The following is a 72,089-nucleotide window of genomic DNA, read 5'->3' on the forward strand; positions in this document are numbered from 1 at the left end:
CACACCCGACTCAGTCCAGGCCTCAACGCAGTAAATTATGAAAATGACGTCACATACGATGGTGAAAAGGCATTAAAAATTACGTCACATTTGAATATATGAAATTTCTGAAAAAGCAGAAAAATGACGTCACATATGAAAAACTATAGCTCAAAAGTAAGATAGAATTAGGATTGATTAAAGATTAAAATAGAACTAAATACTGATATTGCATTTAAACACAATGCATTATGCATATTGCAATACTTATTAATAGCAATTAACTATAATACAGTCTGCATAATAAACGTCCATGAATTTTCAATGACCATTTGCATATTTAGCCTCGGTCTATAACACATAACATACAATAGTCAGCTAGATCCTTAAAAGAACAGGCTATAAAACATTACAAAACCATAATTAACGGCCTTTCATTTTAATGACTATTGGCATATTTCGCCTCTGTTTGTATATATTTGAAATATTTAATTTTTTTGTTTGAAAATATAATTAATACAGTCTTGCTGGTAAAATAAATATTTACTATTTTGCTGATTAGGGGGAGGGGACTATTATTGTATGTACACATGGTTCTAGAGACGGTACTTATATATCAAATTATTACAAAAAGAAATAAAAAGAATAATCTCTTCAAGCACACTCTAAATTGGTCAATAACAATCGTATTACTGTAAAGATTCGAACATTTATTGTAACATATTGAATATAATAAAATTAAGTACCGATATTTTTTCATAAATTGTGAAATTCAAAGAACGAAATGACAACATGCAGATATTGGGCGAAACAATAATTCTGATAGTTTGGACTCAACTAATTACAAACCAGGCGATTACAATATTTGGTAAGTTCATCATTTCAAAATGCAATTTCTGAATCTCTCATGTTTTCAAATGTTCAGCCACAGCACAATTTACAGACATACTATAACATTTTGTTTATACAAAATTACAAACAATTTTTATCAACATCGGTTCAAATAAATTTTAAATCAAATAATAATTTTACGTTATTTCACCTAAATGAGAATTTATTTTCCACACGTCATGCCTTAATATATATCTTGAAGGTGATACGATATTCCAGGCACTTGTATTTTTTATCAATATCTCCTTGATAGAGTGTTGCAGCTCACAAGGAGACAAGAGTAGTAAGTTGATATCATCCCTTCGTAATTTTCACGAAGGCCATCAGAGCTGATTGACCTCAAATGTGATCTACCGAAGAAGAATTCTCGCCGAATTTATACTTAAATGAGCAACACGACAGTTACCACCAATCGGCAATCCTCGGGTGACTCCGCTTTTCTCCTTCTATTGTTAGATGAGGTACGGAATCGACCGAGTTGTGACGAATGACTTACTCTACAATCGGCAATCCTCGGGTGACTCCGCTTCTCTCCTTCTATCGTTAGATGAGGTACGGAATCGACCGAGTTGTGACGAATGACTTACTCTACAATCGGCAATCCTCGGGTGACTCCGCTTCTCTCCTTCTATCGTTAGATGAGGTACGGAATCGGCCGAGTTGTGACGATTGCAGTTACCACTTGATATGTTCCCTTTTCCGGAGCACCTGAGATTCCCCAGTTTTTGGTGAAGTTTGTGTTGCTAAATCTTTGTTTTCGGTGTTGTGTTTTGTGTACTGTTGTTTGCCTGATTGTCATTTTTTCAAACATGGCGTTTTAAGTTTATTTTTGACTTATGGGTTTGATGATTCATTTGTACCTTTCGCCTCCCTTTTTGTTCACATATAAATAATATGACCTGTAAATATATTGAACTTAATATATTCAGGAAACATTGGAGGACCACACAATGAAACTTACCATGTCTTTCAAAATGCACTGTCTTGGTATGAAGCATATACTGTTTGTGAGACGTTCGGACACACATTTCAAATGATCGAACCATGTCAAGCACAATGTCTGATGAATTCTTTAGATACTGCTTACGGGTAAGTAGAAGTCAATAAAAAAGTAGCAGAGATGGATTGACCTAAGGTTCGAAATCGCTCACCTTGTTGAAATATTCAATGTGTTATTACAGGAAACATAGAAATACCGAGCGTCTATATATATATAGCTATCCGTCCGGGCTTGGTAGCGATTTCAAGTGTACAAATCTTGTTAGATTTTTATAAAAGTGCCATGGTTTATATTAGCAATGTCATATACCACATTTGAAAATCATTGATGATTATTAAAGAAAAATGATAAAATGATACTCCTTGGAAATATTAATTCTATATAAATTTGCAAAAGTACCATGTGATCATATTTTGTAAGATTTAAAGCATAACAGCAATGTCTCGGACAATTTGAAAAATAATCGGCAATACAATATTATTAATAGAATTATGTCCCTTGGATGTATTAATTATGTCGTAAATTGCATTGTATTTACTCTCAAGCTTTCTTTTCCCTCAATATATAAAAAGATAAATAAAATAAATAAAAACCCATTTTTTTAGTTATCGCCCTTGAAGAGACAGAATGAGTTGAACGTGCGGGACATTGAAATTCTGTTTTGTCATTATATTTGTGCACGCCTTTAATAACAAAAGCACATATACAGTCATTTTCTATATTTTTACTGCTTAAAATTATTACAGAAACTTGATTGTTACAGATGTTTCTGCTCACAGATATAGTAATAAGGGTATGAACCACTTTCTACTCCACGTTTGGTTTTTGGTTTCTTTTATTGCTTTAGCATTTGTAGTAATTTATTTGTTTTCTTAACTGTTTTGGTGAGAGCGCAAATTTCGAGATTTGTTTAGACGAACGCGCGTCAAGCGTGCTTCTTATGTGGTTCATAACTCAAGTAATATTATTTCAATATAAAAATTAACGAGCTTTTGATATATAACAATAGTAATAAAAATTTATATCAAGCGATATCACACATTCAACAGTGTTGAAACATATATTTTCTTAAAATTTATATCCGTTTGTATTGAATAGAAAATTCCGCGAGTCGTTGATCTAGTCATACATATATTTAAACATTATAGTAATATGCACTACAAAAGTCTAAAAGTCTGAAAAGACCAGTTTTTGTCTTAATTTGCATGAACTTTTACTTGACATTCTCCAAAAGTATGACTTGAGTCTTAATTTTTCTTGACAAATTCTCATTTATATCAAATTTGTATGAAATTTACTTGACATATTCTCGACATTCTGAATATGGTCTTAAAATTTCTTGACATATTCTTGACATTTGAATACTGTCTTGAAATTTCTAGACATGTTCTCGACATTCTTATTTTTTCTCAGTATGGCTTGACATATTCTGAACATTTTGAATTGTGTCTTAAATTTACTTTACAGTTCTGAGTTTTACAAATCATGACCAATATTCATGATATAACTTTAATCTTTATTTCTCTTTATATAATATACAGTTGTTTCAAGTTACACTTCAAAAATAAAAGTTGGGCATGTGAAATAATTTAAAATTTGGGTATATAAATATCTTTACAAATGCATATATGGCTATGAAATCTAATGTATAAAACAATTTAAAATTGAGTTTTTAAATAATTACAAATTTTGATTTCTAAATGATAAATTAAATGATTAAAACCAATCATACTGTAGACATATTTCAATCTAAATTCATAATATTCAATGTTTATACGGTAAATAATTATTGTACCAAAATGTGGCTTATATAAATAGCAAATTATGATGATGTACAAATCTTTCATTTAACAGAAGAAAAATTTGTGTAATATCATCTGTTGGAATATATATTAAGTATTACACATGGACAGGATGTTCCCCATAAAAAATAAGGTATTCTACACCCCAGAGTACACGCAACTGTCAAATAAAAATTACTGCTTTACCTGTAATTAGCCATACAACTTATCAGTTGACCGACCATGCCACTACAGTTCATATATGAACATGAAAATCATCATTTTGATGAAAAAAATTAATTAAAATTGATTTTCTTCATCAAAATTATGAAGTTAATTATTTTAACATAAAAAAAAACAATGAATATTTCCCAAATATTAAAAGAAAAGTATTATCTTCTCCAGGCATAATAAAAAAAAATGTATTCATAATTGGTCCATTTTCTATAGAATTCGTTGGTCTTATGAAATGAATCTCAAAAAGACATGCATAATATAGATTTAAACATATTTTATTTTACGGAAGGAGTTATCACAAATATTTATGTTTGTTAAAAAGTTATAAAATATTCAACACTCAAATTGGAATAAAGAATGTGTTTTGGTTGTCCTAAAAAATGAATAAGGTATTTGAATCAAGATGGGAACAAGTTCTTTGACCTTCACAAAAGCCCCCCCCCCCCCTCTTTTTTAGCCATACACACACAGAAAGGTCCAAAAGAGACAAATGGTCACATTTTAAAACTACCTACACGACACCTAGGTTACATGTTTTAGTAAAGAAAGCAAATTTGACTGGCAGTTTTGCGAACGGCAAAAATCTTAATGTTGTTTGTCAGTAACTTCAACTTATATTCCAAGTAAAAACAATTAATTCAACGTTTAATAAAAACAAATCAAAATTAAACTACATGGGGGATTATTCAGAGTATTCCAATCTAGTTGCACCAAAAGGGTATCTTAATATACCAAATTAATCCTTGATTCTTCAAAGTTTAGTTTAGCCATAATAAGTATATAACAGCAATAGAATGTCATAATCAGTGCAGAATAAGTCTGTTCACATTCTAAGGCGAAATTTATACTGTTGATATAGCGTCAAGACATATTTAAGACTGTCAAGAATGTGTCGAGACATATTCAGACATCATTTAGAATGTCAAGAATATGTCAAGACATATTCAGACATTATTAAGAATGTCAAGAATATGTCAAGACAGATCGAGACATTATTAAGAATGTCAAGAATATGTCAAGACAGATCGAGACAAATTTAAGACAGTCACGAATTGGTCGCGACTAATCCAGACTCTCATCAGATGATACAGGATGTGTCGAGAAATTTTAAGACAATGTTCATACTGTCAAGACACTTGTCAAGAAAAATCAAGAACCTTATTAGACAAATTAATACTATGTCAAGAATTTTTAAAAATTATTCAGACAAATTAAGAATGTCGAGTAAAAATTCATGCAAATTCAGACAAAAACTGGTCTTTTCAGACCTTTTGACTTTTGTAGTGATGATTGCCTTTAATTTTTTATCTAAGACACCAATTATACCATAAAAGAACAGAACAGGGTGTTGGTATATTTCTTTGCAGAATAACTAATAGTATAATATTTTCATGTCAAAATTTCAGTCACATACATATATGGACTGGAGCCGTACAGCCAAGATATTCCGAAAACATATACGATGTTGATAAATGTGAAGAAGTGGATTATTTTGTGGTTGATACTGATGTCATAGCGAACAACAGCTACAGCGTCTGTGTATCTCTAGACTCAGATAACCCAGGGCAATATTTCTTAGAGAACTGCGAAGAGAATAATCATTTTGTTTGTATTGACCATGGTGATGGTAAGTAGGTCACATTCTCTTTATGGTTGGTTGAAATCTTATTAATTACAGAATGAAAATTGGGGATATGCCACAGAGACAACAACCCAACCAAATAGTGAAAGATCTGAACCCTCCTCTAACCAACGATAGTAAACATACCCACATCAATATACGCAGTAAAACTGAGTTTAAAAGAAAAAATTAAATTTATTATACTGGTAGATAGTTTTTTATTCTCTCTTATCAATTCACAAAGGTTCAAAGAAGTATTAAGGACACGTAATATTTTACATATAATTATTACAGTGAAACATGGAATAGATTTATAACCAAAAAAAAAATAATTCAAAAAATAGAAAAATAGAAAACGTAGGATCGTTGTTTTTCAAAATATTAAAACAATTTCATATTCGAAAAATATGAATACAACAATGTGTCCATAGTACACGGATGCCCCACTCACTCTATCATTATCTATATTCAGTAGAACGTGTGAAATTATGGCCACTTTAATTTGGAATTAAATAAGAAAAATTATAGCATGGGGAACATTTGTACTAAGTTTTAAGTTAATTAAACTTGAACTTTATCAAAAACTACCTTGGCCAAAAACTTTAATCCGAAACTGGACAGACGGGCGAACAGACGAACGGACGATTAGACGGATCAATGAACGGACGGACGAACGGAGGCACAGAACAGAAAACATAATGCTCATGAATGGGGAATAAATTGTGATGATGTAGCAATTTAATTGCTGTGTAAAAACATGTAGATTTTGATAATATTTTTTTATTTGCGCGACATAGAATAACAATGAAATGCAAACAGTGAACATAGAAGCCTGCTAGCGCTAACTTAGATAATCTGTGTCAATTTAGATTCACCAATGTAAATTTGTTACCTATTTGAGTTATGTTTAGTTATCAGTTATTTTAAGTTAGGGTTTTGCGCGGTAAAGTAGGTTATTCTATATTGATACAATTTTAGTATTTTTTTTTTTAATATGAATGGAGTTTTGAATAAACATATTCATATGCGGAAATAGTATATTCACCGCGAAAAATAGCCGAAGTGAAAATCAGTTTTTCAAAAGTCAATAAAACTACATATATACCTCATCAAAGGCAGTAATGGTATATTATTCACTTTTTGTTTACCCAAAATTATAGGTAGATATTATAATGTTATTTAGTAGACATTAATGATTATAAATTCCTGTTTTAGCAATTACAACTGATGGCTTGTTTGAATCGCTCTCAAGTTATACAACATTCGGCGACTATAATACGGAGACACATGATACTCCTAGGTTTGAAGACTGCATTTACTACTGTAAAACGAGAATAGAATGTTTTGCAAGTGTTTTTGACAGTAATATTGGAGACTGCCGTATAATGTTGGACAACACCTATAACTTTCTGACACGGTATGAATTAATCGTGCCATATTCGAATGAACCAGATCCTTTTGGAATATTTTCTCTATATGTTAAAACTACCAGAGGTAAGTTATGCTTATTATTCAGTTATCATTGTTATATTTTCAACCATGAATGCAATCAAGATATCTTTACATCAACGACATGAATTATCATCATGATCATTGATATGGTGATATTTATAAATTAACAGTTTACAAAATTTTGAATTTTTGAAATACTAAGGATTTTCAACCTCATTTGTAGCTGTATTTGGCAAAACTTTTAGGAATTTTGGTCCTCAATACTCTTCAACTTCGTACTTTTTTGGCCCTTTTAAACTTTTTTAGATTCGAGCGTCACTGATTAGTCTTTTGTAGACGAAACGCGCGTTTGGCGTATATACAATATTTAGTCCTGGTTACTATGATGAGTTTATTAATAATGCATTATTTTTTTCTAAAAGATTGACTGTGGTATAGAAATGAGGTCATAAGCTAGCAGTATAGACATTTTCTTAACTATAATAAAATTGAGAATGGAAATGGGGAATGTGCCAAAGAGACAACAACCCGACCATTGAAAAAAAACAACAGCAGAAGGTCACCAACAGGTCTTCAATGTAGCGATAAATTCCTACACCCAGAGGCATCCTTCATCTGGCCCCTAAACAAATTATAACTAGTTCAGTGATAATGAACGCCATACTAATTTCCAAATTGTACACAAGAAACTAAAATTAAAATAATACAAGACTAACAAAAGCCAGAGGCTCCTGACTTGGGACAGGCGCAAAAATGCGGCGGGGTTAAACATGTTTGTGAGATCTCAACCCTCCCCCCATACCTCTAGCCAATGTAGAAAAGTAAACGCATAACAATACGCACATTAAAATTCAGTCCAAGAGAAGTCCGAGTATGATGTCAGAAGATGTAACCAAAGAAAATAAACAAAATGACAATAATACATACATAACAACAGACTACTAGCAGTTAATTGACATGCCAGCTCCAGACTTCAATTAAATTGACTGAAAGATCAGGCACAATCCTTCCCGTTAGGGGTTTAGTATCATACCATCATAACATATATGAGAAGAACATAACCCGTGTCATGCTAACAACTGGTTTTTGAATAAATGTATTTAGTTCCGATGCAAAGACCCTATAAGTGAATCAATATATGTTGATTGTTTAGTTTTCAATTAACTGATCAATCAAAGATTTTAAATGTTGTTATTTTTTATTTAATTTAAAAGAATTAAAGTTCACATCAAGTAAACATCAACCCAACAACACATGTATCTAAAAATACATATACTAGTCAACAAAAGAAACGATACAAGACTTTTTGAAGAAAAAAAAATATTTCAACCCATTAATTACTACATGAACATAACTTGATTAGCATATTGAATATTTTTAAACAAACTTGAAATTTTATTTAGTACTTAGAAAATTTGCACCCTATGCTCGTTTACACGGAATTTAGATACTTTCCGACAAGTTTTGATTTTCATTATCACATGTGCATACATTGCAAATGAAAGCTTTTTAAAATAGTATATCGCATTTTGTTTTATATTTAATACTTTTTGATGAATTTTATTTCAAAGTCGTGTATCGTTTCTTTTGTTGACTAGTATATTATATAAGGAGTAACATACAGTATTTTATATTTTCTAATTGACAAGTTTCTACAAAATGTGGCAAGTTTAACATTTGCAAATAGTTATCAACGATATCAGTATTATAATTGAATACGCCAGACGCGCATTTTGTCTATATAAGATTCATCAGTGACGTTAAGATAAAAATAGTTAAAAAGCCAAACAAGTATAAAGTTGAAGAGCACGGAGGACTCCAAATTCCAAAATGTTGTGCCAGGTACGGCTAAGGTAATCTATGCCTTGGATACGAAAAGTTTTTCGAGAAAAAAAAAGTTTTGTATACAGAAAAGTTATAAAAATTACCATATAGTTGATACTCAAGTGCTGACTACTGGGTTGGTGATACCCTCGGGTACGAACCGTCCATTTAGCAGTAGCATGGACCCAGTGGTGTCAATAATTATCGAAGGTACCAGGATTGTAATCTTATATGCCAGACTAGTGTTTCGTCTAAATAGGAATCATCAGTGACGCTGAGATCAAAATATTTATAAAGCCAAATAAGTACAAAGTTGAAGAGCATTGATGACCCAAATCGACCCTTTCAAAATCATAAAACGACACGAATCCCTCCTTTGTATTCATGCATTCAATGTTTCAGAGGTTTGATTTTCAAAAGAGAAACATATGTTGTCTTGTCAAATTCAAATAACTGATTCTTGTTTTCACAATTAACCGTTTCAGAATCTAAAGAATCATGGGTAATTTCATTATTCCTACCCCAAAATGAAAATAACGTCACGTCATTGGTAGAATTTCCATTGTTTTGGACGTTTTCAACCAATCACGACGTTTCGGTGTACATTTTTGAAAATATTACCCAGAATGCAATAGATACTGAAACGGCGAATTGGTTTGTATTTGAAGTTATAATAAAGTTGGCATTAATCATTGTGATTAGAAACATGTTTTCGAAATTTCTTTTTTCAGTTCATATTGAATTGCAAAATGTCACCGACATCTACCAAGAATCTTTTCCATGTAAGTGTTTGATTACTGTTTTGATTAGCTTCTTCGTCATCTTCTAAGGCTTGAATGTATAATGTTATTGTTAAATTTGATATAAGATTTATTGTGCTTCTTTGTTAAATATTTGTTTTGTTTTTGTTCTAATTGAGATTGTGTCACGGTGATGACTGCTGTACCTGATTTCTACAATTGTATGTCTGTTTTATTCACGCATCGTTGTAAATATAATGGGAGTTGATGCGACTGTCATACAGAGGTTTAGCGCTAGAAAACCAGGTTTTATCCAACATTTTTCTACATTTGAAAATGCCTCTACCAAGTCAGGAATATGACAGTTATACATTCGTTTGATGTGTTTTTTTATTTGATTTTGCCATTGGATTATGGACTTTTCGTGTTGAATTTTCCTCGGAGTTTAGTATTTTTGTGATTTTACTTTTTTCTTGGGAAAACTAATTATAGATTTAATACGTGTATAAACATCTCCTAGTGTTAATCTTTCAAAAAACTGTTTACATGAGATTGTGTTAGTACTGTGCAAAGAAGAATATGTACGATTAACTTTAACATACATACAGTCAAAATAAATAGAGAACCATGACAACATAAATATAATGATATATTCTAAGCAATTGTTCGTGGCAAAATTCATTCACCAACACTCGATTTGTGTGTAAGAGCGGTTAAACCTGTCATTCATTGTATTCAAAATGAAAATGTATCAACCCCTTATTCCAGGGTAAATGAAGCGTGTTACTGGTTCAAACTTCACCATGTATTTTATGGATATCATACATTTATCACTCACTGATTGGTGTACATGGGTATAAACCAAATATATTATTTAGATGCTAATTTCTGGCTATGATATTCTGAACCTATCTGTTGTGTTCTGTACCACAATTATTCCTTAATGGTCAAACAACTAGGCGGCGTATTTATCCGTTTAACATGCAAATGCCTGGAGATCTGTAAAACTCTTTAAATAATTTAAATTTATAATTTCTTATTTGAATTGATATACAATTTCAAGGTAACTTTGAGTATGGATACCTATCAAGTACTGGTACAATAACTGAAACTGGAATAATGGAAACCACCATCGGTGATGAGGAAAACTCAAATATAAATATAAACGATATAACGACACAACAAACCAGCTCAAAAGAAATAATCACGACACAAGAGCTAAACTCAGAAGAAATAATTACTACACAAAACCAAAATTCTGAAGATGCAAGAATGACACAAAGACCCAACCCACAAGAATCAACCACAACAGAAGAAATTTTCTCTGAAGATACAAGCACCACACGAGATCACAACTCAGAAAAAAGAACCACAACAGAAGAACAAACTTATGAAGATAAAAGCACGACCAAACGACCAACTTCAGATGAAATAACTGCATCCCAAATACTAGAATCAGAAGAAAGACAAACGACACAAGAAATAAATTCAGAAGAAAGAATCAGAAGAAAGACAAACGACACAAGAAATAAATTCAGAAGAAAGAATCAGAAGAAAGACAAACGACACAAGAAATAAATTCAGAAGAAAGAATCACGACACAAAAACCGAACTCTCAAAGTGGAAGCACCACGACACAGGAACCAAACTCATTAGATGGAACCATGAATCACGGACTAATTCATTCAACAACAATCGAACCTGAAGGCGGTAAGAATATGGTCGTTCAAAAAGTACAAACGCATATTTGTATCCCCTACATTGATACCACTATTGCGAAAGGATAATATTATAGTTGATACTAATTTGGTTCATTTAAAGCAATTCAGAGCTTGTAAATCAGAGAATATACATCGGATGGTACACATGTTAATGTATACTATTGAACGAATCCAAAATTATTTAATGAAAACTACAAAGCATACAATATTCATCAGAGCAAACAAACAATAAAAATCAATTAAAATCAATCACCTTCTGGTCACAGAAGAAGGGCGAGAGATACAAGAGGGACATTCACACTCATAGATTTAAAATAACCTGACAACGCCATGGCTAAAAATGAAAAAGACAAACAGACACACAATAGTACACAAGACACACCATAGAAAACTAAAGACTAAGAATCACGAACACTACCATACACTGGGGTGATTTTATGTGATCCGGAAGAGTAAGCGGAGCCTGCTCGACATGTGACACCCGACGTGTTGCTCAAGTTATTACAAACCCGGTTAATAATCTAATTCAGTAGGTTATAATTGTGTATCTAGAGATTGTCAACATACCTTTATCGTTGAGGTGCCTAAATACATTTTTTGTTTGTGTTTTCCACATAACCTTCTTGTCCGCGGTGGATTCATTTATCATGTTTATGTTCTTTGGTATCAATGTTCGTGGATTGAGGAAAACTTGCATTTTCATGGATATATGATTCCGTGGTTTAGCAATCTCTGTGTACAAAGCCTATATGATATTTGTAATTCGTTGAACATATGATTTCGTGGTTTACCTGTACCCCCGAAACCCACGAAAGTTGGTATCCACCGAATTAAAATGAATCCACAGAAACATACAATGCAAACTTATGTACATACTGTCTGCTTTCTATAATTGGTTGAATTCATTCAACAATTGTATGTGTCTGTGAATAAGTGCAGTATAGTCAAATAACAGGCAATACATATTTTGAATAGAACATCAGTTTATATATATGTAACATGATCAAAAATACGAAATCTTAACAATTGAGAGGTTTAGCGCTATAAAACCAGGTTCAATCCACCATTCTCTACATTTGAAAATGCCTGTAACAATTCAGGAATATGACAGTTGTTGTCCATTCGTTTGATGTGTTTCATCATTTTATTTTGCCATTTGATAAGGGACTCTCCGTTTTGAAATTTCCTCGTAGTTCAGTTTTTTTGTGATTTTCATTTCGTTAAAATGATTTGTGTGGATCCTGTTAAAAGAAATAAAAATAAAATAGAATGCTCCAAAAGATCTCCGAAAAATTCAATTTAAATTTGAAAAAACGAGACTTTATTAAAAACGTGATTCCCAAAATTAAAATGACTAAATTTGTTATCAACAAGTTAATAAACATAACGAATCAAACGATAAAATATCACTAACTATATATTATATGTAATTCGTGATTACATTTTAAATTTCTAATTTCAGATTGCTTTTTATTTTGATAACACGAATTTACCAATAACGCTTTTAACAACGGAATTTTCGACCACGGTTAAAATAAAAGAGAGACGAAGGATGTCAAAAGGATATTCAAAACTCATTAGTTAAAATCAACTGGCAACACCATGGCATAAAAAAGCACAAAATCATTTTCAACACTTGAAATATTGTTATCATGGATTAAAGTTGAGAAATCTTGAATAAAATCAATATCGCAGATTTTCGCTAAACATTGTAACTGCGTTGTTACTCTTCTCGAATTAAGGATAACCGTGAATTACGTATTCATAAAAGCTGGTTAACGAATCTATGGAAACGAATTTGTTCCGATATTGTAAATAACTAGTTCTACAGACTCTTACATACGATTTGAATTCGTTGCAAGAAATTAAATTATTCATAATATATATTTATATCTGTCAATCGAGAAAGTTGCTTCCAATCCGGAAGTGTTAGGGTTTTTTATGATGATACTTACACTAATGTCGCTTGAAAGTTTTAAACAGGAAAACAAATATGTGTTTCTTGTATACTTTTGTATCAATATCGCAACACTAAAAATACTTGAACATTTTGTATTAAAGACTACGGATTTTTTTTTAATGATTACAGATGCGAGTGTGACTTCTGTGCCTTGTCATTGTCCTCAAGTGTGTACATCGAGAACAACAACCAAGAACACAACAATTGAAGATCTACAGAAAGAACTCATAATCGATAAGAAAACATTTTCATCATACAAAAGATCTTTAATATGTGTCAAAGATTTCCGATCATCGACAAACACCATCGGGGGATTTGCCATTGTGATTTTGTCTGTCGTGTTTGGCATACTAGTCCTTTCTGACATACTTCTTCTCTTTAGACGCAAGGCAAATCTCAGTCATATAACCTAAATCTGATAACAATGTCTGAACTCTTAAATATAACTTGAGTGCTATGTTCATGTATAGATTAAAGAAACATTATAAAAAATAGAAGATACCATACATGTAGTTTAGCCGACGAGACTGATTTTCTGCACACACATATTTGATATTAGTTGAACATGTGTATACTTTTTTCAAAGTTTCAATATTTAGAAAGAGTAGAGGCAATCTATATCAATGTACATATGTAAATATCGAGGTATTTATACAACGTCAATATTACCTTTCTACTGTAATCAGCATTATCATCAATAGATATATTAAAAGCCCCAGCTGAATTCAAAATCAAGTGTTCTATTTGAATTCATTAAGTTGGTGATATTTCATAATTTCATATTATTTGTCATAGTTGTAGATGAAACATTTAATACGGGGAAACTCCCTTTTCTGCAGCTTTTTTATTGCCAGAATGCCATTAGAAAGTAAAAACAAAAATAAAACAATATCAAATTCAACCAAAAAGGGGGAAGTCAGGTTCTCCGGAAGGGTAATTAGTCAATGATCAAAATAACACAAATTTTCTTTGATAGTTGGAATTATCCGTTTATATTGTTGGTAAAGCTGGTCAGTTGTTATAAGAACTAAAAAATTTCATAATGAAAACATGAAATTAAGCGACACTTTGTCGTAAATTTAACAATCAACAATCAATTTTTAATTTGTTATAAATTAAGGGAGTTCGCTTCTTAGTTTCAAAGTAACTAACTTTTCAAAACACTAGGTTATATTGATAGGGGATTTATAAGGAATCCAAAAAGCAAAAAAAAATATGAAGGTCACCGTGCTTGTTTTCGAGATATTAGCCATTGAAATTTTGGCGGTAAAATATCCTCTCTTGACTTTTCATAGCTTTATCATTGCCATGTTGAAGTTCACAAAAACTGTTAAAAGGTAATTAAAATTTTATAAGACTTTTAAAAATGGCTAATTATTATACATGTAAAAGATTTACAAAAAGAAAATTGTGGTCACCGAGCAAATTTTTTCAAGGCATTCAAATTGATAAAACCAGAGGATTCAGAAAATCTGACAAAAAATCCAAAGCATGACAAGCAAGCTTTTTAAAGATTTGATTGAGATAGACCTGTATTTGATGTATTCTGTATTTAAGGTTTAGAAAATAGAAATAATTAACATTGTGTCAGCACATTAGTTTCAGCATTTCATCTATATAGCGGAACGTGAACCTAAAACATAAGCCAGCTTCTATATGTATGTGTTTCAGAAGCACTAATTTGGTGTTTTTCTAAATAAAAAAATAAGAAACAAGACGGAAAAGACATTAGATTCTTCCAGAAGATAAGTGGACGTTAAATAACATTCGTTGTCAATAATAAAAGCTAGAGCATCGGTATGATGTCAGTTTGAACGTCATTTCGGGATTTATTTGATAGTGGGTTTCTCCTAACAAAGACGATACATGTATCAAACCATGAGTTTCAAATGATGAAATTATCCCATCAAAAATTTCACGGTTGCCATCACGATATGTTTGACCATTATGGAATAATGGTTTCATAGATGATAGCGGATATGTTCCTGATATGGTAACTACAATCCAATTTCCTTTTGACAAATGCGACCTACCAGTTAAAACTATTATCATGCCTTCACTAACATGAGCAACACGACGGATGGCATATGTAGATCCATATATGCTTACATTTCCGGAGCACTTAAAATCAACCCCAATTTTTAGTGGGGTTCGTTTTACTTAGTCCTTAGTTTTTTATGTTGTGTTTTGAGTAATTTTGTTTGTCTGTTTATTTATTTTCTTTTTAGGCATGATGTAGTCTGGTTTATGTTCGATATCAGTTTTAATGTCCCACTTGTAATTTCTGTCCATCTTTTTAACAATGTTTTCTTTAAACCAGGTTAGGTTTTGTAGTCTCGATAAATTCTAACGCACACATAAAAAATAATGAGATGAAATGTAGATAAACAAACAACGCATTATTTACATTTTACTATTTAATTGATCATATAAAGAAATATAATGGAACAGTGTTTGTCTTTTGAAATTTTGTCATTTTCATTAGATTTAAAAGACGACATCTGGTGTATGCAATCAAATATTTTATTCATTTCTATAAGACAAACAAGATTATTATATTGTTGAAACACTATATAAAATTACAGTGTCTTGTGTTTTACAACTAATATTTCCTTGAAAATATATATTTTTTTTCTTATATCCATTATGAATAATACAAGTACTTAACTTTAATATTGCATGGACTTAATTTTATGCAATAACAAAATACGGACAAAGGATAAAATAACAAAGGGCTACAAATGTATGACTTTGAATAACTGGTTTTAGTTTAGAAAATTCAAAAATAATTATAAAAGATTTAACATGTAGGTGTTTTTTGTCAGGTCCAAAAATGTATTTCCTTGCAACAACGAAATTAGCGAAGGAATGGTTGTACATCGCGAATATAGTACTTCATGGAACCATGTTTCGAATATTTAGACACTTTGTTTGTGTCAAAACAACTACATGTAATAACAATTTTTCAAAATTTCAGAAATGAAATATTTTTTCACAGCAAGGTAAGATATTTGAAATCTTACAAAAATACTACACATATATAAAAATTATACAAAATGTACTCACCCAACAACACATATGAAATATCAATATATACAGTTTTACGATTATCTTTTCACATTAAACAAAAAAATTCCAAGACAAAACCGTTTATGGATCCAAAAGTATAACCATCCTAAACAGTCCAATGTGTTACAAGGCAAAAAGTGAAGGAAGTAAAAAATTGATAATTTAGGAAACCACTGAATGTTTAGTTAAGTAAACAACAGTACAATTAAGTTTTGTTTATCATGTAAATGTATAACGGATTTGCATTGGTATTTTGAAACTTTTTAAGTGAAAAACAAACAGTTATATATTTTTTTTTATAAAAACAATGCGTACATAAAGAACACTTTCATCGCAATTTAATTTTATGCTGAATTTTTATCATTTTTTTAATTGAAATTCAGTTTTAAGCTTCTAACCCTGGGTCAATACAACTGTTTTAATGTTTCTAAATTATAATGATGCTTAACGAACGTATCAAATGTATTACTTGTGGTTGAAAATGTTTTAAAAAAGAGACCTCTATTCTCTGTCAGAATAAGTACTAACCTTTCTTTAGTACGGATGAGACGAAATTTTATCATTACAATTTGACAAAATATTATTTAAATATATAAAAAAAGAATATTACAACTTATGAAAGTCTAAAAATGAGACTATATACAATGCATAAATATTTCTAAAGACATACTGTTTTTGACGTTTTATCCTGTTTCAATTTCATTTGATAAATGAAAACTTAAATTAATACAGTACATTCGTCATTAAAATTAAACTCATCTCCATAAATCTCTTTGTTCAATATCGGGTCCATTCCCAAAATCCAGCGAAGTATTTGTCTACATACATATTCATGCTAATCGTTCAGAGCCTTTATTATAGATAGCTCTTACAAGTTAGGCTTGTATAAATACATCAAGGCCTATACACAAATACTTTGAAGACCTGTGATAGTACGTTTGTGTAGGTCAATGAACCTAATGTAAGCGAAAGTTGATCACCAGTAATATCTACGACATAACCAGTCATAGGAACGCTTTTGTCAAATATGTAATGTATTTCAATCATGTTTGAAATTTCTGTTTCATACCCGTCATTTTATATCACATGTATTTAAGTATTCGGGCATAATTAAATAAATATACACGTTGTAATAAAAAAACGTACATCAAATATATCGAGGTATGTTTAAACAATTATTACAGGTTTATTTGGGTTTATAAAATAACGCTGTTATGTAATCGAACTGCAGCTGAGATTTGTTATGCATATAAATACAGCCAGGAAAATGTTTCAACATCAGCACTCATACGTAATGTCGGTAAAATTGCTTCAAAAATATTTGCAATTCTAGACTGCGTATAGAGCGTTTATGCATTAAATAGTTCCTCCTTATCCACGTCCAGTTCAGAACAATCTTGGATTTATAAATGTATATAAATATTTTGACTGCCTTTGCCAGTTTCGGGTGCATAGTCAGATGTTAATACCGTTGAATGATCACCAAACTGAGCATTTCTTTACAGGGTTCATTCTGCTTCCAATTGGACAGTTGTATGCTTTGGAAAAGTCAACAGAATTAGATAATGGACCAAGCACTCTGGAAAATAAAAATATTAAGTAAGTTCTTCAAAATCAAAACATTAGGTGGACTAAGTTCATTTTTGAACATCATTGAACAAATCTGTTTACAAAGAGCAAAATCTCAGAGTAATATACACAAAAACTAGGATAACACCAATTGCATAACAACATAATTCAGATCCTATATAACTTTTACATAGGACCAAAAGAAACATTTGACGAAAACATTAATAATATACAAATTTATCACATATTTCTCTGTGAGTCCATCTGCATTGGCATTAAAATCTGAAATTCCAAATTGGTTGTATGTTGTGCTCAATTCATCTCTTTTGTCATACAAGTTATTTTTATAAAAGTTCTACAAGGTGTTTGTTTTTCATTTAGAATAAAATGTCATCAGCGATTGATTTACCAATTTCACTTCTTTTTGACATCGACAGTTTATAATACATTTTATTTCCAGGGACGGAAATTATCTAGATAAACTCAAAAGCCCAGACTACATACATTAAGAACGGTTGATAGAAAACATGTTCTAGTGTTTGTTTTTATATATTAACATTTCTTTCTTTTGATTTTACAAATGCAGGTGGACTCACAGAGAAATATTGTATACCATACTGTATGAAAATATCACGCTCCTATTATCTAACATTTTATTATTACGTATTGTAGATTTCCTATAGAATATGAATTTCACATCAAATACATAATTAATCCAATATATTTCAATCAGGAAGGTGATACGTGCATGCATACACTCATTTACTTGATGTACATTTCTCCAATGAAAAATGTTTCAATATTACAGAAAATTGAACCAAAAACTGCACTATTAATTTCAACATACCGAATAGCTCCCGGACTATGCACTGATGTTCTTATTTTTTGAAGGGCTTCCTCATCCCTCATGTTACCACACCATATCTGAAATAATCAAATGTTTTGTTATACGTGATTGATTTTTAACAGCAACATCGGACTTGAAAATAAATGTACCATCATGTGTCTCCAGTATAAACAAGTCCACACGTTTTGAATATTATAGAAATGACATCTTTATTATGGGGGTCCGTAAGTGAAATATAATATGACAAGCCTTCATCACATGCTTAACATTAACTTGTTGATTCAAATGACTATAAATATATACGTATTGAAAATGGTCTTCATACTCTGTAAAACATGTCTGATGAATTTTAAAATATGTTTTTGTCCTTTGAATGCAGTTAATATTCCCAATGGCAGTTAGGCAGCGAGTATGCAATGAAGTTAACAATGTCTTTTTCTCAGGAAAAGGAATATTACCAAACATTTCTGTTAAAAATTAACATTCATATGCAAGATGATCTTTTAATAAAAAAAAAATGAAAGTTCACGATCAACAGTTTATGTATACCTGTGCGTTCACGATCAAGAGTTTAAGTATACCTGTGCGTTCAGGATCAAGAGTTTAAGTATACCTGTGCGTTCACGATCAAGAGTTTAAGTATACCTGTGCGTTCACGATCAAGAGTTTAAGTATACCTGTGCGTAATTTAAGAAGAACAACTGATCATGAGATAGGTCAAGTCCAGGTAAAATAGAATCTTCACCATTTGCTTTCACCCATTTTCTGTATGCCTGTATAAATAGATAATAACATTACAATAATTGTGTCTTTTTAGTTCACGCATCATTGTAATATAACGGAATTTGATGAGACTGTCATCAAAGTGAGAGTTTTAGCGCTATAAAACCAGGTTTAATCCACCATTTTCTACATTTGAAAATGCCTGTACCAAGTCAGGAGTATGACAGTTCTTGTCCATTCGTTTTTGATGCGTTTTGTCATTTGATTTTGCCATGTGATTATGGACTTTCCGATTAGATTTTCCTCTGACTTCAGTATTTTTGTGATTTTTCCTTTTACATTAATATTTTATTAGTATGTGTTATTATGATTGACTAAAAGGAATCTCACGTCATTCTGAAATCAACCGTCATTTTAAAATAAACTGTGACATTCATGATGACACGAACATTCATAATAAAGTGCACAGACAAAGAAAAGAAAATCTTTAAAGAAATCGTGTTTCATGATCCTAGCCATTCAAAATGTAAACATAAGTATGGAATGCTCTTTTTAGTAGTTATATAGGTTTGTAAAAGCGTTGACCTGCGCACATGTTAAGAATGGAGCCGTTTCCGCTTCATACAAAATGTGCTTCGGTAAACGCTCTTACACCCCACAAAAAATACAACAAAGATGTATTTAATTTTTAAAAATAATCATGATTTTATTGCAAGTGTTTACCCCATTTATTTATTCCATTTTTTATACAAAGATGTTCTATAATATTTAAAATTAGTTGTGGTTCTAAAATATAAAAAGAATATTTATACATTTTTCATTGAAACTGGATCCAATCCATCATGGTTTGTTTTCAATTTTAAACTTTTACGTACTGAATCTACGTGTTGTACTTTTTTTTATTTAAAATTCAATAATACAATTAAACATGTAGAAGTCATCATCACCCGATATGCTTGCTTTAACCCTCCATTGTCGGCAATGTTTTCACCCTGTGTGTTTCTTCCATCAATCTGAAAACAGTTAGAAGATGATTATAAATACTCAATAAAGATACCTAATATCCAATTAGATAAACAAACATGGAAGAAAAAACATATAATTAAAAAAATATGACGGATAAAACCGTAAAATTTGGCAGCACGATCTCAACTGAAATGTGTCAGACATCTTCTGTTGGGATATGACGAAACTCTAATGTGAATTCTTACTTAAAAAACAATGAAAATAACAATATTCAGCATTGACATGATTGATATTTATACTTTCATAGGAGAAAACGCAACAAGAAAATGCTAAATATGGCCCTGATTAACTCGTTGATCTCGTTGTAGTGTATTTTCTGGTCTTTGAAATAAAATAAATTTAAAAAAAAAAGTAAAATCACAAATATACTGAACTCCAAAAAAATTCAAAACGGATTGTCCCTAATCAAATGGCGAAATCAAATGACAAAACACATCAAACGAACGGACAACAACTGTCATATTCCTGAATTGGTACAGGCATTGTCGAATGTAGAAAGTGGTTGATTGAACCTGGTTTTATAGCGCTAAACCTCTTACTTGTATGCCAGTCGCATCAAATTCCGTTATTTTTACAACGATGCGTGAACAAAACAGACATAAAATAAGAAAAATAATTACAATATGGGTGCAGCACTTTTTTTTATGTTTTTTTTATCATTTATGCAAAGAGGTCAATAAGAAAATAACATTAAGGCTATACCTATCGTCTAATTGGTGATAGATAAAGTCCTATTATATGATTATGGTTTCGTCTTTAAAAATAATATTTTTCAGATTTTGATGTGGTCATTTTTATAAATTTCCTGTTTACAAAACTTTGAATTTTTCGAAAGGTTAAGGATTTTTTTATCCAAGGCAAAGATGAGCTTAGCCGTATTTGGCACAACTTTTTTGGAATTTTGGATTTTCAATGCTCTTCAACTTTGTACTTGTCTGGCTTTATAAATATGAGCGTCACTGATGAGTCTTATGAAGACGAAATGCGCGTCTGACGTACTTAACTATAATCCTGGTACCTTTTGCATATCCTTGTGCTCTATTTCTTTAGATAACAGATACTGTAAATTCAGAAACTATTGCGATGTTTTTATCAGTGCGAAAAATGCGATAGGGTTGTAATAGTATTAATTTAAACTCTCATTTTGAAACAGGATTTTTCTCATTATCGCAAAAATTAAAATCGTATTTTAGTCTTAAATGACAAAATTGCAATTATAAATGCACGCAATAATTTCTAAATTTACAGTATACATATTGAGCAATGGTTACTTACGTTTTTATCAATTTGCTCTAATTTATATCCTGAATACTGATCAATGATGCATTGTGCTCTGTGTCGGAATGCTTCTATTGTTTCATTTTTCCACCACTGTTTCATGTTACCTTCCTTATCATATTGTCGACCTATGAAAGTGAAAATATTGATAAATAAATACTAAGTAGAGTATTATTGTGTGGCCTTCAACAATGAGAAAAACCAATTCCATAATGTAAGTTCGGATTGTTTGTTTTTAAAATCATAGACAGAAACTAAAATAGGCAATTTAGGGTCAATAACCGACAAATTTGTTGTTAATTTACAGAAAATTTAATAGGAGATAAACCTTGACCATCTTATTATTAGTTTAAACATATTTATTTATACAGGATTGGGAAACAAGTTTTGCAACTTATATTAACCCCTTTCCACTTTGCGGGTGCGAGTGCTGCCTTGTAGCGGCATTAGCCTACTCTTTTTCGAAATCTACAAGGGTGTCTTTTACGTGCAAGAGATATGGCTCTCTCTTAAGACGGGTCAGCCATTCATCGTTCCCTTCCGACGGACTATCATCGTTTCCTCAAGACCATACTCACAAATGGTGTTAAGGGAGAGCCGAAAATTCAGTCCCTGAAACTTTAATCCCGGAACGGGAATCGAATCAGGAACCTTTGCGTTAGAAGTCCAATGCATTAACTACTACACCAATCTTATCATCTTATTATCCAACCAGATAATAAATGTTTCTTGCATGATGAACTATATATCGAAAAATAAAACTAAAGTAGGGATATCATTTACTTTTGCGTAAACCCGATCGCCTAAGAACGTGTTTCCTAGAAGGAAATAGACCATAAAAATGCATGAAAATATGCAATTTGAATAAAACTATACCAAATCGTTAATGATGGTTTTCATAATATCATATTTCAAAGTTAGATGTTAGAACCAAGCTAAGGCCAATCTAAGCATACTCCTTTGCTTTTAATAACATATGATCGGTACCGACGCTGGTCGACTATAAGTCCACATCGGTATCATGTGTCCTGTAACTAGTGTCAAGATTTCGTTTTTTTTTTATCAAGGTCAGGAATCTATGTAGTTAGGTTGAAACTTTGGCTGCATCGTAATCAGGTAAAGCTGACTTTAGACAATGTGCCTATTTCAGTCAGACCCGATTGTCTTTATATACTTTCAAAACGACTCAACAAGTTGTTTTGTCAACTGATTACCTGATACGAAATATTTCGGGAAAACCTGTTGTCAAACTTTTTCAGATGTTTCAACAGCTCTAAGTAGATTTTGTATTTATAACATACTTAAGATAAACTAAGACTTACATTCTACATGATTAATTGTTGTTGGAAACTGGTTAGATTGTCATGGATATCAACGGATATAGATGCATAATAGGGGTTCTATATATTATATTCATTTATATACCATAACGCGCTGTCACCTAAGCGATTGCAACTTAGAAAATTGTATATGGTCTTCAACCACAAGTCAGCCAAAAACTTTTCTAAACAATTTTGATGTAGCAAATATATTCAGTGTATATCTAACTTGGTGTACTTGTAGAGAGTTGGATGAAATTTAAGACAAGAATTATTTTCGAACAAACAATTTGTTTGTATGATGTTGCACTGAACAACATTAAACAAATCATATACAACAATAATCAATTATTCTAATTAGTTGTAGCTCCATTACACATATAAAAACAATTTAATTAATTCTGTAATGCTTTATTTCAATCATACAGACATATCAACTATCATGTATATCTTCCGTACATGCTAAGTACTAAGCTGACACAAGAGAAAAATAGGTTGTAAGTTCAAGGTTGCATTTATCATCGGATATATCTTGCCATTTGCGGAACTTAACAAACAATAACAAGGAAGAAGTGTCATTGAATCAGAAGAATAACATTCATATAAGTTAATTAAATAGATAATATCAGCAAGGACGATGTTTTTAAATTAGACAGACTTCCTAATTTAAATAAAATCATTTCCTTTCCTACAAATAATTGGTTATTTGTCGAGGTGGATAAGATGATATAACATAAAGGTAACCCGTATGTGCACTTTTAAAGTATCATAACGACAGCTGAAACGTTAATTAAAATAAATGTCTTCCAGACGACCTATAATGAATCGAATTATCAAAGCAAGTGGAAACAAATTTGATGTTTTCCTTATTTATTGAAGTTATGTTCCAATAACAATAAAATTTCAAGAGAAACCTTGAAGTTATTACAACCGGCTTTTTGGACGAATGCAAATATCTTAATAATTGTGAACTGATTAACGTTGTTTAACTTTATTGTATATAATTTAAAGACTTCCCGATGAATGTTAAAGCAGACATGCATATGGAATGAAGCATATTTGGTAAATTGATTATTATTTGAATTTGCTAGAATTGAGTCAATGTTATTGTTGTTGACCTGTGAGATCGACCATAGAGTAAACTGGTTACAACTTTTGTCCATTATCTAATCCATCTGAATCAATGGAGATGAATGACACGTTGAAAACGGCAACAAGACAAATCTATAAATTTGAAACCATATCTAAAGGTCAGTAAATGACCGTTCATCGTCATTTTTGTAAATTTAGGACTGTGTAAGTGCACATCAACAACTTTGAGTCTTGAGTTGGCTTTTTATGTATCTTTTGCTTTTTCATTTTTTTTGTCTGTGTACAATGTACTTACCAAGACGGTTTTGTTGTCAATAATGTAAGAGAGGGGATAGGACCTTTATCAGGACTCCGGGATCGGGTGTTTCTAAAATCGGGATTTAGGGATTGACCCTATCGGGATCCGGGAATTCTTTTTTCGAGTTTCGGGACCTCTTGATTTCGTGTTTTTAATCCCGGGATTTCGGGATCTGGTGTTTTTAAGCCCGGGATTTCGGGATCAGGACCCCTCATATCCCCTCTCATATAACGATACAAAACTGGGTGTTGATAACACTTTTTCCATTTTCTTACGTATTTGTAGATATTGCCTAGCTAATTATCCGTACAATTTGACTTTCCCTGTGTTTTTTTTAGATTTCGGAAAAATAAGAGAGAATTTTAAAAATTGGTAGAACATGATTTGATGGCAATAACACCTTGAGAAATTTGTCCGACAATTTTTGTGTGTACAGACATTAGGTTAATCTTTACATTATGAACATGTCTAGCCATGTAGATTTCTCTCCCTCAAAAACAAATAGTTGGCTTGAAGGCTGAATCATCGGAAATAACCTTTTTCAATTTTGTAACACTTAGAATGATTGAAAACAAGTTGGGTTCCAATTGATACAGAAGATTAAGAAAAGGGCATTTTCTGTACGAAAATATAGGAAAACGGACGTCAAGTGGTAAGACAAGTACTATTGGTCTTTTTGGTTATTTGCACCAACAAATTTAAATACTAGGTAGATTTTATCACCCGAACATGGCGTCATAATAATTGATTGATTCAACTAATTAAACTTCTCTAAAATTAATAATTGATAAAAGAATTACAAATAAAATATGACTGTGTTCATTTATATCTGGTTATAGGAATTATAATAAGAATAAATTCCAACTGAATTTCGAGCGAATATTTCAATTTTCGTGTCACACACTCTATTATTTTAAGAACACATCATCTAATAAAAACATTATCGTTTCGTTTTTTAACAGACCGTGTTAATACTCTTACCGTAGATGGATTGTTTTTTTTTTGCTGCTGCTGCACAATTTAAACTTATATTAAATTTGGAAATGGAAATGGGGACTGTGTCAAAGAGACAACAACCCGACCAAAATGCAGCAAACACAAATTGGTGTTTAATATACTTCTATTAACTAAATCCATCAATGAACGATTTTCAAACAACATATTTGTATTTGTACCAGCTGTTCTGTAAGTGTTTGCTAAATACTTTTTAGATCATGGATGTATGAAATAAAATCATAATGCTCCATTTAACCCAAAACCATTTCATAACAGTACATTAACCATGTTAATATTTTATTTACCTTTATCATCAAATCCATGTGTGATTTCATGGCCAATGACAACTCCTATTCCTCCAAAATTAAGTGACCTTTTGAAACAACATATAAGTTTAATTATATTTGTATTCATTAAAATTAATACACATTTCTATGAATGAGAAAGAATATATTCATAACTGAATCGCGTTGAGGCTCAAGTGTTATGAGTAATATAAATGTTAAATATAATCTGTGTGTATACAAATACGTGAAAGATAAAATGCATAAAACTTTATACTTTTTCATACATGCAGTACCTAATGTTCTATGTTGAGATTCCCTGATCTACATTCATTTCAACTATATCGCATCTATATGTATGAATGAACATTTGCCAGGTTTACTTGTAAGATTAAATGTGTTATATATTCATCTGTAAATTGTAGGTTCTTAATGTGGTACCAAACACCTGGACTTAAATTAATTTGGGTCGTTCAATTTTCATAAAATTTTGAAAACATATTTTCTTTGACCCTTAGGAAAAATATATATAAAAACAATTGAACTCATCACTTTCTCAGAAAAAAAAAATTGAATATATAGCAGTTTGACAAAAACTAGTTTTGATCATTGAGAAGCTTATTATTCCTTAAAAATACAACAGGATTAAAACGTTTAGCTGATTTTACAGAGTTGTCTCCCTGTAGTGTTAGGTACCACCTTTAGTTCTGTTTTATATTTAAATCTGGTTGTATCTGCAGTATCCAATGACTTGTATATATAATGCAATGTACTGATCTAATCTGAAACGATTTAATGTAGTTCAATCGTAGCCATATGATACGTCCGCATAAACATGACAACCTTTCACAAATCAAAATCAATCTGATTTCTGATGCATGAACAGATCTTATAAGCTGCGATTACTAAACACATCTAAACACGTATGGTAAATGTAGTCTAACGCATATGATATCAAGGTTTGCTTTAATCTTTTATGGTACAATCTTAATATTTAAACTTATGTTCGTCTGTCTGTTTCATTCTCTGTGTACATGGTGTATCTCTTGATTATTTTGTTATTGATTTACAACGTTCGATTTTCTCTTGATTTACAACGTTCGATTTTCTCTTGATTTACAACGTTCGATTTTCTCTTGATTTACAACGTTCGATTCTCTCTTGATAACTCTACAAAATGGAAACTTACTTGGGAAATCGTGCACTGTAGAAAGGAGGTTGCAGAATTCCAGCCGGAAAAACTTAAATAAAAATTTTACATAAAGAAACATTAAAAAAACAAGTTCCGAGTAGACCAATACGTGTTGGGTTTTTCAAACATAATTAAATTTGAAGCAAACTTCGCAGAAACCGTATACCCGCATGGAGGATTTCATAAAACAAATTTGATATTACATGGGTTTTCTTAAAAGGTCACGTGAAAAATTGTTAAGTAATCAATCCAACTTAAACGAGCATAAAATGTAATTATTGTTTAGTGGCTCTTTAAGACTAGGTACATTTGTGAAAACCATAAAGCTTCCTAAAGTCTATGTAAATATAATAGAAAAAAGTGGTATGATTGCCAATGATCCTAATCTTCAAACGAGAAAATCTACGATCTCACATCTTACAAAATAAAAAAACGATTTTTTTTTAACACAGCAACAAACGAAATTCACTAAGTTACAGGCTCCTGGCTTGGGACAGGCACAATCAGAATACGACTGTATATTATATATTAAACATTGCCAATATAAGGTGCAATACTAATTCATCAACGTAGTATGAGGTCAAATTGATGAACTTTATACTAAACAGAAGACAAAATCATAAGCAATCTTACCAATGTCATTAGTATTCGGGTTATAAAACGCGTTTGCTACTGCAGGGTCTTGATCCCATCTGAAAAGTACAAATACAATAAAAACCATGCATTGACATTGAATGGCAATTTCATATTTCTGGCCCAACAAGCGAGCAAATATTTTAGAAGGTAATGTAAGGTAGTTCGTGACTCATGTAACTTAGCTGCATATAAACCATTCAAATGGAATATGATTTACTGTTATGTAGTTTGCATAATGTTTCACTGACTTTTAACCAATATCTAGGTTTATTCTTTTCATTCATCATAAAAGTGCAGAGACCAGCATTTATTTATTAAATATGAATTTTGCATCAGTTAAGATTCAACATATGTTACAATGATTTTATAATGTTTGCACGCACGCGATTTATCATTCGTTTGCAAAAAAAATGACTACCAATTTCATTCAATTTGTCATTATAATTTCATTTCCTAATTTAGTACAAATATACCAGCTAATATTAATAAATACCTACAAATTCTTATCAACAGGATTTCGAAGATCTTTCAACGTCTTCTTCGCCTCATATAATTCAACTTGTAGATAATTTTCAAAGTAGCGATCTTCGTCGAAATGCAACTGAAAAAAATCAAATACATTTTGCACTTCGGGGTCTTTTGTAGCTGACTATGCAGTATGGGCTTTGCAAAGCCGTACGGTTACATTTGATTGTTAATGTCTGTGTTATTTTGGTCTCTTGCGGGGAGCTGGTAATCAAACCACATCTTCTTTTTCATATATAATGTAAGATTATAAAATGATGACGATTTGAGTGATTTTTATCTTATGGTGAATATTTAAATTATTTCAAAAAATAGAAATATATAAGCATCATCTCTTCTGAAGAGTCTTTTGTAGACGAAACGCGCGTCTGGCGCACATACAAAAATTCAATCCTGGTAACTATGATGAGTTTATTTCTAATTTTTGTAATCATTCTAAATTTACAAAACTTACTTCTTCATATTTGGCATTAAGTTTGTCTGAGTTCTTTATAAAGTCTGGATATCCAATTCTCTCGTTCATAGAATCTGCCTAAAAAATTAATATAGTTCACTGTATAAGAATATTTAAAGATTGGAAAAACTATTGTGACATTTGTTATTGAGTTCGAACCTAATTGTTATTTTCTTTCAACCAAAATGTCTCCATGCATATCGATTTTTGTGATTTCTCATAATTAAATTCGCTTTTTGTTTGAATCTTCATATATATGACCGCTCATCTGTGTGCTATGTTCATTTTGTTGCATTCTTGTATATCTCTTGTGATTGTAAACTTTGTCTTGATGATGTCTTACAATTGTTTTTCTCTGTTGAAGTTTTGTTTTTATCTATACTACATATATAACGAGGTCGAATGTTTTAGCGGTATGCCTTAAATTGACGAATCATAGCAGAGGACAAATTAAAGGTGTTGATAACATATTAAGCCATTTCAGGTCCTTTTTTTCCCTCAAAGCCGAGAAAACTGTGCACCTTATAATCATCATGACGAACACTAATATTGCAGGTTGAAAATGAAGTCGTAGGTACTAATATCACGACACCACGATGTCGCAGTTGTGTTAAAGTCGTGATTAATATTATAACAAAATGTTGACTGCCGTTCCCAAATTTTTAATATGTTTACCTATAAAGTCTTTTTATTTTGTAAACACATTGTTGTCAATATTATGACATGTATGACATGTTCTGCCTGTACAAAAGAAAGAATACAACTGTTGTTTGTTAATTTGATGTGTTTCAGCTTTTGATTATGCTATTTGATAAGGTTCCGTTTGAATTTGTCCTTGGAGCTCGGTATTTTTGTTATTTTACATTTTAGAAACTTTATTGTTAGAGGTCGGCTGTTCACTTAAATAAAATTCCTTCGCAATTAATTTGTTGCAGGAGTGAATATGTAAAGATAAAGACCTGTCAACATTAAAGAATACACAACATTTTTCTTCAATTATTAGAACTAATACATTTCTGACTAACAGCTATATTGGATGATCAACTTTTATCATTTGTTAAAAATTGAGATAAACATTAAAAAACCTTCTCCTTTGCGACTTCTTTCGTGTCCTTGTCCATCCATTGATTTTGTTCAAGTAACTCGTTAAAAGCATCACGAATGTTGTGGATCATTTTTAGCGCCTGCAAAGTGCAAAACATGATTATTTTTCAGTAATCTACATCAGACATTTCTAGACATTTAGTATGGCTAAGGAGTACAGAATAAAAATTCAATTTGTGTACATCATTGGATTTTAAATGTTGTTTATAGTGATTAAATCTTTAATAACGCTTTATTACATCAACATTTTACAATTAAATTACAGCATTTAAATGGGAAATGATCTTTAAAATCATTGCTAAGTATAGACAATTAAGAACACTTCTTCCTTAATGTCCTCTATCATTATTATTGTAAATAATCTTCTCTTAAAGATGTGACATTTATGCCTCAATTAGTTCAAAATTAAGGTAAAAAATTCTGATTCATTACCAAATAAATGGTTATATAGTGAGATTGGGGTTTTTTTTTTTGGGGGGGGGGGGGTTTGCTGTGTAATATTGGTTAAAACATTATACCATAGATCATATAGAAGACAAAATTTATGTTAAAAAAACTAATGACCTGAGCACTATTAAGATGTACTTTTGATGTTGTTTACATTTTTTTTTGTTTTAACAATCAAATGAATGTGAAGTAAATGCAACCTCAATATGACCACCATTTAAGCATCATAAGTGCACCATAATAGATACATTCAAAATACCGACGTTTCGCTGAGTGACCGAGTCTACCTATATTTCCTGACCCTAAATCAGTGTTGCTTCAATTGAAATTGATCCCAAATTTGAATGGTAAACTGAGATTTTCTCAGCTTTTGTTTTTAATCTTGAGTGAACTTTCCAGAATCATTGATAAACTACTGTTGCCTTTATTAAACCAATATGCAATCTAATAGTATGCTGTAAGCGTGCATATTAACGTACCGTTTCTTTACTTTCTTCGTCAAAATTGTCTCGAATAAAAAGTGCTCCTAATGCCATACCCATTCTGTCGTTTACATATTCGACACATTTCTGCCACTGAGGTTTGTCCCTCGTCACACCCTATAACCATACATAACAAAAAAAATACCATTTAATTAAAACATTTAACAAAAGAATGAGAAATTATTTGGAATTATTTTTTAAGTCATACGCTTTGGTATTACCAAACCACATTTTGACTTTTCGCGTTGGTGAAGTTTGTAGACCTTATTGAGCACCTGAGATCAACCAAAGTTATTTATGGGGTTTGTGTTGGCCAATCTTTAGTTTTTTATGTTGTGTTTTGTGTAATATTGTTCATCCGTTGGTCTTGTCCTGCGCCATGGCGTTCTTAGTTTACTTTTGAATTATGGGTTTGAATGTCCCTTAGGTATCTTTCGCCTCTCATTTTCTCTTATGTGATGAACAAAATAATTCAGCTGAAGGTTTGTTAAATTCAAATGTAGGTTTGGCACACTATCAATAGCATAAAGTCACTATACATTTGGTATATATTGAAGAATTGTATAATTGGCAATAATACCACATCTTCGTTTTGATTATGGTTTTGTGATATAACTTTTATATCGTCTCTGGATTTTCCTTATACTGGAATAGACTTTCAGTAAAGAAAGTAGAATACTGATTAATTAATATGATAAGTTATAATATGACATGTGTATGGATCTTAATAATCAGTTGAGTCTTTTCTTCGGTTAATGAAATATTATACTTTACCAGCAGTATTTTATTGTAATCACTTCTGATTGTTGAATAAACACCGGTCATTTCGGGGACAAAAGACATAACCAGTCTCCATATAACATAATTCGCTATCACCCTGAAATAATTTATATGAATAAGTTCACATTATAAAGCATAATTATTTGATTCTAACTCTTCTAATTGCAATCCTTCTTAGTCTTTTCTTCTAATGTGTTTCACCTTATTTTTCAAGCAACCGCTTCATTTCTTAGAATTTATTTATAACATTTATTTCATTTTCACTGCTGATAAAAGATTTGATTTTCTTATAAATTCTGTGGGTTTTTTTCGTTATTTTAAACTTTCAGTTCACCCAATGAATTTAGAAACAGTTGAAAGGATAAAATAATGGTCCTACATCTCTGTGTGTTTTCTTCCTACCTTTTATCAGCTTTCTCTATAATTTCTGTCATATGAACCAAATACTCTGGAGAATAGGTGACTAGTTCTTCTGTTTCATCGATGGTAACAGGTAGAGAGGCTGAAAAGAATTTCATCCAGTCAAACTGAAAATATATCATTGCCGCTATTGAGTATAAACATGTTAGTGTTGGAAATCAAATAAAAGTTAACAAAAAATCAAATGGCAATGAAAATAATACTGCCATTGAAATGTACATTTACTTTAATAAAGAAAAAATGTGATGATCTGAGATTGCTTTTATGCGACTGTCGTACAAGTGCGAGGTTTAGCTAGCTATAAAACCAGGTTTAATCGATCATTTTCCACATAAGAAAATGTCAGTACCAAGTCAGTAATATGACAATAGTTATTCATTCGTTTGATGTGTTTTAGATTTTGATTATGTCATTTGATAAGGGACTTTCTGTTTTGAATTTTCCTCAGAGTTTAGAATTTGTCCTATCTTAAACCAAAGTTTACTAATTCTTTTAAACAGCAAATTTTTTTTCTTCAGCATTGTTTTCTGTAATCGTGATATTGTGATTGTTTCATTTTATTTCCTTGATAGTGATCAGTGTATGCATCTAAACATGTTTATGTTATTGGTGTATCTGTTCTGGAAACTGATTGATTTTTTTGTTTGTTTAATAGTACATTGTACCAACTTTTGGAACAAGCTGTATAAGTTCTTTGAGGGTAAGCTTTTTGTATATTGCGCCAGTATCATGTCTTTCGTTTAGAGGCTTAGTGATCTGAAATGAAAGCAAAGGTGATTATTGAGATTTCACTTACACAGTATGGGGAATACTCATAGTTAACATCGATGTTCTTTGGAATTAAATGGATAGATACTTTTAAAATTATTCACTTTTATTATTGACTGTTAGCAATTCTGACGTTGATGTACATGTTTGGAATGTATTGCCATGTGTGTACCTGTATCTTCTAATTTTACTTTTTTGGATAATTGGCTTGTTTTGTTTTCACCTTTGTTTCTGTGATTCACCTCAACCGTATTGTCGAATTCATATTTGTTTTGTTTTAGAAAAGAATCACTATGCATTAGCTTTTCTTCCGATTATGTGAATTAAGGGGGTTCGCGGGTCTAAATCATTTATATAGGATTTCTCTATATTTTTCTATAAATGAACTTTATCTTATAGTTAATAGAAAAATAAAATAAAAAATGGGGTCACCCTTCATTTGCGCTCACAATCTGCCTTCGAAAGAAGCATACATCTTTGTAAAAGTGTTTTTTTTTTCTGTTGAACTAATAGGAGACATAAAGGTAATATCGAAATAAAAAAAGAAATTTATTACAGAAATCGCTCAAATTTTACAACTATTTAGTTTAAGTACAGTATATATCGAAATTATATTAAAGAATATAGGTCACGGATGAATTAAAAGAGATATTTCAATTTTAAAGCCAAAAAATGGCATTTTTCCACCAAAGGGAGATAATTTTGAACTTTTTTAATGATGTTTACATTTTAAAAGTAATCTAGGGCCAACACGAATTAATTGTTTTGAATGTTTTTTGTACCATATGATAAAGTAACAACTACAAAAGGTAATAAATACAATTTGTAATGAAAAACAAATGTTTAATTTTTTTTGAAATTTTTATACCTTCGAGCCTCCTTAATGGGTAAGACTAATCAGTAAATGATGAACATTATTTTTTACGTATAAACCATGTTAAACTGTTGAAGTAAATTATTTCACCATGCCCATTCACAATTCACAACGCAAGCATGTAATTTAGAATTTAGAATAAAAGCAAGGCAAAAAAACCATGAGGGACATTGAAACTGACAAGTCAAGAACAATTTGATAACGGCTTGGCTCCCTCCTCTGTGACGTGAAATTTTGTGATAATTTCGTATTTCAGTACAACATCACAGAGACGGTGAAGTTGAAAAGGAATGCGTTACATCTATGCATAAGTCAATACAAAAAGGTCCGTAAAGTACTGCACAGCAAATCTCAAAATTGAGCAACACGTTGCTCACCGAAATCGGAAGATAAAGTCCGTTTTTCCGGAATGGTTATAAATGAAACTATTGATAGATGTTCTTAATTGTCTATTTCTATGTGGAACAGGTTCTGTGTACCCTTTCGGACCACCTGAGATCACCCCCAGTTTTTATTGGGGTTCGTGTCGCTCAATATTTATGTTCCGTCTTGTGTACTGTTGTTTGTCTGTTTGTCTTCTTATTTTTTAGTAATGGCGTTGTAGTTTGTACTCTTGAGCTTGAATGTCCCTCTGGTATTTTTCGCCCCTCTTTTTTAATACTTACATTTGCAATTTTGGTTTCAAAATCAAACACCTCGTGCATTTCTTTTACTGCAGTATCTTCATCCGCGCCTAACCGTATTGCAACATTTATCATGAATCGTAAGTAGGATTCAATGTACTCAGAGTTCGGGTCAAACACGTAATACTCCCGACTGGGCATTCCCAGCGTTGGTTGATCTATCTGAGAAATAAGATATTCATTCTAAAAATAGCTTTGTTACTGAAGAAAATATAAACATATTTTTTTTTAAATTAAGAAACGGTTGATTGAAATGATATTTTGTAAACATGAAACTCCTGGCGTCTTCTATTGCTTTTTATATATTTTTGGCGTCATATATTGTTTTTTATACATTTCTGGCGTCATCTTTTGCTTTTTATACATATAAGTAATATATTTCGACCTTGTATATAATGTATTTGATTACTCATAAGAGCCATATGGCTCAAAGTTTAAAAAAAAAACAATTAAAAGATTTGAAAAAAATAAATCCTCATATTACACTCTAAACTTGTAATAACTGGTATTGATACTGACTGATCTGACAGTTTGGAAAACAGTTATTTATCGTCTTTTGGTACTGTTTGTTCATTGCATACAACTTATAGTGCCTATGTTCTTAGGCTTTGCATTATAGTGTATGCTTATTTCAGAAGATAGAAAATGATAGTTACCCTCCTCATTTATATATTTCCTTTTGCGTATTTTACTTGACAAACCTGAATTATATTTTGTGTTGAGTTCTTATCATCTGGTGCTACCCATGCGTCAACTATGCTCGGCACATTAGCAAAACTTTTTCTAATTCTTCCTAAAACTAATTCTAAATCAAATGTGTCTGGATCCCAACTTTTACTAGCTACTGGCCAACCTCCATATCTGTCTAAAACCAGCCGTAAAGGCTTGTCGCCAATCCTATCTATTTGACCTAAAAGAAAAAAGTTAGTTTTATGTTTTTATGATCTTATTCTAAGCACAATAATATAAGTTATGGCTCGAACAACTAAATCCACCAAATGATTAAGCTGAAATAGGTGCCCAAGATCCGAAATCTTTTATTATTGGAATTTATACTGCACTCGTTCTATTTGAGCAGTCAAAATGCGTTGACCGTATATTTCTATTTCATATACAGTCACTGACCTGATATCACTTTTCCTCATGAATATTTAAATAGAAATTGTCGAAATTATATTTAATTATTCATACGACCTCTTTAACCTGTAAACAACGATGCGTTTAACGACTCAAACTAGTTTCTTTTACAATTTTCGGGAAAACATATTTCACTTATTAATATTTTTTGTTTGCAACCTATAAATCATTATGTTTTATGTTTATTGTTGATATTTTAGTCTGTAAACAAACGAATTCGTTCACCATTGATTGCGGTTTTCAACTGGTGAATGATGTACATTTCATCGTGTTGTATATTTCTCCGCCTGTGTGATGTGAGGCCTTTTTAAAGGGTTATTTTCCTAATATTTTAATCAGATAAATAACATTAACATACTAAACAACAATTGAAAATGTTTTTTTTTATATTGCAGTATAAAGACAATAATAGTGCATTGACTTGACATTTCAACGATATAAGGATGAGGCTTAGAAACGGGGAAATGCGAGGCTGTGCCGTCTATACATCAATGCCGCGATTTATCTAAAATCACTTAATAGAAAGAGACAGACCCCCTTCCGAGCACAATATTAGGACTACCGGTAAACCAAGTGTTTGTTTGTTTTTTTATTTATTTTGTTTTACCTATAAATGTCGCGTCCTAAGTGGGTAATCATTAAATATAAATTCCAAAGTTTTTGGTTTTATCTGACAGGGATCAAACACACGAACTTTCACATACACGACTAAAACATACCACATAACAGTGGCGGTTCATCTTGAACATGGGCAATTGCTAGTACCAAAAACAGGTCAATTTAGAACTGGTTCAGAGAAAATAGCTGAAAAAGGAGACACACCTATATCTCAGAATTTTATTATTAGCAATAGTATTATTTTGTATTATTAAGTAGATGAAAGCATATTATGAGAACACTTACGATGCACCTTTTCATTAAGAGAATTTTTATTTCATAGCATGTGTTCGACACTTGGGTACTGGACTGCTACTCAACTAGCAACCATCACATCAGTGGTGAGTGCTTCGTCACAGAAATGATTTATGATATACCTTTCGGTTTTGTTTTTTTCGTTGATAGATTTAAAACATTTAAGAAACTAAGGTTCAAACTCCATTAGGTCAAAAAGATGTTCAGTTAGAATGAATTGGCTATCACTTTCTTGTCCCTTTTGATCTTATCGCTCCTTACGCACATAGAGTTCATAAATCCCACGTTTTCACATTTTAGGGTTTTTAGTGTCATTCCAGGAGAGTGACAATCAAGAAGAGCGCGTCGGAGGCAAATCTATAACATAGTATTTTTCTTTTCTTTAGATTTCGAATTCTGTTAATTCTGCAAGAAACCTATACAATATGTAAAACTTACTTGTGTTGAGGCATGATTTATATAACGTTTTGGCTTTTAATGTTGCTTCCGTATCATGATCATTTGGTTGGTCTTCAAGCAAACCTGATATAAAAAAATATATATATATAGTCATTATGTTGAAACAAACACACTTCGTTTTAAGGTTAATATCGATCATATATATATAAAGATTTTATTTAAAAAAAATACACATCTGTACTCGGTCTCTATTTCAAAGAAACAAAAAATAATTAGACATTTGGTTTGGTATGATTAATTAAGTAGAGCTAACGATACACAATGAACAGTCATATATTGTCTTTTAAATGTGTTATCCTAAGTTTTAATGGATAAAATACCCAAAAGAACATGGTCCTTTACAACTCGTTGGACTTCATACTCGTTTCTTTCGTGGAATATACTTTCTAATGACGTTAGTGAACCCTTAGATATGCGAAGCTTATATATCTAGGTGTCAGACCACCAAATACTCCCTCCAATTTAGAACGTATGTAAATTAGCCCAATTCTGACACAATGTAATTGTTTGCTTAAACTAACCAACAAATTTGCAGAAATGAAACCTTTGGTGAAAGAGAAATATATTTAGAACCTTTTGAGCCAAAATTTACTTGTCTGTGAGTTTGCATTAAAAATTCAAAATTAATGAACTACGTAGTATACTAATAAAAGATTTTAAGAAAACCAGGGGTTACTTTGGTAGTACTGTGTCCCAAAGGTCAGATTGTTCTTATAAGACTTTAAAGGTGGGTTGAAAATTGGCATGCATGTAAAAAGGTGATTCATGTATGCTTAAGACATATCTTGTTTCTATGAAGTTAAACACTTCAGGTAAAATATTTAGAAAGCTGTGAAAATTGAAAAATTTTGTTGAACAGATAGGGGTTTTTAATTGGTGTTCACCTATAATACTTGTTTATTCGACATGGATTCACTGGATTTCAACATCGATAAAGTACTGTTGTCTTTAATTTGCAAATGTATATTATTATGTTTAATGTTTGTATAATGCATTACGTAATCAGTCAGCAAGCCATATGTTTAATTGCCAACTGATTTCTAAAATATTTCTCTTTAAATCTTTAAAACAACACTTACACCTCCAGCAAACAATAGAAAATGATATAAAAGGTTCCAGATGTCAGCTTTTGATCACCTTTTCTTTGTGAAAATGTTAGTTTGGCATTGGAAGTATTATATTGACTTCAATATAATACTTTCATGGTTTGGCAGACGATGTGTGTGTTCAAATACATGTTCAATCTTTTAACATATTGCAATAACTTAAGAACCTAATGATAACGACCTGCGGTGTTATGAGGCAAACGAGTCACAACAAAAGTCCTAAATTTCAAAACGTTATAAAGTGTTCAACGAGACCCTCCCCCCTTTCTTCAATAACATGCACAAATGACTATTGGCACGAAACCCATCAGTAAACATCATTTTGGTGTCTACGCTACTGAAATTATCTTAATCAGCTTAAATATACCCATTTTTTTCAGTTATAAATCTCAAGATTATTGATAAAGTATGATATAAACTCGTCATAGATACCAGGATTGAAATTTTATATTCACACCAAACGCGCGTTTCGTCTTCAAAGGACTCATCAGTGACGCTCCAATCAATCAGTTTATCACTTCTCTGTTCAAATGACATAGGACATTTTTGGTTTTTACACCACTGAAATAATCTTAATCATGCAGCCTTGATATACCCATTTTTATTTATAAATCTCAAGATTATTGATAAAGTATGATAAATTATATCATTTTATCACTTATCTGTTCACATGACATACGACAATGGCTACAACTAGAGTGTCTAGGTCATCAAGTTAAAATTAATAAGTACATATCAAGTTTCATGAAACCAATTTGGTAGTTCCTTGATTTAAGTAGTTACTAAATAAAGGCAACAGTAGTATACCGCTGTTCAAACTCATAAATCCATGGACAAAAAACAAAATCGGGGTAACAAACTAAAACTGGGGGAAACGCATTAAATATAAGAGGAGAACAACGACACAACACTACAATGTAACACACACAGAAACGGACCAAGCAACAGACAAAATCCCACGAGAATAACAAATATAACATCAAAACCAAATACATGAATTTGGGATAGACAAGTACCGTGACACGTCTTATCGCAATGTGAATTTACACTCAAAAATAAGAGAAAACAAACGACGCAACGTTAAAATGTAACACATACAGAAACGAACTATAATATAACAATGGCCATATTTCTGACTTGGTACAGGACATTTTTAAAGAAAAAAATGGCGGGTTGAACCTGGTTTTGTGGCATGCCAAACCTCCCCTTTTATAGCCATGTGAAATATAACATTAAGATGACAACTCAACACCACAGGACTACAATATGAATAAATTGGAGAATACAATTGACAAAGAAACACACGAACAACAGCCAACAAAAGGCAACAAGTTGAAAAATTTTATTCGCCAGAAGTGCATTTTATCCACACAAGATCTACTAGTGATGCCCATATACTAAACTTCCTACATGCAATAAGTACTTTGTTTTCTTCAAATAATAAGATGTGCAGCATCCTAAAACTAAACTCAATAACAAATAAAACGCCTAAAACAAAATTTTGTTTACCTTTGAGTTGTATCTGTAAATCATCAAGCATCTTTTCAAATGTATTGAAACTGGATTTGTCTTCCGGTATTATATGCTTTTTGTTCCACATTCCGCATGCGTACTGGAAAAAGTCCGCACAAGGATCAACCGATGTATCCATAGCATCCATTAATAAAGTAGCTGAAAAGTATTAATCTAACAAGTTAGATGCCGTATAAACGTATCCATATAAGCATGCACGAGGGTCCTGATGGGGGTTTCTTCGTTTCTTTATTCTCTAACTTTTTGTACCATGTTTTATCTGTTTGTATCAATTGTTTCTTTAATCTTCTTTCGTTATATTTCATCACCCTGTTCTTGTCTATCTTCTAATTATTCAGTTGCCTATTGTTTTCATTTAATTTTGATAGTGTTTTGTCCTTTTTCACAATTTGTATAGTATTCTCTTTTCTGTAAACACTATCCAAACTCTCATAACTTGTTTTTGATAAATGGCTGGTAAACGCACGTCTGGACAAATTTGAATGTCGACGAAACGAAAGTTAGTTATTTAGGAATTCAGCTTTTCAAGAAAATGAAAAGCCGTAACAAATAAATAAAATATAAAATCTTAAAAGGCTACAATACGAAAAAAACATTGTTGCCAAAAGAACAGCAAACCCGATGAGTAATGCCATTTCAATAGAAATTTTATAGTATGCCTTTCTGTGTTGTGATTTTACACTGTTATCTTTGATAAGGGTGAAGGTTTGTACCTATTAAAACGTTTGAACCTGCTAATTGTTTTTGCAACGGTCTTTAGTTAGGAATATGATGATAAGATAAGATAAGATAAGATTTATTTTATTAAAGTGTCACCATCCATTACAATATCAATATATATATACACATAAAGTCATAAGAACCCAACATTTATGTAAAAGGATGCCAGCCGAAAACGACTTATGAGACACTATCATTAAAACAAACATCTAATACATACATAAAAGGACAGCTTTGATACATTTAAAATGTATTTCGTAAATTAAAAAAATAAATAAAAAATAACAAAACATATATAATTTCTAGATGACATGTTTTCGTCGATAAAACATATGATAAAGGGAACTAGCTAAAAGAGGAACCATATTCTCATTACACATAAGATAACGAAGTTTTTCAACATCACATAAATTCTCAAAATCAACATTTAAAAGACAGGCTTTGGCATATAATTCATGTCTGATATCAGAGTAAAAACAACAATTAAAAAGAAAGTGTTTTTCATCTTCAATTTGGCTACTATCACAAAAAATACATAAACGGTCTTGTAGAGGTTCTGGTGGTCTAGCATATCGACCTGTTTCAACTTTAAGTTGTAACGAACCAGCTCTGAATAGTGACAAAATACGTCGGTGGCATCTATTATTAACTACCTTTACATAAGGCTCCGTACCAATACAAGTTTTAAACAATCTATAAAATCTTAATCTTAATGATGTACAGTAGTTTTCGTTTGTTGATGTGGTTCGTAAGTGTTTCTCGTTTCTCGTTTGGTTTTCTCGTTTGAAAGATTTTATACTAGTCAATTTTTGTGCCCTTTATAGCTTGCTATTTGGTGTGAGCCAAAGCTCTATACACAAATAACCGAAATAACTTGGATTTTTTTCTATCGTGGATTAACGTACTTAAGTATTCAAAATAACTCATAAAACATTGAATAACAATACCGAGGATTGAGCTAGCGAGTCCTTTTTTAAATTATTTATCTACCGTTGTTGTAATTTATTACTTCTACGTAATGATAATTAGAATCTCCAAATGTAATCGAAGCATTATATATAGAATACATATCCGCCCTTTATTCCTTTTCAATAGAATACATTAATTTCAACCTTTTATTCAGAATACATTTCCGCCTTTGCCATAGATAACATTTCCGCCTTTCTTCCTGTTCTATTGATTACATTTCCGTCTTATCTACATAACTTTTCCCTGCTTTTCTGTCTTTTATATCTAACATATTCTAAACTTTTCTACAGAATACATCTCCGCCTTTCGTTATTTCAAATGTTTATTATCATAATTACCATCTTCGTTTTGTTGTCAACAAGATATTGACTAGGATTTATACATAATGCGATTTGAGTTGAACAATTTGGTTCCGTATGCATGACTGTGTATAACTGTGCATTTATTAACTGCACTTTGGTTGAGATCTCACAAAACTGGTTAAACCCTGCCGCATTTTTGTGCATGTCCAAAGTCATTTACATCTAGGTTTCGTTAGTCTTGCATGTTGAAGACCGTGGGATGTTTTCTATTCTTTGTCGGTGTATTGCCTCTTTAACACAATTCACGTTTCCGGTCTCTGTTCTTTACAAACCAAGGGAACTTTGAAGTTGAAATAACAGTTGTACATATGCATGAATAGTAAAAGTGGTGAGATGTGAAAAAGTGTCAACAGTTTTACTACTTATTGTATGTTTTCCGTAAATATGAGATAATGTTTTAAAAGGTTCCAAGCTCACCGTTTATATACCTAAAGGGACAGGATATATATATATAAATATAAAATATTTTTATTTATATCGGTTATATAACCATCGGAGGTCTTCGGAGGTCAACTCGATAGTTATTTAGATGACGTCTAGACTTAAATACACACGAAACGAAGCTACATATTATCGAGCCCATGCCCTGTAAATTATGTACTTCATACTATGTATGATTTGGATAAATGTTTTACATTGTTACAAATCAAATACTAGTTTAGGATAAGAATTTGAGTCAAGTTGGTGTTCGGTGAAAATGAATTTGACAGCTAGTGCCCCTTTAAGCGACCATAATTTCTTTTATGACCAACAGTTTATTTAGTTACATAGCATTATTGGTACATACCTGTCTTTATACACTCCTGAGAAATGCATACATTATAATTTACAGGCACTGAAAGTAAACAAAATTCACGTTTAATTGCATTAGGTTGTTAGTTTATTGTAACATAACAAGTTGACTCAGATAATCCTAGAAATTGAAGTTCAATATTGTAATAAAACTTTTTTAAGTAAGGGGCGGAGATGTCAAAGGGACATTCGTAGTTTTTTTTACATAAGTCGAAAATAAACTGAAAACCACAAAGGAAAAAAATTAAAAAAAATAAATAAAAAACAAAAGTATACAAATCACAACATGATAGTACATTGGTATATATATATTACAAGTATAAAGCTTTTTTTTGTCTATTTTGAATCTTTATCACAATAAAGTTTCAAATCCTATCACATTACTTGTTGCACTTTTCATATTGCATTGTTTTCATTTACTCCATTACTTTGGCCTCTTTGGTCTGAGCAATCAAACCTCCTGTATCACTAGCATGTTAGCACGCAGTATTCGCATCCGCACGTGAAAGGTGCGTTCGACTTCAATTTTTATTGACTACAGCTGTCAGTTTTCCTCTTTAGCTAAGTACACCGAAAAATTCCTTCGAAAATAAAAACTTAAAGACTCAAAATAGTCAATAGTGCTAAAAGTGACATCAAACACCAACCAATGTACGAAGCAATTCTCCCTTTAAAATAGTTTTACAAAGATTGGACTATAATCACTATAGGTTTCTTGTACCCAATTGTTATTAAGATGTATACTATGTAGGAAAGGAACAGAAGCCGATAAGAGCCATTCAAAAAAAAATTATGTCGTAATAACTACATAGCATGTCGTAATTTCGACATAACATGTCGTTATTACGACATCGCTTTGTAATTGACAAAGATTTTGCAACGATGCAAATATTAAACTTAACAATGTAAATAAATATCTTTAACCAATGAATTCAAATAGCAAAAGCAATGCAATTAACAAATATTTACTTATTAAGCTTCATGTACAAATGTAAATTATTTAACAATGAAATACATTAAATATGAAATTTGGAGTTTTACCAAGGAGCTAACAATTAATTAATAACACTGTCTGCCACACAGCATTTCGGGGACTCTCCCTCTGGTATCTTTCGTCCCTCCTTTATAGCTTACTATGCGGGGGCTTTTCTAATTATTGGGGGCATTAGGATGACCTATAGTTGTTAATTTCTGTGTCATTTAGTCTCTAGGCAATCATAATACCTAATCTTTTATATATATAGCGATGTCGTTATTACGACATAGCTATGTCGTTAAACTATGTCGTTGTAACGACATAGTGATGTCGTTATTACGACATGTTATGTTAAATTACGACATAGCGATGTCGTTATAACGACATGTTATGTCGTAATTACGACATTTTTTTTTAAATGGCCCTTATCGGTTTCCGTAGAAAGGAGACAACTTATTAGTCGAAAACAAAATGAGCGAGACCACAGTAGTAGTTTTTATCAGGATTTTATCATTTGTCTGTTCTTGAGCATACTAGCATTTTCTGTCATTTCTTGCTTAAGAATTTGATTGTCCTTTTATTAACATCTTGTTGTCTATGGTATTATACAACCTTCCTCATAATTCGATATTTTTATCTTCGGTAAAGTATTTTTCCCGGACATTGCTCTTTTTACATTGTCCCCTAGCGAGTACAGAAAATTTTATAAACAATAGTACTACAGTTGTAAAATTTTCAATTAGGCTCGACTCGTCTTTTTATTAGCAAATTATTGTTGTCACAGTGACTATTTTGTACTTCCTCTTGAATTTAATATCCTGGGGAACAGATGTCAAGTGTTGGCATTATGTCACGAGTAGTCTGGTTTCTTTAGAAGTTAACGTAATTACGGACAAAAGAAAAAGACAGACTTGATAGCTTATTCCTGTTTATCGTATTATTTCTGCACTTTGGTTATGAAAAGTAAGGACATAGAAAATAAATTGAGGTCAAGAACAGCGGCGTTTGTTTTGTTTTTCCCGTGTAGTTCCGTATAATGACTTGGCTTTTCAACGTGTTTAGCGTTCATCTCACGTTTGCGAGCACTGAATGGAATTTTAATGAGAGCAATATCTCGATTTCATAAAATGCGAGGAGATATGTGGTGTAATGGTGAGTGCATCAGACTCAACACAAAGGTTCCAGGTTCGATCCCCGCACAGGGGAGAAAATTTCAGGGACAGATTTTCGACTTTCCCCGACACCATTTGCGAGTATGATCTTGGGAAACAATGAAAGTTCTACGGAAGGAGGCGATAAATGACTGACCGGTGTTAAGAGCGAGCAGTGTCTCTTGCAAGTAAAAGACACCCTTGTAGATTTCGGAAATGAGCATGCTAATGCTGCTACCAGGCAGCACTCGCACCATCAAAGAGGAAAGGGATTAACATAAGTTGTAATAACTTATTTCTCAGTCAACTATAAATACGTATGTTTAAACTAACTAACATGTAATAGGGTTTATCGTCTTCTTTTTTATATCTATCAATTTGAAAGATAGCAGCATACATCTACAGGTAAATGACATCCACGTTGCTTAGATTAGAGATTGAGAATATAAACAAAATCAAAGAGGAATTATATTGTTCGTTCACAAAAAAAAAGTCACACCAGTGGTTGAATTATATGTTTTGCATTGCAAACAAATCTTATTCTATTCTTTATACGCTTTAGACAATCTTGCCAGAAATTTAGAATATGAAATGGTATTTAATCGGACACGGAACAAACTTCTACGAGTGCTTTATCCAGCGTCCGTATCGTGAGATACTAATAAGTCACGTGACATAGATTGGATAGGTCCAGTGCAATTAATTTAGATTTCTACTGTATGAAATGAACACAATTACAATGTAACAGAATATAACATATGATCAACCTTTAATAAACCCACAACATTGATATCTTAAAAGTACAAAACTGCACATAAAAACAAACAAAAAAGTAAATGTAATGACGTCATATGCGTTTAGACAACATATCACATTCTGAAAAAAAGGGTTAATGGTTTCGTGTTGATAAAGTGACGATTTAATCAGGTATCAAAATGATTATTTTAAAGTAATCATTGAAAATATCTTCAAACAGAAAGCCATATTCATATATCGGTCATCAAAGACAAAATGTTATCTTTTTATTCCTAAATCTAACATAAAATTAATCTTTAGTTAACTCTTACATAAAAATGTTTTTAAAAACATTTATAATATTTGTGTCTCTCCTCTTATCTCCTTTTCTAATTTAACTCCATTTTTTTATTTACCAAGCAGATTACAATTCATCATCTTGTATATACTATTTAAAGATCAGTCATGGTAAGGTGTGTGCAATTTGTTTTCTGGATCTTGAAGAATAAAATTAATGTGTCAGTTTATCGGAAAATAATTTGAAAACAAACCAAAATACATATTTAAAACAAAATAGAAAACGAAATCATACGATTCCTTCAGCATAAATCTGTTTGTTTATTTCAGCTGTGAATCTAAACAATTTAATTGTACTATCAATGCTTTGTTTGTATTTTTGCAGAAAGTATACATGCACTTAGGCGATTTTTTTTATTGAATAATAAACATTATAAATAATAAAACAAATATATTAATCAACTGTTGGGGTTTGTTTTTAAGTTTTATCTATTGTATCAAATTGTCAAATAATTATTAGGTCTTGAAAGGCTATAATAGCCTTTCAAAACGTCACAATTATTTGGACTAGCAGTGATATAGAATCACTGTCATTGTTTTAATGTTCGGTGAATTTATGGATGGGTTTTAACGTCCATTGCCAAATTAAATTCTTATTCAGGACAAGAACATATCTATGCGATATGAAATATAAATTATAAAAACAAAAGTGGTATTATTATTTCAAATGTGACAACTCACCACAAGAGACCAAACAACACAGAAATTGACAACTATAGGTACGGCCTTCAACAATGAGCAAAAGCCATACTGCTTAGTCAGTTATAAAGGCCCCGAAATGCAAATTGTAAAACAAATAAAATGAGAAAACTAATGACCTAGTTTATGTAAAAAATCATATATACAGTAGTACTAAAATATGAAGAAAACACTGTTTTGTAATAGATCGTCCCAATGGGTATCTTTGGTTTGACTCATTCGTGGGTCGAGCCCATGACTTTCCACACTGGAGGCAAGAATTATTGCTATACTTCATTCATAAAATAGACCAAGAAACAATAAAGTTTAAGATTCATATCAGCCTATGATTTTGTGTGTCATTTGGCTTGTTCCATTGGAAAGCAACAATGAATTACAGCAGTACAAAGAAACATTTCAAAAGAATACGATACCACATATATCAGCAACATAATTGAAAGATTTACCAATTGCTGTCACGTTGAGTTTAATATTTGGATTGATGAAATGCAACACAATTTACCAACAGCTTCTTGGCTTAATATTAGAAATGTATTGTGTGTCATTTTGGTTGCACCTCATCCATTTTTATTTAAAGATACGTACTTTTAATCCCAATCCAAGATGCTTCAACACAGTATATCGTTTATCATTTGGTACTTAGATATCATAAGTACATTGTAGAGATTAAAAAGTTGTAATATAAATAATCATAAAGGTGGTAAACCATCAACTTTGTTTAACATATTTTTTTTATTATTTCTCTAATGCATTATGTATTCCCAATGTTATTGCGGTTGCATTAAAAAGCCATTAAAATAAAGTATTAGTAAAAGTTATCGAACTGACTGAACTTATTTCCCAATAGATACTCATCTCTTAAAGGGCTTCAAGTACTTCCCATAACGACTTGTTTGGTCTGATTATAAAGTTTAATTAGATTTAGAGATACAATTAGATTGAATGTCAATTAAAAGCTGAAATCGCAATATATTGAGCCATCAGAGATTACTGATACCCATCTTCAACTCAGTCTAAAAGAATAGAATCATTATTACAAATAAAACACAAGGGGATACTTAAAACGAATTACTGCTAGTCAACATTGAGTTTTAAGTATGTGTGAAAACATGCAAAATGAATGAAAACTGCGATGTGAACATATATAAAGAGAAATGTAATAAGCAAAAAAGCAGAATTATATAGAATAAACAAAATTGAGGCAGGAACCGATCGATAAAAAAGCAAAATGATATCTAAGTTAACTGTCAATGGAAAGTCTCCAAACAAGAACAAGTGTTAAAACATTATGGATAATTAAAACCTATGTAAAGTAAACAGGTTTCAGTAGTTGGTGTACATTTATAATATTAAGTCAAGAAGCTGTTGGTAAATTGTGTTGCATTTCATCAATCCAAATATTAATCTCAACGTGACAGCAATTTGTAAATCTTTCAATTATGTCGCTGATATAATATGTGTTATCGTATTCTTTTGAAATGATTCTTTGTACTACTGTAATTCATTGATGCTTTCCCATGGAACAAAGTATTCCTTATATTTTAATGGCAGCCATGTTCTGTATTTCAAAAAGCTTTTTCTACATTTTTGTAACCTCTTAGTTATGCAGCTGCAGACCGTACAACTAGCTATAGTTGAGGCTCCCGCAGGTTCAAAAACGACCTGCGACCTCTGGCCTTTTTAGAGGCGACTTCCGATCTGAGGGCCTTCTAAAAACGACCTGCGACCTGTAAAATTTGGAAAAAACGACGTCCGACCGACTTTCGTTCTCTATGTTGGGTAAAAAACGACCTGCGACCTGTACACTTCCCTTAAAAACGACCTCTCGACGAATTTAAAAGCGACCTTGCGACCTGAGGGGGGTACCGTGTGGGAGCCTCATAGTTGTTAATTTCTATTGTGGATATTTTGTTCTTTCCTTCATACCTTATCCTACTATTTCAATATTATATATTTCTAGTGACAAACAGTTTTCATAAAGGATATAATTACTAATTATTGTCATGATATAAAATCAGAAATGCTATTGATATATACTTAAGAATATCTTTATTATTATAGTAATGCTATGTTTATCATTTATATATATAGTTCACGCCAAAAGCTGAATAAGCAGTAAATTAATAAGCATTGTTTGAAAAGTAATAACACACACGGTCACCATGCTTTTTTTGCATTGTAAATGGCTATCTGTTAATAGTTATGAAAAAAGGGATAAAATATTTTCTCCTTTGTGTTTGCATGGTCGAAATATGGTACTATTTTGCTGGCTTCGTTGGAGGTTGGGTTGCCTTTGAAGCCCGAGCGGAAAGCGCAATAATCTTGATAATATGCTATAAGTAGATTTTTCTTTTATTTATTATTGGCTTTGAACTAGCTGTAATAAACTGCGAGTACTCTCATATCTATACTTTGCGTCTTTTGGACGTACGGTAATCTATGTTTGTTAAATTTCTGCGTTACTTGGTCTCCTGTAGAATGTTGTCTTATTAGCAATCAAAGCACATGTCCTTTATATTAATTCTTAAACCAAACGAATATACATGATAATACATCCATCTGATTTACTAAATTTTTTCGCCTGACTTTCCAAAGCATATCAATATTTTCTTTTTCAAAGCTCCACTAGAACAGTGACATTTTTGCCAAACTATTTTAATTTTGAATTAACGAAAAAAGAACAATCGAAACGTCTCCATAATGTCCATTGTATGAGTTTATAAACAAATGACATACGGTCAGAACTCTAGAACTATCCGTTTTTTAATTTTCGAGAGACACACATTAATATATAATTATTGTCACTACGCATCGAAAAATCTGTTTTGATCAGTTCTACAGCTATATTCACCGTTATTACGTTTTTAAATACCGTTACAACTCAAAAGATCTCTTAATTCTGTTGTTATAAAAATTTCTCCACATGTACAAAGTAGGTTTTCATACATTTAATGTGCTGATCTTGATATGCGTGAACCTCTTCCTACTGTACGTTAACATCAAAATTATAATGATCAACTTCGTGACAAATGGACACAACATTGACTCGGACTTATACAAATTTAACAAATTATGCATGACGTAGTTATATTTACGTTAAACATTAATTAAAGATTCATATGGTCATTGATTCAATTTTTTTTTATAATTTATATGTATCTGGTATGATTGCAAGTGAGAGTTCTACAACTATCCACCAGAGTCCAAAATGACGTAAAAATAAGTAATGAAAGGCGAACCTTGATAAAAACACACACCGTATTATAGTCGTCTATAAAAGTCCCGAACATGACAAAACGTGTACTGTACATACAATTTCATTTAAAACACAAATTCCTCTCTAATTATTGGGTTAAAGTGTATATTGATTCAATTTGATAGTTTTCAAATTAAGCGATAAAACAATTGCTGCTCATTGCGTTTTCAAATACTGCAATTTAAATGATGTTTGTTTGTTTCAAACATAAACATAAATTTTATAATAAGGCCAACAGTTAAAACCAAGTTAGGAAAACTGTATTCAAGATTGCGAATTTATGTTGAAATGTTTTCAATCAACACTGTTCTCCGTTCAACAAAATTGTTATTTTTGACAATTTAAATGAAAATCAGACGACTTTGTTGCAAGCGGTGAAATAGAAATTATCCTGAAATTGAAATACAACCACATCTCCAAGATTTAATCGAATATTTTGCCAATTAATGTAAATAAATATTTGCGCTGAAGTTAGTGATTGTTTACATACGGAAACTAATTAGCTAATATATTGCCAGACAGACCATTATACCAACTGTAATTAAAGCATTTTTATGCTAGTTAAAACTAAATCTGATTCAAGCACGCATTTTTCTCCAATAACAAGGTTAAAATACATTGTAACTCATACTGTTACGGTAATCAAATTACTGGACTCGCATGCAGTGAATACATTTTCAATTTCTTAGTTTTAATAAGAGAAAAATACGATATAGTTCATTTCTAAGGACAGTGACATTGTAATTAGTTGTAATTGGCTTTGAACTATCTTTCAGTAACTATGAGTACGGCTACTGTGGTGCTTTGTGTCTTTATTGTTATGGAAGTTGTTTTGTGCTTCGTACCGATCTATTGTAACTTGTTTTATATTTTATTCTTTCTTCAAAACTGTCATTGGGTAAAGGGGAATGGTGATGGTCCACAACCATGTTTGTCCTTAAACATATTTATTTATAGTTGATTTGAAAACAAGTTATTGCAACTTATATTAATCCCTTTTCACTATGCAGGTGCGACTGCTGTCTTGTAGCGGCATTAGCCTGCTCTTTTTCGAAATTTACAAGGGTGTCTTTTATACGTACAAGAGATATGGCTCTTAACACGGGTCAGCCATTTATCGTCCCCTTCGGACGGTATCATTAGTTCTTAAGAATGGTGTCAAGGGAGAGCCGTAAATTCTAGTCCCTGGAATTTTCTTAAACATGTTTGACGCCGCCATCACATTCTATAAGTGCCTGTTCCAAGTCAGGAGCATTTATTTCAGTGATTGTCCATGATTAATTTCTATCATTTGTTTTCGTAAATTTATTTGTTATTATTTAGCCTTTAGCTTTCTCGTTTGCGATGTTTCACATTTTTCATGTCGAAGCCTTTAATAACCGATTAAACATAAGCGTTTTTCACAGTATTGAAGACCTATATCTATGGTAGTTTATAATACATTCACTTCATGTAAACTCCAAAAGAAATTTGTCTCGTTATCAATCTTACCACATCTACTTATTGATTGATGATTTTATTAGTTATTTAACTATTGATTTAGTTAGTACATTGTTTTTATTTCTAGAAAACATGATAGCACAAACGTCAATTTCATAAAACTGAGAAAGGAAATGTAGACAATGTTAAGGAGATAATAACGCTACCAAAGAGTTTCTGAAGTTTCTGAAGACCTTCCAGCATATTTACGACGCCACATTGACATCACAGTTTTCATTCTGGAGTAATATGAAAATTTTAATTTATCAACAGAACTAACATCTTTTTGAAACTTTTTAAAATTAACTACTGTGGATTCATTATTATTCGTTGGATACAAATGTCCGTGGATGTCGTTAGTACAGGTGAACCACGAAATAAACTGTTCAACAAATAACTCTTTTTCTATAGTTTTGTATGGAGACTTTTTGTGGCAAAACCACAAAATCAGATATCCACGAACATGAAGTTTTTTCTCAATCCACGAAAACTGGTACCCACGAAAATAAATGAATCCCCAGTATTTTCCTATTTCAGAGGCCAAATAAATAATAGAATAACGAGATTTCCACGGGATTGTGAAATCAGCACGCGACTGGTACGTTCAACTCCGACTAGGATTGACGATATTTCTGCGGACGGTCGATATTTCTCTCTAAACAATCCAACTGTCTCCACTATCAAAAACTGGTCGTCTCGAAAGGACAAGAGTGATGAAAATGGCAATGGACATTCAATCAATTGATATCTATATATACCAAACACGGGTTATGTTCCTCTCATATATTTTATGAAAGTATGGTATTAAACCCCTAACGGGAGGGATTGTGCCTGATATTCATATGATAAAGACATAATATTTCAATCAGTTTAATTGAGGCCTGGAGCTGGCATGTCAGTTAACTGCTAGTAGTCTGTTGTTATTTATGTATTATTGTCATTTTATTTATTTTCTTTTGTTACGTCTTCTGACATCGGACTCGGACTTCTCGTGAACTGAATTTTAATGTGCGTATTGTTATTCGTTTACTTTTCTATATTGGCTAGAGGTATAGGGGGAGGGTTAAGATCTCATAAACATGTTTAACCCTGCCGCAATTTTGCGCCTGTCCTAAGTCAGGAGCCTCTGGCCTTTGTTAGTCTTGTATGATTTTTAATTTAAGTTTCTTGTGTATAATTAGGAGTTTAGTATGACGTCCATTATCACTGTACTAGTATACAATTTTTTAAGGGGCCAGCTGGGGGACGCCTCCAGGTGCGGGTGTTTCCCGCTACATTGAAAACCCATTGGTGACCTTCGGCTGTTGTCTGCTCTATGGTCGGGTTGTTGTCGCTTTGACACATTCCCCATTATATGTATACGGGAAAAAAAATAAAGAACTTACCATGATTACTATCTCGAATGAAGGCCACGACAACAAAAGCTACACAAGCAAAGAACAGAAGAGAACACAAACACAGTAAATATTTTTCACGATTAGTCCATCTCCTTGAGCAACCATCTGTTTCATGCACATGTACCACAACGTCCATTGTATTGTTCATAGCTATCTGCTTTTCTTTCTTTTCTTTTCGTTTTTTGATCATACCATTACGAGGGTCCTTCCGTTTATGGTTGTCATGAGGTAGAAACTTTTCATTTTCATTGTGATTGGAGTTTAATTCCTTATGTTTTATATCTCCGTTGCAGTTAGCGATCATGTCCGAATTCGAAAAGCAATCAGAATTTCCATACGACATTGTTTTAATTTTAGTATTGCACGTGCACACTATTGGAGTGTAGACAAGTCAGACACATATTTCAAGTTACGTGTGATCAAGAATTGTCAATATAATTAGTGACTCAAGAATCTACACCTCTTAATCTCCATGGTAAATAATCATTGTACGTCTTCTGGACAGCTTTCCTGAAAATGAAATTAAAATATCACCTCTGTTAGAAATATAATAAAAAATAAAAATTTACTATTTTACATAATAAAACAAAGCTTATGTCAAAACCCAATCAGAAAAATGACCAATCTTCAAGCATTATTTTCTTTGCAGATACAGTACATATGCAGAGTAAGTAACGATATATTCTTCCAGATATTTATATAGAAACTGTTACCTGTTGATTGGAAAAGAAACGTTGTACTGGATTATCTGTTTTAATTTGTAACGTTGAAACGGTGTTTAGTGTTAACTATTATTATTTACATAATATAATATACTTGTAAAACAAATTCTATAAGCTGTGTTACTGTTGAATAACAACATTATCCATGACGATGATTCATGATTATTATTTGATTTCTTACATGTAAGTGTTTAACCATTCCTTTAATGCCCACCTACGATAGTAGAGGGGCATTGTGTGTTCTGGTCTGTGCGTCCGTTCGTTCGTTCATTCGTCTGTCCATCTTCAGGTTAAATGTTGTGGTCAAGGTAGTTTTTGATGAAGTTGAAGTCCGATCAACTTGAAACTTAGTGTACATGTTCCCTATGATATGACCTGTCCTATTCAATACCAAATTTTGACTCCAATTTCACGGTCCACTGAACAAAGAAAATGATGGTGCATCCATGTACGGTGGACACATTTTCAGTTCTGCATCAAGAACAGTTCTACCCTCGAACTTTTACTAACAGTTATATTAAAGAACAAAATCTTTCAAGTATACCCGGAAACAGTTCTATGATTGAATTATTATAGAACTGTTTAAGGAGGTAGATCTAGATTAAGGGAAATAACTCTTAAAACATCAGTACGTTTGTGTCAACCATTTTCAAAAACATATTTACACGCTCAAACATAAATATGTCAAAGCCTTGGTGAATAAATATTCGTAGAAACTTGTGTAGCTATAATACAAAGACAATATCATAAAGAACAGCTTAATTCCTCTAATGCCACAAGTGTCTGAGAATCTCATTTCTCAATCATGTTTTAATTGAATGTGCGTCCGATCGCTTATAAATACGCTATTTAATGAATCTCTTTTCCTTAGTGTAGGTTACTTAATCACTGTTGCTGTCCATTTATTTAAAATCCAAGGTTAAACTGATTTCCAAAGGAAATATATATATAATAAATGAAATCCAAAGAGACATTTCCCTGCTAAATCCACATTGGCTTTATATGTGGATATCAATTCAATATTGATAAAAAAAAAAAAAAAAAACTAAAAAAAAAAATACATATGTTTTAAAAAGTATTGAATATCTGAATATCGCAAAACCGCAAAAGAGGCAAAAGAGGCGAAAAAAACCAAGGTAACATTATAAACTTTCAAGTAGAAAATAAACAGACACGTAATTTGCAACAACATTAAACAAAAAGATAAACAAGTCTACATAACACAAATAGAAAACTAAAGACTGAACAACACTATTCCCGCCAAAACTGGGATGATTGCAGTTAACTCTGAAAGAGTAAACTGAATCAGTTCCACTAGTTAACCCGTCATCTTAATCATAGTAAAAACATGCGTACTTCCTTGAACAAACTCCTCCTATTACAGCTAATTATGTAGACCTCTCTCCTTTTACAGATACACATGCCTCATGATAAATGGAAATTATTAAGCAGCTACAATATGAAGGTAAGTTCACATTCAAGTAATTTGAGGACACTCTTGGAGGTTGAGATATAAAACCTAGCTTGAAAATGACATGAACTCAAAGTGAAAGTTTTAATCTGTACAAAATCCTAGAATTACATGTATGTTCATTTGATAACAACAACACCACTCGCCTTGCAAAAAAAATATATTTTGTATTAGACGACACAATGTATTTAGCTAGATACAGTTTATGGCCTTTGTTAGTCTTGTATTATTTTAATTTTAGTTTCTTGTGTACAATTTGGAAATTAGTATGGCGTTCATTATCACTGGACTAGTATATATTTGTTTAGGGGCCAGCTGAAGGACGCCTCCGGGTGCGGGAATTTCTCGCTACATTGAAGACCTGTTGGTGACCCTCTGCTGTTGTTTTTTATTTGGTCGGGTTGTTGTCTCTTTGACACATTCCCCATTTCCATTCTCAATTTTATCATCGCTAGGGATTTTAAGAACTACTATATTTATGTGTTTATAATGGTCAACTAATTTGGTTATGTCTGGAGATTAAATACAAGTAAATTTAGTGTACATGTATTTTCTATAGCGTGATATTAAGGAAGCTTGCTTGTCATTTTTTGGAATTTTGGTCAGATTTTCGGAATCCTCTGGTTTTATCCATTTGAATGCCTAAACAAAATTTGCCCGGTGACCCCCATTTTTCTTTTTATAAGTCTTATAAAATTTTAATTACTTTTTAATAGTTTTTGAGGACTTAAACTTGTCAATGATAAAGCTATGAAAAGTCAAGAGAGAACATTTTCCCGCCAAAATTTCAATGGCTAAAATCTTCAAAACAAGCACGGTGACCTATATATATGTGATGCTCTTTTGATTCCTTTATTAATCCCCTATCAGTATATGCTAGTATTTTGAAAAGTTAATTACTTTGAAACTGAGAAGCCAGCTCCCTTAAATAACTTGATATTACTTTTACTTATTATGATGACTATATCAGAGTAAAACGATAGGTGGTACATGTACATATCGGAATCCAATAACACTCCTGTATCATATAAGATTAGTCCTGTTTTTTTGTGGGATTCGTGTGTTAGTCTTTTAATTTTGCCATTTGCAATAACGAAAGAATGAAAAACTAAATGTAAGATGCAAAAGTATTTTAGCTTGTAAACCTAAAATGTTAAATCACAAAAATACTGAACCCCGAAGAAAAATTCAAAAAAAAGTGTCCCTTAGCAAATGTCAAAATCAAAAGCTTAAACACATGACACGAATGGATAACAACTGTGATATACATGACTTGGTAAAGGCGTTTTCTTATGTAGAAAACGGTGGATTAAACCTTGTTTTATAGCTAGCTAAACATTTCACTTGTTTGACAGTTCCATCAAATTCCATTATATTGACAACGGTGTATGAACATACCAAACAGACAGAATATGTGCAAATGTCACAAACAGAGACACAGCAGTCAATAGCCTAAATATGTCATGTAATTATCAACTGGTATTAGAGATTGTTATCAAGATAACATGGATTATGTCAATGACCTGACTACGTAGATAAAATGTGAGAATAGAGAATGTCATTACATTGCATTTTTAGATTAAACCAGCTAATTTTCGCGGATACTTTATTTCGCGTAAGGACCTTTCTAGTCAAATTCGCGGCGATTTAATTTCGCGATTTCCTGATTTACTTGATGTAGTTCAGTAAGGAAAGATCCAGATCTAGTGATACATTTTCGCGACGATTTGAATTCGAGTTAATTTTTCTGGCGAAAGTCGAGAAAATTAGTTGGTTTAAACATGTTCAAATATAAAAATAATAGTATCTTTCAGCTTCAACGATGATATTAAAACAATTGTACGACATAAGCAACATTTGCAATGGTGGTATTTGATTACAAAAATGTAGTAACGTAATGTGGTAAGCTCATTGATGAATGTCGTGAAAAAAAATTATATTTTATTATTTGGTTATTCTCGTTAAAAACGAGAACTAAACTTTTTTTTATTTATTTTTCACTTGTTCCGTTGATTGAAAGTGGTTGATTATGCAAGTTTAAATGGACTTCCACATTTTAAATTTGTCTTGGACTTCGATATTTTTCATATCTTTTATTTAGGTTGTGTCAAAAGAAATTAATAATTTAGTTAAGGCAAGAATGTATGCAAAAAGTAAAATCACAAAAATACTGAATTCAAAACGGAGAGTCCCTATTCAAATAGCAATATCATAAGCTCAAACAAATCAAACGAGTGGAAAACAACTTTCATATCCCTATTTTAATGTAGAAAATGGAAGATTAGTCATGGTTGCATAGCTAGCTAAACATCTCACTTGTATGACAGTCGCGTCAAATTAAATTATATTGACAATGATGTGTGAACAAAACACACAGACATGATAAGTTAAAATGTTTAAAAAAGTGGAAATGGATTTAGACAACAAAATATTAATAAAGAAATCATATATATATTCAGTAGCTTTTACACTAATGTTCAATGTATAGATTGTATTCCAAAATGACGATAGTGCACACCATATTAGATTTCTTTAGCAGGGTAATTGAATAAGTTTAAATTTTCGATATCTTAATAACTTTTAGTTGCATGTAAGAACTCGAAATTTGAAATATTTCTGGAATGTGTAGATGTAATTCTAATGCCAGAAAAACTTTTATAAACAAAGTGGTATATTTATAAACTATGCATTAATTTCTTTTGTTTAATTGCTGGATTAAATTTGAGACATGTGTTTTCATCCTGTATTAATTAGAAAACATGATCATTAGATATTTATTTTAGGTAATTAACATACCATTTTTTTTTCAAAAGAGATAAACGTGATAAAAATCTGATTTTTTCTCTGCTTTGAGATGATAAGATGACGTGCTTAATTAACAGAAGATACAGAATTATCGACAATTTGTACTGTTTCGCTTTGATGCTACTGTCTGATATTTTAAAGGTGATTGACATGGCCTGATACTCGAAAATACTTTGCAATGACGTCACGTATCGGTGTCAAACCACGTACATGTATCAATGAAACGACGCGACTTCATTCACACAACCGAAGAGCTATCAAGACGTTTAAATACACCTAAAAATAGTGTAAGCAATAATTTCATTTTATTTCATATTCTCAATACCAAAATAATACTGTTAATCCAAATTGCAGATAGAAAGAATAATAACATTTCTTTCTTTTTATACTGACTTCATCGGCTCGAATATTTGTAAATATCTAGATTATAAAAGCATAAACAAAAGCAGACCGAAGCATCTTATTCAATGTGGTAATATGTACATGTACATGAATACGTATTACCTATTCAGGAAATAGAAACTACTTGAATCTGATATTTTGTTTGAAAGCTTATCAAACATTTTGTAAAAATTTCAGAACGTGACTGCCAATGAGACAACTATACACTAGACATCAAGGGACACATATGTAAGCAATAATAAGTCAGTCTACGACCTTCTATCAGGCAACATATAATGTAATCATGGTACATTTTATATGTTTATGAGGTTACTTTTTATGTAAATGTAGAAAAGTGTAAAATTGGACAACGGGGTTTTGCTATCAGGAGTTAAAAGGTATCTCCCGTTATAGTTGTCGACGTATTGAAGGTACAAACACATGCTATGTGTTGCGTTGCCTAGATTTTCATGAAAAAACCAAACTGGAATCAAGTTTGTTGGTTTCATCGTTCTAAACGTTTTGTATTGTTAATGCTACATTTTACATCCTATAAGAACTTAAACACAATGAGATGTTCATGGTAGCAAGTTGTTGCCGTATAACGTTAGTATCATTATGCATTTATAATTTTCGTTTGCTTCTATGTATTGTCAATCACGTGATAATATATCTTTGTAAAAATACTGCTGCACCCAAAGCAAAACGATCAGAGTGGTATGTTGTGCCGTGTGTACTATTATTTGTCTGTTCGTATTTTTCTTTTTTAGCCATGGCGTTGTTAGTTTATTTACGATCTTTGAGTTTGAATGTCCATCTGGTATCTTTCGCCCTTCTTTTATCACCGAGTTTACCTAAATGCTGCACATTTCTTAATGCCGAAAGAGTAAACACGTATTAGATGATATTTAAGTACGATAATCAGTTAATTTAGCTTCAAAACTTTACATGATGTGCACTATCATACATATCAAAACCAGACGTACCTTTTCTACTAATAGTGGCTTTGCTTTTATGAATTAACTCCGAGATTCGAAAGAACTCTTAATATCCCAATATTATATTCAATGCATATATGTTAGATAGCACAGAGAATGCACCTCTTATCTTTCAGTTTCTTAATCCAAAACAACTTCAAAAGAGCACAATACAATACTTCAGTTGTTTCCCATTTACAATTTTATATATACATAACATCAATGTAGTTGTATGATATTAAAATATAAGCATACAGTTTATTTTGATAAACAAATTCAGCAAAGGTTAATGTGTTATTGAATAATAACTCGAGTGACAGATGTTAAAAAACCTATTTGTGTGAAAAAGTGTAACAATTTAATCTCCATTTCACTGTTACCGTAAATTGGATTTTATATAATTTCGATATTGTATGTCGTTAGGTCGACTGAATTTATTTACGACAACAATTTCGAATTGTGATTTTATAAAATATAGTACAGTTTTCAAGCAGTGATGTAGTTAAAATTTATACTTTACGATAACAACTGAATGGAGTGTTTATTCTATATAACTTGCATTTAGTTTGCATCAGTTACTCCATACGTAAAACAATTTTATCATCAAATGCACTTTATCAGTATCTAGTAATTATTTAAAAATGTAAATCATATGTAAGTAGGTATCTAATTTTCAAAATAAATGAAGCTTTATTTATGGTTGTTACTTAATTTTGTTTTATAGATATTTAAAAATGCATTTGGTTAATGAGAGCTCCACATTATTGACTTTTTGTTTATTACAGATTTGTTGAACAAAAATCAACATGAAACGGTAGTTAATCTTAATAGTCAGTAGGCACATTGCAATTATCAAAATTGCCATCTCGAGTCTACTTCAACATGTAAACATGTATAGTTCTGAAATACGCTATGATGTTGTATAAACATTTAAGTACACAAATGAATCTGTCATGTCAATTTAAATGTTTTAGAAAAAAGTAAAATCACAAAAATACTAAACTTAGAGGAAAAACAATTCGGAAAGTCCGTAATCACATGGCAAAATCAAATAACAAAACGCATCAAAAACGAATGGACAAGAACTGTCATATTCCTGACTTGGTACAGGCATTTTCAAATGTAGAAAATGGTGGATTACACCTGGTTTTATACCGCTAACCCTCTCACTTTGATGACAGTCTCATCAATTTCCGTTATATTTACATTGATGCGTTCACTAAACAGACACAATAAATCAAATAGTCAGAATATGGGTACATCAGTCATCATGGTATAACAATTTTAATAGGAACAATTTAACAGAACACAAAAACATCTATCTACAAACACATTCATTGATTTGTGTGTCTGACGTCAGAAAATTGTATACGTCACATAGATTTGTTCTTCAATGTGCATACAAACAATTTTAAAATTTAAAATAAAGACCTTGTATGAAGATTTTCAAGTGAAATTGGTCCCACCTCTATTCGGGACCTAGAAACATCCTTTAATCAAAAACTTTATCATGAGTTTCATGGTATTACAGCTTAAACTTGATAACAGACAATTAAGTAAAACTTTAAAAGTTGGGTGCCATTACAAGTAAAAGAGGGACGAAAAATACCAGAGGGACAGTCAAACTCATAAATCGAAAATAAACTGACAACGCCATGGCTTAAAATGAAAAAGACAAACAGACAAATAATAGTACACATGACACAACATAGAAAACTAAAGAATAAGCAACACGAAACCCACCAAAAACTGGGGGTGATCTGAGGTGCTCCGGAAGGGTAAGCAGATCCTGCTCCACATGTGGCACCCGTCGAGACACCGTTTACCTAGACAAAAATGGAACTGTCATATTCGCTCTTGTAAAAGTTTATTCAGGAAATATGTGGTGTGCCAGTCGAACTGGCTTTCTAATTTTTAAATTTGTGTTTCATTTATCCTGTTTGAATAGAATTAATGTATTCAACATTCTACTCATCCTAAATATTCAGATAATTTTATCCGACACGATGTGTCAATCATACGATCAAAACAAAAGCTATAAAGATATATAACTGAATATGAAATACACAATGGACATTTTATAACGAGTAAAAAAATCATAAATATTCATTGTATTAGCCTAGTTAAATGATCAGCTGCAGATTCTGTCAGTTTTACAGTGCGTTGAGTTTTTGATGGTGGTATAGGGCTCCCCAAGGACTTAACAGATTGGACGAGTGTAAATGTGATTGATATGGGTATTAATAGTATTGTACATCTATCATGTTCTGATAGTTCTATATTCAATCACTGACGAGTGCCTCTGACTGCTCCAATCTAGTGTCTGATTAAAGTTGTTTACCTCGTTCGTTTCAATGACATCTTCCTTTACTAATTAACCTAAATTGAAATACACCCTAGGATTCCTACAATATTCATACTACAGTAATGTTGTTAAATTGGACTTCATTGCATCTTCTCTTTGGGCGAAAGTAGGAACATTACTTATATACCAATTTGTGGAGATCGATACGTGTCTCTTTAATTGTATTCCCCTCTCTACCTATTATATAGCACTTTCCTTTAAATTATATCTTGCTTTACAAATTAACCCAAATTGAAGTGTCTTCTAGGTGTCTGACGATATCCATACTTTTATAAATTAAATTTGATACATAAACTCTTCAAGAAAAAGACCAACATAAACAGTGCAACACTTTTACACACAAACGACCTGAATATGTTTAAGCAAAAACCTATAGATTTATGACAATTTCCTTACACTGCTGAAAGTCGGTAGCCCTAGACATTAAATTTGGGAATTAATTGTAGTTTTTGTCACAAGTCGTTGTCCTTTATATGTTGACCAACTATACTCGTTCTTCCATTACAATGACATATGGATTACTAATCGTCCCAAATTGAAATTTCCCAATTTGCTGTATATATCGGCTAAGCAGTTCATCCAATGTAATGTTACTTCAATAAGATGTTTAAAATTAAAATAAAAGTTATAAAATACATTGAAGTCAGTGTGTTGTGTCTCTTTTTACACACTAATCGAAAACACTAGCTGATGTTGAAATTGCATCTTAATTTGATAATTAACCTAAATTGAAAATTACCTTAACACTATTATATTATATACAAAATGTATAACTAAAACTAGCTTTAGATATCTCGTTATTTTAAAGGCAAATAAACAGCTGCGCCATGAGCGCATAATACGCCCGACATCTTGTGTGGAAGTCTTATGCAATAATCATAAATAGTTTCTGAGAAAGTTTTAAGCAATAACCATATATTGTTTTTGAGACACGGCGGGACATGTGAAACCCCCAAACCCTGTTTTTTTTTACAAAAAACTAAATATTTCTAAAATAAGATTTTAAATGAAAATCAAAAAGTATACAGATCTTTAGATTAATATAACAAAGAAGTGTGTAAAGTTTAAAGCAATAATCATAAATCATTTTTGAGATAGGGCGAGACATGTAAAAAAACTCTCCCCTGTTTTACAAAATACTCAATAACTCAAAAATTAAATTTTGAATCATCACCAAAAGGTATACAGATCTTAAGATTAGATTAATATAACAAAGAAGTGTGTAAAGTTTTAAGCAATAATCATAAATCGTTTTTGAGATACGGCACATGTAAAAAAAACTCTCCCTTTTTTCCAAATACTAATAACTCAAAGATGAAATTTTGAATAATCACCAAAAAGTATACAGATCTTAAGATTAATATAGCAAAAAGCTGTGTAAAGTTTTAAGCAATAATCATAAATCGTTTTTGAGATATGGCACGACATGTAAAAAAAAACCTCCCCCTGTTTTACAAAATACTCAATAACTCAAAAATGAAATTTTGAATCATCACCAAAAAGTATACAGATATTGAGATTAATATAACTAAGAAGTGTTTAAAGTTTTAAGTCATAATCAAGAATCGTTTTTGAGATAAATTGCGACGTGTGAAAAAAAAACACCCCTGTTTTAGTCATAAAGTGTCGTAACTCAAAAAGTTTATATCTTATTTTCACCAAAAAGTATACAGATCATTTGACCATCATAAGAAACAACTTTAATATTAAGTTTCATGAACTTTGGATAAGTCGTTCTCAAGTTACGGTGCGACATGTTTACGCCGGACAGACGGACAGATAGACGGACGGAAACCGGACATTTGTATACCATTATACGTCCCGTCAAAATTTTGACGGGCGTATAAAAACAATTCTTTAGTATAGACTTTTTGTAAAACAACCGTGCCACTAATGAAACCATTACTACTGGGTCGATAGTACCATAGGGTATTTATAGTTCATCGGCAGCGGCCACTACGATTTGGTACTGTAAATAAGATTCATAAAAGACTAAACAAGAAGATGTGCTATGACTGCCAATGAGACAAGTCTCAAACATTAGAGACCAAATGACATAGAAATTAACAACTGTAGGTCACCGAACGGCCTTCAACAATGAGCAAAGCCCATACCGCATAGTCAGCTATAAAAGGCCCTGATATGACAATGTAAACAACTCAAACGAGAAAACTAACGGCCTTATGTATGTACAAAAAATGAATGAAAAACAAATATGTAACATATAAACAAACGAAAACCATTGACTTACTGGCTCCTGACTTGGGACAGGCACATACATACAGAATGTGGCGAGGTTAAACATGGTAAAGAGATCCCAATCCTTTCAATAACCTGATAACCTGGGACAGTGGTGTCATAAGAACGCCAGATGCCTGTATCCTCTTCAAAAGACTCATCTTTGACACTATATTTAAAACAGTTATTGTAAGGCCAAATCATTAACACAGTTGAGTTAAAGAACATTAATCTCAAATTGATTAAAGGAAATATAAAATACAAGATTCATTAAGGAATTGAATAAAATAGCAAGGGATTTTATGTCATGAAAATTTTGCGGTAGGAATAAATAGATAGGTTCAATGAATTCAATAATAGAAATACAGACATGACCATAAACAAGTTTTGTCGTATAATTGACCAGAACTGAATTTCTATTAATTTTCAAAAGTAAGTGCCTTTAGTTCACTATTAAGCAACAAACAAATTGATATCTTAGTATTTCAGATCGTTACAGAAAATTAATAATCAAATTGCTGATTATAATCAAGTATTGCCTACAGGTATTTCAACTATGTAAACAAAAATAATTAAATAATTTTGGAAAATATAATATCATACTGTTAATCAACGATAACGTCTCAAGGGACGGGTGTATTTTTCATCATTAGGATTTTATTCAATAAGCAATATCAGTTAACAAATTTTTCAGCTTACAGCAATTTACAGAGTAATAGACTCCATGATTTAATGAAGTAATTACTCTTGATGCATACAGTAAGGCCTCAAGTATATACTATAGTTAACACTATAGATACTATTGTAATAGAGAAAACTGAATTTGATCATGAGGCTAAAGCTTTCTTTCAGTTTAGTTTTGACATGTGTGATATGCCTTTCATACATTCTTCGTTAATCAATTTAGAAATTACTTAGCAACTGAGATTCCAAATCCCTCAGGCAAGGTTAACCTTATATGAGTTTGTCTATTCTTTTTATGTCTCTTTTGAAAAACATCCCGGCATTGAGGTATCGTGCTATTGATAACTTTTGTATTCCTGTTTTTCATTTTTGCTTATGTCCTTTGTCTTAATGAATGTTTGTGCTTCTTTGATGCTGGAAGTGTTTAACGACCCCGACAGGATTAACAAACCTTCTCACGGTCGGCTCGGTGCCCGAAGGCGTTTGGTGAGCGTTTGAATATTTTCTGTGGACGGTCAGAAACCGGTGGAAGACGCCATTTTGGTAGGCCGCAATCTTGGTTTTGTGCTTCTTTATGAGATATTTGTTTGTTTTTATAGTGATTGTACTCCCATTTTTGACATTTTTACCTATACGTTAAGTTGGTTCTGTTCATACACTGTTGTCATTATAATGGAATTTGATGCGACTATCATAAAAGTGAGAGGTATAGCTAGCTATAAAACCAGGTTTAATCTACCATTTTCTACATAAGAAAACGTCTGTACCATGTCAGGAATATGAAAGTTGTTATCCATTCGTTTAATGTGTTTCAGCTTTTGATTTTGCCATTTGATAAGAAACTTTCCTTTTTGAGTTTTCCTCGGAGTTTAGTATTTTTGTGATTTTATTTCTGATACTCTAGCTACTGACGTACACATGTATTCAAATACGTGTTCATCCGTGGATATCATAATATTCAGTTAAAGTATTCCCTACCAAAGTAAATATAGAAAAGCGCATAAGACGTTTTCATGTACTCGCGTATACTTTGAATCACATCTTAAATATATTTAAAAGTACAAGATACAACCTGGAAATAAAAACGAATAAAGACATCAAAGGGACAATCAAAAAGCATAAGTCCAATAACGAAAAACAATATCATGACGGGAAATTCAATAATAAAAGTAACATAACCAAAATGTGTTTAATCACAATCAATGCATGGCTTTTGGACAGCGGTATACCACAATTGCCTTTATAGATAACTAGAAGGGGGAATATAAAACGAAAATGCTTTCACTAGTTATTTCTTGTCCCAATCGTTTACCAATTAGCGCAATGAAACCACACATACATGTATATAGGCCCTGTAACATCCTGCTGTTATTGTACAATCATTCAGCTGCAATTTGCTCACATATTTGATTAATCAGATTTTGTTTTTAAATTATACAGTTGCATCGTAAATATCATCACCCCATTTGGAGGTTAAACACCACTTTTAATCTATCGTTACCTCTCAGCTTTTGTCAACCAGCTATTTATCGTGTATCATAAGGTAAACAGGTATGAGAAAATAAGATAAATACAAATCCGGTAATAAGTCTAATTCGGTAGGTCACATTCGTGAAAAGGGAGCGGGATTATAGTTACGACATAAGGAACATATTCGCTATCATTTGTAAAACGGATATTCCATAGCGGCCAACAAACTCGTGATGGCGTCCGTAAATTTAAAGAAGGACTGATTTCAACTTAACCATCTGGAACTCTTGGTTAAACAGCATCCTTATGAGCAATCAGCTGCAACAGGAAACGATTAGATATATATAATTAAAAAATGGTAAAGTCATACATATGAAAACTGAAACCATCACATTGTATCCATAAGTAAACTGATGTTTCCTTACTCAGCATACAGCCGATTGTAGTGTTGCTAAAGACACAATGACAGTGTTTGCACCGGAGACAGACGACACCAAAAGAACAGCCATATTGTATGCAAAAAGAGGCGAAAGATACAAGAGAACAATCAACATGTACTCAAAGGAGGCAATATATAACAAAGACACACTCACAATGTTTGCACAGGAGACAGACGATACCAAAGGAACAACTACTGTGTACCAAAAATGCAAAAGCTACTAAAGAAACAATCACAAGGTAGTAAAAAGGGGCGGACGATACCACAGAAACAATAACAATGTATGAATAGGAGGCGAAAATTACCGAAAAAACACCTTCAACACAGAGCCTTTGCACACCGAACAGCAAGCTATAAATGGCCCCAAAAACTAGTAATGTAAAACCATTCAATATGTTCATATGTATCTGGTACATTTGTATTCAGATATGACTACGATATATAGATAAGGCATGGTCATCTCCAGTACAAATTAGTGATTAATTACCAATCAGACATGAGACAATTATCATGTTATTGTAACGCATGCATCCCGTATATTTATTTGTTTTATATCGTAGCTTGACGTTTTATTACTTTGCCTAATACAATCACAGCTGTCTCCGTTCTTTGGCTTTGAAAGTTTAATTCATATTTGATTAATTTAACAATTCGTGGAATATAAAACAAGCATTTTTAACTGTAAAATTAAAAGAAAGAAAAAACATTATACATTATACATGGTTAATAACAGTTGAAACATGCTTGTTATTCATTTTATCGTATTTTCGAAAAATAGATGTCAAAATGTAAAGTAATTTTTGCTTTTTCGTGCAAAGACTTTCGTGTTTTTTATTAGATTAAACATGAGAATTATCAATCTTTCGAATTATAAAACATTAGAAAATTTATCTTACATATCCCTCTGTTCTACCTGGTTTGTTTATAGAATTTTCATATTGTTTATGTCAATGTTACGATTAGTTTCAATTAAATTTTGAGAGTTAACCAGTGCTCCGAAATATATATCTTTCTATTTTGTTGATTTTTTAGATTCGTTATCGACACGTACAATGAATTAGAGCTCAATATATTTATTCAAACTCGTTGAAATAATTTTGGAAAAACATATTTATCATTTTACTATTGATCCAAGGGTGCGTAAATTGCAGTTGGAAAATAGTTATCAAAGGTAACAGGCTTAACATGTAATACTCCAGACGCGCTTATCGTCTACATAAGACATCATCAGTGACGCTCAGATCATAATAGTTAGAAAGCCAAACAATTATAAAGTTGACGAGCATTGAGTACCCAAAATTTCAAAAGGTTGTGCCAAATACGGCTAAGGTAATCTATGCCTGGGATAAAAAAAAATCCTAATGCCGAAAAGAGGAATTGCATAATCCCTTGCATCAATTTGCATCAATTTCAAGCAAATACGTTATCGAGAAAATCTTTGAGGTACATGTATTCTGTAGAATATGAAATTTTAACCTTTGAAATTCAATGAAAGTATTGTATGTCTTTACATATAAGAAAATGTTGTATGAGTACCAATGAGACAACTTTCCATCCAATTCTCAATTTGTAAAAGTAAACCATTATAGGTCAAAGCACGGTCTTCAACATGTGTGTTTTTGTCGTTTTGTATTGCTTGTGCTTTATTCAAATCGGTAAAGTTATGCCCTTTTATCTGATTAAAAAAACATACATTAAATTTATTCATTATTTTTTGTTTACTGACATTTTCCCATAAACATAGTATGTGCTAAAAACGGTTTTAGGGCAAACTTAACTTCAAAATTGTATAACAGTTGTTTATAGGTCAGTTCTGTTGACAAAATTTGATAAGAAAATGTTGTGGTTGCTTAATTGTACTGTCATCGATATGTTTTCTTAATATGAAAATAATGAAAGAAGGAAGCCAGACTCGTTATCACACTTTTCCTGTTTTTGGTGTAACTAGAATACTTGTAAACAATTAATAACTTATTGTCTATCATTTATTAACCTATTGTATAGTATAACAGAAGTGTAAAACCATTAGCAGTATCATTGAGCAGGGCATTAACTTTGTTTGAATTTATAGCTGTGATCTAAAGTCTTTTTTAAAAGAATGGGTTTAGCCTTGGGAAAAAAAGCAAGTAAAAAAAAAACGAACTCCGAGGTAAATTCGATTTGTGGAAGTCAACAAAAATTGACAATATCAAACGTAAAGAGTGAAAAACAACTTTAATATTCACACGTCTTGTATATGCATAATCATATTCTTTTGAGAATGCACTACGTAACTGAGCTCACAAACAGCATATATACTCCTGCAAATGCTTTAAAAATAATTAATACCTCAATTTTCAATTTTCATACAAAATTGACCGAAACGGAAAATGCAAAAGATTGGGTTAATTAGTTATCAAAGGTACCAGGATTATAATTTAGTACGCCAGACGGCCTTTTCGTCTACATAAGACTCATCAATGACGCTCATATCAAAATATTTATAAAGCCAAACAAGTACAAAGTTGAAGAGCATTGAGGATCTAAAATTCCAAAAAGTTGTGCCAAATACGGCTAAGGTAATCTATGCCTGGGATAAGAAAATCCTTAGTTTTTCATAAAATTTAAAGTTTTGAAAACAGGAAATTTATAAAAATGACCATATTATTGATATTCATGTCAACACCTAAATATTGACTACTGTGCTGTTGATACCCTCGGGGACGAAACGTCCAACAGCAGTGGTAAATTATAGAATACGCAATGAACAGCTGAACAGCTAAAGAAAAGTGTCCCGAAACTATAAATAAATGTAAACAAAATCTGATGGGTCCGAAGCCCTTTCTGGGTTTACCTTCATCATGATCATTCAAAGCCAAATGTTAGAAATTTTTAACAAATTGTGCCTATGATTGAGAGTTGTAACATTTGCACTCATACCACATCTTCTTATATCTATATAAGGTTTATAAGAACTCAAAAACAGTCGAAGAGAAATATGACAGAAAAACCCTCAAAAAGGCCAAATTTTATAGCCAAATCCATCAAAAATGTTTGTCCAAAGGAGTTAAAACTTTTATTTATTAAAAATCGATAAATTCCCAAACGAACAATTTATGAAAGTATGTTATTAAATAAATCATTTCAGTACAGAAGTGGTTACCACTGAGCGGATGATACCCTCGGGAACAGATTGTCCACCAGTGATTTAAAAAATGGAAAACAACACGTTTTTTTCTCTTTTTTTTTTTATCTCAATCACAATATAATGAACGTGTCGGTGGCTCAACTGACTAGCTACATGTACCTGTAATTGCGATCTTAGATAACAGAATAAACGTTAGTGGATAAATCTACGAGTAACCAATTACTTCCAATTGCCGATGATGCATCGTAAAATGCGTATCCTCTCAAGTCTCAACCCATCTGGTCTCGCTCCGTTTTTTGGAGTTCATCCAATTTTTTTTTTTGTCATGTTTTCAGTAACACAGATTTGTATCAAATCCTAAATAAAATTGGGAACGAAAATGGGGAATGGTGTCAAACAGACATCAACCGTCGACCAAATAGCAGAACACAACCGAATGCCACCAAAGGGTCTTCAACACCTACAGAATGTTGGAACATCGGTAAACTACTGTTGGCTCTAAGCAAACTTGTTTATCCTGGTTTAATTTCTAGAATCCAACTTTGATGTGTTCTAAATTGACATGATTTGACAATAAAGCTATTTCTATTCAAATAAAGACAGTAAATTTCAAGACTTACCTCTTAAATACTAACTAGACAGGAATCGGCTTAAATAATCGATAACCTTCAACCTTTTTCCTCAATTTAAGGGATCAGTTTCTTCTTTCTTATATAAAACATTTAAAATAAATTGTTTTAGATCGATAGAATTAACACGTTCAGTAAATAATTCCATAATCTTGGTATAAATTGGCTATCAGGTACTATTTATTTAGCTCTCACTGTGACGTCATACATACGAATTTAATTTCACGTTCGAGATTTGAAAGTGTTGAGTAAATTTGATTCCACGGGTTCCTACGGTGGTTATAGATAATACTAAAAAGTTGCTTTGTTCAAATGAAACATGGATTGCGTCTAAATCTACATACTGTGCTGTTTAATAGTATAAATTGATTATTGCAAGACACGGAAATCTTTCGTTGGTATGTATGACGCAAATACAATAGATTAAAAGATTCCAAAAAGGGTGGTTTGGAAGAGTAATCATTATGAATGCTTGCAGACATCATTAACGTCAACGTAATTTATCTTTTTAATGACTGATTGAATAAATAAAACGTCCAGTGACCAGTCTTTCAGTCTTCAAACTTGTTGGTTTGTACTAAACCAATTTCTATATCACGTGCTCAAATCCATAATAACTAGTTATCAAAGGTAACAGGCTTATAATTTTTTACGCCAGACGCACTTTTCGTCGTCTATATAAGACTCATAAGTGACGCTCAGAAAAAAAAAGGTTTGAAAGCCAAAATAAGTACAAAATTTTAGAGCATTGAGGACCCAAAATTCCAAAAAAGTTGTGCCAAACACGGCTAAGGTAATTTATGCCTGGGATAATACGTGTGTTTCTTAGCTATACACATTACCATAATCGACCAATGTTGGCACTTTGTTTTTTAACGGCGCATATGCACTGGAGTTTTTTTTTTATCTAAACTCGTCAGAAACAAACACCACCAACCCATCCCCCGCACCAAAACTCTGTGACTACTGAGGCAAACCCTGCTTGTTGTATGGGTATAAGCTGTCTCACTTAATACTAGATTCATTTCATATGTACGTCAATGAAACTTGCATTATTGGCCTTTCGTGGGAATCATATAGTTGATTGTATAGGGAAACACTGAAGCATGACTTGAGCGTTACCCACCTTTTAGATCAGTTACCGGCCCCCCTTATGGAAAGTTCTGGACCCGCCACTGTACATGCGTTTTCATCGTACAGCGGATATAGGTACTAACCAAGCGGACGTGTGCGATTTTGATCTTACACGGTAACAAAAAATCTTTGTTTTGTTCACATAATATCAATGTGTACTTCAATCTAAATATAATTGCTGTTTTAAGAAATGATTTGGTCGTAGGTTGATGATTAGAGATGTCTCATTATTTTCCCAAAACAAGAGGGATTACTAAAAGCATGTGCAAATACTTGTAAAAGAAGTTGGCCCTCGTCTCATCCGATATAATTCTATATTCATTGCAACTCTTTTTCTGATAGGAGGTCAATGTGAGTGTGTAATAAGTATAGCTGTTTCAATAATTGGCATTGAAATCTTTCATACATATTTTATTATTCGATATTTTATCCCTAAAGAAGCGTTGTGTACGGTGTTTAGCTGACCACATAAATTCTTATGTACGGTGCATAGTTAAGTTTTTGTACACCGTACACAAAAACTTTATTTATATACTCGGTTATTACCCAAACAGTTTTTCAACAGACTGTCGGCATTCCAATGGGAACAAACTGTGCCCCTCTACTTGCCGACTTGTTTCTTTATTATTATGAGGCTGACTTCATGCAGGAACTTCTTAGGAAGAAAGATAAGAAGTTAGCACTATCCTTTAACTCTACTTTTCGCTATATAGATGATGTCCTTTCACTAAATAATTCAAAATTTGGTGACTATGTGGAACGCATCTATCCAATCGAGCTAGAGATAAAGGATACTACAGATACAGTTACGTCGGCCTCATATCTTGACTTACATCTAGAAATTGACAATGAGGGTCGGTTGAAAACAAAACTTTACGACAAAAGAGATGATTTCAGCTTTCCAATTGTGAACTTTCCATTTCTAAGTAGCAACATTCCAGCAGGACCTGCATACGGGGTATATATCTCCCAATTGAATTGATAAGATATTCCCGTGCTTGCATTTCCTATCAGGATTTTCTTGATAGAGGGTTGCTGCTCACAAAGAAGCTATTAAATCAAGAGTTCCAAATGGTGAGGTTGAAATCATCCCTTCGTAAATTTTACGGACGCCATCACGAGTTGGTTGACCGTTATGGAATAACCGTATCACAAATGATATCGGATATGTTCCTTGCGTCGTAACTACAATCCCCTTACTTTTCCTGAATGTGACCTACCGAATTAGACTTTTAACCGGATTTGTTATCACATAAGCAACACGACGGGTGCCGCATGTGGAGCAGGATCTGCTTACCCTTCCGGAGCACCTGAGATCACCCCTAGTTTTTTGGTAGGGTTCGTGTTGTTTATTCTTTAGTTTTCTATGTTGTGTCGTGTGTGCTGTTGTTTGTTTGTCTTTTTCATTTTTAGCCATGGCGTTGTCAGTTTGTTTCAGATTTATGAGTTTGACTGTCCCTTTGGTATCTTTCATCCCTCTTTCAAGGAATGAGTAATCACAGGTAGGTTTATGATTGGTAACTATTAATGTTGCC

General features: G+C 31.8%; 2 protein-coding genes across 3 annotated transcripts; one reads left to right on the forward strand and one right to left on the reverse strand.

The window, feature by feature from the left end:
* The first annotated feature begins 4,562 nt into the window (after nucleotides 1-4,562).
* LOC139500204 (uncharacterized) lies at nucleotides 4,563-11,103 on the forward strand. The gene is made up of 5 exons (XM_071288944.1): nucleotides 4,563-4,606; nucleotides 5,223-5,515; nucleotides 6,725-7,003; nucleotides 9,517-9,567; nucleotides 10,589-11,103. Exons 1-5 carry the CDS (start codon nucleotides 4,563-4,565, stop codon nucleotides 11,101-11,103), a joined length of 1,182 nt encoding a protein of 393 aa, XP_071145045.1.
* A 4,502-nt stretch (nucleotides 11,104-15,605) lies between these two features.
* Nucleotides 15,606-58,807, reverse strand: LOC139502032 (neprilysin-1-like). 2 transcript variants are annotated; one of them, XM_071291355.1, is made up of 23 exons: nucleotides 58,478-58,679; nucleotides 54,191-54,394; nucleotides 52,101-52,622; nucleotides 42,058-42,105; nucleotides 39,196-39,357; nucleotides 36,560-36,643; nucleotides 34,774-34,982; nucleotides 34,055-34,234; nucleotides 32,417-32,503; nucleotides 31,730-31,854; nucleotides 31,322-31,424; nucleotides 30,545-30,664; nucleotides 29,600-29,698; nucleotides 28,515-28,592; nucleotides 28,033-28,136; nucleotides 27,533-27,591; nucleotides 26,897-26,948; nucleotides 25,729-25,796; nucleotides 21,716-21,846; nucleotides 20,362-20,427; nucleotides 19,369-19,464; nucleotides 18,692-18,768; nucleotides 15,606-17,854 (listed from the first exon to the last, which is right to left on the reverse strand). In XM_071291355.1, exons 3-23 carry the CDS (start codon nucleotides 52,453-52,455, stop codon nucleotides 17,755-17,757), a joined length of 2,403 nt encoding a protein of 800 aa, XP_071147456.1. In that variant the 5' UTR covers nucleotides 52,456-52,622; nucleotides 54,191-54,394; nucleotides 58,478-58,679; the 3' UTR covers nucleotides 15,606-17,754. The 2 variants fall into 2 exon arrangements, with proteins under 2 accessions (XP_071147456.1, XP_071147455.1); XM_071291354.1 differs by lacking the exon at nucleotides 54,191-54,394 and having other exon boundaries at nucleotides 58,478-58,807.
* Between the last annotated feature and the right edge of the window lie 13,282 nt (nucleotides 58,808-72,089).

This window comes from Mytilus edulis, chromosome 13 (assembly GCF_963676685.1).
Source record: "Mytilus edulis chromosome 13, xbMytEdul2.2, whole genome shotgun sequence".
NCBI lineage: Eukaryota > Metazoa > Mollusca > Bivalvia > Mytilida > Mytilidae > Mytilus > Mytilus edulis.

Bases quoted from the DNA above. Each gene is read 5' to 3' on its own strand.
- LOC139500204 (XM_071288944.1), top strand. From the start codon at position 4,563: ATGGGGGATTATTCAGAGTATTCCAATCTAGTTGCACCAAAAGG. The intron at 4,607-5,222 runs GTATCTTAATAT...ATACCATAAAAG, and splicing joins AATCTAGTTGCACCAAAAGG to AACAGAACAGGGTGTTGGTA. The intron at 5,516-6,724 runs GTAAGTAGGTCA...TTCCTGTTTTAG, and splicing joins TTGTATTGACCATGGTGATG to CAATTACAACTGATGGCTTG.
- LOC139502032 (XM_071291354.1), bottom strand. From the start codon at position 52,455: ATGTCGTATGGAAATTCTGATTGCTTTTCGAATTCGGACATGATCGCT. The intron at 39,358-42,057 runs GTATGTACCAAT...AATACTTTTCAG, and splicing joins TCAGGAGTGTATAAAGACAG to CTACTTTATTAATGGATGCT. The intron at 19,465-20,361 runs GTGATGATGACT...CTATTTATACAG, and splicing joins GGTTAAAGCAAGCATATCGG to GCATACAGAAAATGGGTGAA.